The sequence below is a fragment of the Amblyomma americanum genome, chromosome 11 (assembly GCF_052857255.1).
Source record: "Amblyomma americanum isolate KBUSLIRL-KWMA chromosome 11, ASM5285725v1, whole genome shotgun sequence".
Taxonomy (NCBI): domain Eukaryota; kingdom Metazoa; phylum Arthropoda; class Arachnida; order Ixodida; family Ixodidae; genus Amblyomma; species Amblyomma americanum.
The window spans coordinates 64,811,311-64,883,399 of record NC_135507.1 but is presented as its reverse complement, the minus strand read 5'-3'; the positions used below and the strand labels follow the sequence as shown (position 1 = coordinate 64,883,399).

General features: G+C 48.1%; 1 non-coding gene and 3 pseudogenes across 1 annotated transcript; 3 read left to right on the top strand and 1 right to left on the bottom strand.

The window, feature by feature from the left end:
• Positions 1 to 987, top strand: part of LOC144109670 (uncharacterized) — a 19,261-nt pseudogene extending 18,274 nt beyond the window's left edge.
• A 1,583-nt stretch (positions 988 to 2,570) lies between these two features.
• Positions 2,571 to 8,685, bottom strand: LOC144109668 (uncharacterized; annotated as a pseudogene).
• Positions 8,686 to 51,549: 42,864 nt separating this feature from the next.
• Positions 51,550 to 54,960, top strand: LOC144109667 (uncharacterized; annotated as a pseudogene).
• A 3,563-nt stretch (positions 54,961 to 58,523) lies between these two features.
• TRNAS-ACU (transfer RNA serine (anticodon ACU)) lies at positions 58,524 to 58,595 on the top strand. The gene has a single exon. It is a non-coding gene; the product is annotated as a tRNA-Ser (tRNA).
• Positions 58,596 to 72,089: the final 13,494 nt, after the last annotated feature.

The following is a 72,089-nucleotide window of genomic DNA, read 5'->3' as shown; positions in this document are numbered from 1 at the left end:
GTCTCTCAGAAAAAAACTAGCATCCACCTGTCTAGACCTGCAAGCACTCTAGTAATTGTGTCCCACCGACAAAGCCAAGACAAGGCCACCATGTAACAAAAAGGCTATAGAAGACAGCGACGACCTCTGGAGCGAGTCTTCAGCGACTGAGGTGCATTCGTATATGCAGACACTCAAGCCACTAAGCCGAGAAGAGAAGAATGAGATATCCCAAGAAACGGTCGGCCAAGCAGCCAACAAGAAGTGGCATGCAACTCGGGCTGGCCGGCTAACATCATCGCTCTTTAAAAAGATCTGCCGTTGTACCAAGCGAGGTGGTTTGCTAAAGGGACTGCGGTACCCTTGTAATGGAGCCACACCTGAAGCGGTTTCATATGGCAGAGAGCACGAGGCAGATGCTGTGGAGGCCTATGCAAAGCTGCAGCACGCTAAAGATTTGAGTGTAGCAGGGCACGAAACTGGCCTTCATGTCCATAACCAGTACCCTTTCATAGCTGCTTCACCAGACAGGATTGTTGTTTTAGACGAAGAAGAACAGCTTTTTGAGGTTAAATGCCCCTTCTCCAAAAAAGGTATGGTATGCGAAGAAGCGTGCCTAGAAAAAACTTCTGCTGCAGGCTAACTGAAAAAGGTGTGAAGATGAAGCGGCACCATGCCTACATTTACCAAATTCAAGGGCACATGGCAGTTACGGGCCATAACTGGTGCGACCTTGTCATCTGGACCGAGGGAGACACGCCAGAAGACCCGCCATACCTCTATGAAGAGAGAATAAACTTCAATTAAGAATTCTGGAATCGAGAGCTACTGCCAGGACTCCACTTCAGCAAGCATGCACTGATACCAGAGATTCTGACTAGGAGAGTCAAAAGGCGTGGACGGCTGGACAAGTCCGGCACGTATGTGTCGCACAACAAATTTGGACAGAGGTTTTACATGTGCATACCTCTTGGAGGTCTGCGTATAAAATTAAAAAAATTAAAGTAGCACACCAGATGATCACCTGTAATCATTCTCATCTAGGGCACAAATCCGGAGTTCCCGGGTTCGAACCCGACCGCGGCGGCTGCGTTTTTATGGAGGCAAAACGCTAAGGTGCTCTGTGCTGTGCGATGTCAGTGCACATTAAAGATCCCCAGATGGTCGAAATTATTCCGGAGCCCTTCACTACGGCACCTCTCTCTTCCTTTCTTCTTTCACTCCCTCAATTATCTCTTCCCTTACGGCGCGGTTCAGGTGTCCAACGATAAATGAGACAGATACTGCGCCATTTCTTTTCCCCAAAAACCAATTATATTATCTAGGGCACAAGAATTTCATCGTGTTTTTTATTTGTCAATCAGAAGAGTTGAAACTTAGAACTGTAAATATGTCTCCTCACAGTCGTGGCACAAGCATGTGTCCAAGCATACTTTCCTAACGCATGCACTAGAACCTTCTTTTTCAACTGTTTTGACCTTTTACATTTTTTGCTAACCTGGAAACTTGTAGCTGTAAAATATTGGGTAGTTCACTTGATTTCAATGTTTGTGACGCATCTAATTATTCAAAATTTGCTACTCTACTGACTCCCCACATGCTTTGGTCCTAATGGAGACCAGCAGTCTTGTAAATAAATAATAAAACTTCATGTTTTGAGCACTTTATTTCTGTGTTTTGCTGAAAGAAGCTGGAAGGTTAAGGCGGCAGCGTTAAGGAGCTCACGTCGCAGAACAGCCGGTGTCAACTTTGTAACACGAAAACTTCTAAATAAAAAAGAATTGGTGGAGATACGAGGAATAGAATCCAGGCCTTTCAGATTGTGAGGCGAGCACGCGTAGAACACTCTATGCAGGCTCGTTGCTTCGAACTGGATAAAAGGGAACCTAATGAATGCGTTGTGGTCTGTGATTTCGTGAGGTGTCTTTTTGTACTGATGCATACATAAGTAATTCCCTGGCAGCGCTGCAACATGCTGTTGATTTCTATAATTAAAGGCTAAGCTTAAGCGTCCTGCAATTTCTTGTTTCCAAATATAGTCGGGAAGAGTGTAGCAAAGGCAGACTGCTTGTTACATTATATTTTAAGACTGAAGCTATGGTATGTGAGGTTTGAAGTGGCTTATAGCTACGAGATGTATTGAAAAGCTTGAGATTAATTTCAACAGCACAGGGTTTCTTGAACGTAACGTCATGCAGCACAACAGTGATTACAGTATGCGTATAAATGCAACGTAGATTGAAAAAATTTCACCGTAACGGTTTCTCTGGTTATATCAATTTCAGCCGAATTGGCAGAAAGAATGCTGCATGCCAACAGGAGGCAAATTTCTATTGTTGCATCACCTGCGGTTACCAAAGCGTTGTTCTCTAAATTTGTCAGATATGTGGTCGAGAGAGGGTAGGCAGAAAACTTCTTGACACTCGCAAAGTCAACAACAGAGGGGAAACTTGAGGGAGCTTGCCAGCGTTTCGACAAGAGGAGCCAAGTCGTCTTGTCGAAACGTTGGCAAGCAGCCCGAGGCTTCCACCTTCCTTGTTCCTTTGTCACCTCTAGCCGATTATATCCTTCATATTTCAAACTGCCCTCCTTCAGCAAACAGACAACTCGTGCCCATATAAACCTGTCTCTCTTATCAATGGTAGCCTGAAATTGCTTAAGAGGTAGCAAACTTCAAAATGGCTCAGCGATATCAATCAATGAGATCGGAAAGAGCCTGTCCAATACATGAAGTCCTTTGACTTTTGAAATGTCTCTTTCAACGTGCACTCTTGCAGAAGCAATGCGCCTGGTTTCATCTACTGCTTTTGCAGGCATCTGTTTTTGGGTGCGACTCCGGAAATGGAGGCCGATAAACTTCTATTCCTGGTGGCAAGCATAGGAACGTAAAGCCTTTGTCCACCATTATAGCGTTACCTGCATCCAGCTTGTCAAGAAGGCCAGTGGTATCCAGAATAGCTTTATCGGAGCTAGAACCACCCCTTAGACGCGACACATGTGAGATGTACACATCTGGTGTAGAGCCAATAATCACCTTATAGGTAGGTGTTGTAGTGTTTGTAGGGAAAGTCTGGCATTGTGAATTCATTGCTGTGGGCCGCTGTATTCTCACCTCCGTGGCATAAAGGAAAGACGGGTGTCGGGAAAATCGTGGAAGGAGTTAGGTAGGTGGAGGCCTATATCTTCATGAGTTGGGAACGTTGTCAAGTGCCTAAGTTCTCGCTGTAAAAAGTTAATCCGCGTGGAGAAAGTGCGGCTAACATGACTTTCAGAGGAGAGGAAATTCGGAGCCAGTTCATGGCCTTGCATGCCTGTCCTGGGCCGCACTAACACCATCAAAAACTCATTGGCCTGATAACTTTGCTTTCGGGGGGTCATCCGTCTGCTTCTGATCAGAGCCCCAGCACATCATTTCCCTGTCACGCGGTGCAAAGTATTCTAGCAAAGTGTGAAAAACTTCAGCATTTGGCAGCCCAGTGTAATACTTGCACTTCTTTAGAGTGTCAAGCATACTCAAGGAGAGAAGGCATGACATGGCTGCATCCAGCCTCATCTCAAGCTTCGCATTTTGCTTCTGGAATCGGAGAATTATCTTCTGTCACTCTCCCATTGTCTTCCCTAAGTCTTTCACCCTGTTAAGTGCGCAGACTTGACAACAGCAATCTGGCCAGGTGTGCTCCTTGATACCTGCAAGCAGCACAGAAAAAAAGTGCACGTAAAGCACTTTAGAGCTCCCCCTGCATGCATACGAATACCCCTGCCACACAGCAGATTTAATGTCATTCCCATCAAATGCCATTCGTTCGACTTAATGTCATTTATTTTTGCACGCTGCTACACGGCCAAAACTAACGTCATTTTGAATTGATGGCAGTTGGGATGGACAAACACTGGCGCAGCGAAAACATTTCAGTGTATGTTTCAATCTGTTGCGAAGGTTGAACAAAAAAAAAGGTTTAATAGCCTTCCTGCGCTTTTCAATGCCTTTCATGCATATTTGCATTTGCGCTAACTTATGAATCATGGCTAGCCATCACGCGTTCAATCCAAGCCAAAGCAAGGCTACTTCTCTAGCAGTATGAAAATGGCAGACTACAGGACGGACGACACACCTGCTGAGGAAATGGACTTGCGACGGCTGCAGCAGACGGTTATTGCTGCTCTTCTGTGCTTACCAGCGCAGCGCCGTACCAGGCTAGCTCAGTGCCGAAGCAAGCTAGCGCAGCTAAGGTCGGCCATACGCTCCCAAGAGGCTGCTACAAACGACTTCGAGCAGTAACTCCGTGCCAACGCCGTCGCGATTTGTGCTGCGATTGCCGCAAGCTTGTCAGCCGTGCAAAGAGAGCGATGGGCCTTTCAGCGCAACGAAAGGTGGTTTGAGGACACATTGCTGAACCTGGGCGAATCTCACTTTCGCCAGTCGCTCCGCGTCACACCTGCCACATTCCGCTACGTTGTCGACGCGGTGCGGTGTGCGCTTGAACGTGCGACCACGAACATGCGGGAGGCCATCCCGGTTGAGAAGCATGTGGCGATTGGCCTTTACCGGCTGCGGTCGAGCGCTGAGGACCAGACAATCGCGCATCTTTTTGGTGTGGGGCGTTCCACTGTGAACATCATTAGCAAGGAGTTGTTTGCTGCAGTGATTGAAGTGCTGCAGGCGCGGTGGATCCGCATGATCAGCCGTCAAGAAATGGCAGATCATACCCGCGAGTTTTACGCCGTAAGTGGCTTCCCACAGGCAATCGGTGCCTTGGATGGATGCCACATCCCAATCTCGCCGCCACAAGAACACGCTGCTGACTATTACAACTATAAATGATGGTAAGTGTCTTCTGACTGTTCTATTAATTTCAAACTTCATCTAAACAGGAAACTATTGACGTTTGCCAGAGCTCTGTTGATATCTCGAGTTTTGAATTTGCAGTAGATAAAGTGGATGCTCAAACAGGAGATCAACTTGTTTCATTGAAGGTTATGATAACTGTAGCGATTCCTGCTGTCTAAGCATTGAAAAAAATAAAGCATACCACTCACCGCTGCACACAGTGTTTGATTTTTTTTCTCTTTGTCATGCAGGCAAAGCATCATACTCCTGGCCATCGCTGATCACCGATACCTCTTCAGGTACATAAACATTGGGAGCCTGGGAAGATGCCACGACGCCTTTGTGTATGGCCGGTCAAAACTGTGCAAACGCATCGAGAGCAACAGCTTCCAGTCACCGGTGTCGGTGATCGAGGGAACGAAAGTGCCGCCGGTGGTTCTTTGTGACCAGGCGTTCCCATTGTCGGCAAACTTGTTGAAGCCATTTGCAAATGCCTCAGGACCCCATCAAATGGCGTTCAACCACAACTTGTCATGAACAAGAAGGATTGTAGAGAACGCATTCGGCCGCTTGAAAGCTCGCTTCAGGTACACAATGAAGCGCATGGAATGCAAACTGCCGACAGCGAAGCGGGCAATCAGAGCCGCATGTGTTCTTCACAACATTTTCGAGGCTCTGAATGACCCCGTGGAACAGCAGTGGGTGCAAGAGGCGCATCAGTTCGATGCGCTGTACCCACAGCCTGTGCATAGCACTGATGCAGCCAGTGGCCACGGACATGAAGTAAGGGCAGCTCTTGCCACCTATTTCGGGAAGAGGAGCCAGCATGCTCAGTAAAGGTCACACTAGTGGCAGAAGTGGTGTGTGCAGTGTGGTGTGTGCAAGAATACTGTCTGCACTGTTAAAGAAACTCCAATTCTTACTGTATAATCAGAAACCATCATGCAATATGAAAACAAGCGATATAGCAGCCACTGTTGTCTTGTGAGGTGCACAACGAATCCTCAGGGGATTTTTGAGTGCGGTGTGTCGACAGCGGAGCGCTGTGCGTGCCATCCCAGTGTTGCACGTGCACGCGCGAAACGCTGGGATGGCACACACAGTGCTCCGCTGTCGACACACCGCACTCATAAATCCCCTGAGGATTCGTCGCGCTCCTCACATCCGTTTATTTCTTGCACAGTTCAGCCAGTACAGAAATCAGCTTCTCCTCTCTTTCAGCTAGCTGCCTTGTCTTCTCTTACATTGGCTAATTCCTGTGCCTTTACTTCGCGCTCTCTGAGCTCCAGCTCCTTCTGCTTCGAAGATTCAAAAGCAAGGCGCAGCTTTCGTTGCTCCTCAATCAGTTGACTGAGGAGTACCTCTTGTGGCCTCCTTGGTCTTGTGTTCGCAGGCCGCCGGGAACATTGCGAGCGACTTGCTGGATCACTTGGTGTAGGTGGCCTGGAACACGAGCTTCCAACGTCAATTTCAAGGCTCCCAGAGTTGGACAGCTGCAGTGGTGATGAACTGCTGCACTCTGGCTCGTCCTCCAAATCTTCTCGCCCATGCACCATATCATGGAAAAGCTTGAACAATGAAACAAGTAACAAACATCAGTATGCACAGTATAAAATAATCTGCGTGAGCTGAGAAGCACGATGCTAAGTGTGCATGCCACACTCGTACTGTGCACATCATGTGAAATAGAGCATAACCATAACAGTATGAGGACAATCTTGCTTGCCAGACATACATATAGTAAGCTGTGTAGCATATTGTGATAACATTACGCATAACTATGTATAATGATCTAGCACAATTACAACGAAAGCAGATTGTATTGATGTACCGAGCACGAGGTGCAATTATTTATTTCTGCATTAAATATTTTAACTAAACATATGGCGTCCTCAAATGAAAGACTGGCAAAGAAACATACAGTTTCATAAGTATGCTCATACAGGGAACAGATATATAGGCTGCACTACATTTTGTTGCAAACAAAACAAGAAAGTCGTGTAGCACCAGTACCATTTCAATAGCATGAACACATGGTGACAATTCACAATGTTTTTTGTAAATGCAAGGGTATTTTTCTTACTTCTTCAGCAGTGACCTCCTGAAGACAGCCTGCTTCTTCTGACAGGCTGATGTCGTAGCAGGCAGAGCTCCTAGGAACTTATGTATCTCCCAATAGAATTTCCACATTATCCCACCCTGCCCTGTCTTCTTCTTTCTCAGCTCCCTGGAATAAAACAAAGTTTTAGAGCTTTTAAATACATACAGCACTGCTTAAACGGTTACTGTGATTCGGGTGCCGATTTTTTTACCAGGAAGTCGCTAGCAAACTTGCGCTAAATGGTATAATGTTGAAGGAAATGAGCAGCGCGCCGTAAGAGCATAAGCGGCTCTGACATATGAAAAACACCAAGTCGGCACACGGTCACGTGAGTAAACGCACAAAAAAGGCAAGCATGACTGCGGTTACGCAAGTTCAACTAGCCTGCCGACGCCTTACGGTGCAAACCTATATTTGATATTTGAGGTTTAGTCACACAGCCACATGGGCTATAACGGAAGCCGTAGTCAAGGGCTCCGGTTTATTTTCGACCAACAGGGGTTAACGCGAACTGACAACGCACAGCGGGCTCCTTGCGTTTCGCCTCCATCAAAACACGGCTGCCGCGGCCGGGACAGCGCCTCTGGCCGGGATCAAACCCGCGTCCTCGGGCTCAGCAGTCGAGCGCCCTAAAAACTTATCCACCGCGGCGGGGAGGACGGGCGCAATAAAGGCGGCACTTTTGGTTACGATGACAAAAAAATACTGCGGCAAAGACGCGGCTATTTCAGTCCACATCCACAACGAGCTGATTGTGAGAAAAAGCTCGAGGCTTGCGCGCGGCTGTATCTGGCCAAACGTATAGAAAAAGACGCAGTGCTTACCTGTATTTATTTCCCAAATTTTCGATCTTGCCCTTGATGGTCTTTAGCGGCTTGTCAATGCCCTCAGCAGGGAGGGCTTCCTCCATGGCCGCATACACTTTGGTGTTGCGCTTTGAGCGGCGCAGGTCGCAGGGGTGGTCTTGCCACACTTTGATGAGAGCAAAAGTCTCGGACTCTGTCCATTGAGCTCGATTTCTGGCGCTTTCGGCCATCTCGCATACACAATTAAAACAAAATACAATATTTCGCGGACAGCTGCTGGGCACCGTGCTGATACAGCAAACATGCAACTGTCAAAGCGACTACAGCATCTGACAGCATGGACTGCAGCAACCAAAACAACCAACAGGGCCGCCCGACCACTTGGTTGGCTGGCAGCGAGGGTAGTAGTTTTATTTCTGCAAAGCTATTTATATAATTTTACCCGAGTAATTAAATAACTACAAAGTTACGCGAGAAAAATAATATTGAGAAGCTTCAGACACTTTAGTAATTAATTTTTATTGGATATTCTCGCCGAGTCTCTGGTTCGAGATAACACATTAGCTCGGAGATTGCTGGCGAGTGATTTCCGTAAACTCATTAGATACCTCATGTCGATTTCATCGAATGTCATTATATTTTCTCGTGCGACAGCAAACTAATGCCGTTTTGAACGAATGTCAATCGATGGGAATGACATTAAATTTGCCGTGTGGCAGGGGTATAAAACACATACTACTCATACTTTCTGGCAAAAGAGCTTTATAATTAATCTCTCGTTGATGTCTTTCTCGTGGCAGAAGCAGGCCATCTGCAACATGCAGCCGCAGCGTTCGCACCATGATGTGTGCAAAAGCTCAGAAGAGCATTTCATTCTGCAAAGCGCGTGCAAACTCACCATTTTCAGGCAGCTGCAACTCTATTGTGTCCTCCTGAGCCGTTGTGACGTCCTGAGGAAAACTCGTAGCCATGTCAGGATTTTCTGCGAACGAGACAATGGCTAGCACTCAGAACCTGGAAAAAACTGGGAGGCCTCTCGTTCCAGCAGAGACCCACAAGAACAGCAACAGCTGAACAAACATGTGGAAATTCACGATTTGCAGGCAACTGTAGCGCCACTGAGTCCTCGTCTGTTCTGCTATTCTGTGCCGAAATTTTGTCCATGCCAAGATTCCCTGCAAGCAGCAACTGCTGGCACTTAGAAGCTGGAGAAACCCTTCGTGCATAACATTGACTGTGCTATGTGAGTATACTGCAGCAGAAGCAACGCCAGGTGCAACAAGCAGCTACTGTGTTCACAACACGATATGGACAAAAGCTCAGAAGAGCGTTACGGTCTGCAAAGCACATGGGAGCTCACCATTAGCAGGCTGCTGAAACTCTGCCATATCATCAGGAGAAGCTACGCGTCTTTTTGCTGCACGCTCTGGCGTTTCAGGTTCTCCTACAACCATGAAACAGCGGTTATGCAGTGAACATACTATTCAATACAAGCAATGAGTGTGAGACATTCACAGCAGCCACTTATTGCAGGTCAGAGAAATACAGTGAAAATATTTTCAATAAAGGCATTGCAATGGCGTTCACAATTTTGGAAAATATCAAACTTTGTAATCTAAAAGAACTTCGTAAACACGGGTAGCATTGGCAATATTTACCGACGGGGTAATAAATCTACATGGGGTATTTGCTCATGCCCTACATGCCACCACAGCGCGGATTTCGCCGTGCGGGTTCTCTAAACCACGCAACCGCTGCCGGCCGCTCCACGCTGCCCACTGTAAATCACAATGACAAGCGTTTACAGGCTCATTCCACTGATGCTGAAAGCGTACACAAAATAAGAGACGCGAACGATGCATTATATGCGGACCCCAGTCCTGCGTTGGTACTTCTAGTCCCCGCGAGAAATGAACAGAAAAAGTAGCGCTTACCTTTATGTCGTTTCAGCCATCGGCAAGGAGGTGAAAGACGAAAGGATGAAAGAGGTGCCGTAGTGGAGGGCTCCGGAATAATTTAGACCACCAGGGGATCTTTAACGTGCACTGATATCGCACAGCACACGGGCGCCTCGGAGGAAAAACGCTGAGGCGCCCGTGGGCTGTGCGATGTCAGTGCACGTTAAAGATCCCCTGGTGGTCGAAATTATTCCGGAACCCTCCACTACGGCACCTCTTTCTTCCTTTCTTCTTTCACTTCCTCCTTTATCCCTTCCCTTACAGCGCGGTTCAGGTGTCCAATGATATATGGACATATACTGCGCAATTTAGTGTCCCCCAAAACCAATTAAATTAAAAAAATGAGGACGCACAGCAGCATCACCGGGACACTTAACGTAGTTGAACATACTTGGAATGAAGTCAGGATGGTTCTCGAATTTTGACGGCCGTCCTGTATTGAACGTTGCTTCTAATCGTACAAACCTATACATAAGTGTTTAAAGTGCCGTACCTGTTATAAAATGTGAGCTGGAGATCCGAGAATGTTCGTTCGGCTCTCATGGCGATCCACCTGCATTCTTTCTTCTCAAAGCCGTTATCCACACCGCGCTCTTTTCGGTACGTAGCCTCGAGTACGGGAACGTGTAGAACTTCATGCTTCCTTTCTCAATGAAGTAATTTGTGCAACCGTAGGCCGCGCAGTGAGCTGGCATTTTCATACAGGCGGCAAAAGCGAGGCGAAGAGCTCTCATCAGTCGCCGCACTACAGCGTAGGACTCCACGGCCGGCTCATGTTTTCCAACCTAAGCCAAATCGCCTATAGAGGGCGCTGGCTGCGCCTTCGCCGCTTAGCATAGATAGCATTCGCCGCATAGATAGCATTTGAGGAGCGAATGAGAAAAATGGGGGAAAAGCAGTGGGCTAGGAAAGTTTTCAGATATCTGTATATAAGGAATGTTGATACGAAATGGAGAAAGCGCACTAGAAAATTGACAAGCAAATATCTGGACAGCAGTAGGGGAGCAAATCAGCAATTATCAGTTAAGAAAAAGGTTAAAGAACAGAGAGCTCTGTGGAAAACAGGAATGCTGATCAAATCAGCACTGGGAACATACAGGATTTTTAAGCAGGAAATTGCCAAGGAAAATAACTATGATAATTGTAGGGGAAGCTCTTTGTTGTTTGAGGCCTGGACGGGAGTTTTGCGGACTAAGACATATAGAGTCAGGTACCTTGAGGTAGACACGTTGTGCTTTGCGTGCGGAGAGGAGGAGGAAACGGCTGAACACTTGATACTTTTATGTAAAGGGCTTCACCCTACAATGGCAAGCAGCGGGGCTGATTTATCCAAGGCATTGGGGTTTAAGGACCGTGAAGGGAAAGTAGATTTTAAGCGGGTAGAAGTAACCAAGCGAAGGTTATCTGATTGGTGGCTAAAATCAAGAGAAGAGTAAAATTTCTTAAGTCATGGCTAGGTGGCTTGAGCCACCGCCCGATTTAAAGGGTTCAGCCGTAGCCATCCATCCGTCCGTCCATCCATCCATCCATCCATCCATCCATCCATCCATCCATCCATCCATCCATCCATCCATCCATCCATCCATCCATCCATCCATCCATCCATCCATCCATCCATCCATCCATCCATCCATCCATCCATCCATCCGTCCGTCCGTCCGTCCGTCCGTCCGCGCGTCCGTCCGTCCGTCCGTCCGTCCGTCCGTCCGTCCGTCCGTCCGTCCGTCCGTCCGTCCATCCATCCATCCATCCATCCATCCATCCATCCATCCATCCATCCATCCATCCATCCATCCATCCATCCATCCATCCATCCATCCATCCATCCATCCATCCATCCAGCCGTCCGTCCGTCCGTCCGTCCGTCCGTTCGTTCGTTCGTTCGTTCGTTCGTCCATCCATCCATCCATCCATCCATCCATCCATCCATCCATCCATCCATCCATCCATCCATCCATCCATCCATCCATCCATCCATCCATCCATCCATCCATCCATGCATCCATCCATCCATCCATCCATCCATCCATCCATCCATCCATCCATCCATCCATCCATCCATCCATCCATCCATCCATCCATCCATCCATCAATTCATCCATCCATCCATCCGCGCATGCGCAGAAACAGTTCCGCATTACGTCCATTAATCAGCCATACTTTCTCATTTCCACATCTACTCAAGCACTACCTAACACAGTCAAAGTTTTGCACATTTATCTCCACAGAAGCACATAGGACGTGGGGACAAACATACGGACAGTTTTTGCTGACGCGACATAACCATGTAATGCTTTCTCGTTTATAAAAAAAATCAGAAAGCACATATAGCTGCTTACGCGTTATGAACGCGAAAGCTTTAATTTGTCATCGTGAGCGTTCGATCTTGGCGCTGGTTTTGAACTGAGATACGAAACAAGGACGCGCCTCCAAGAAAGGAACCCGTGTCTTCGTCTCTGTACACGACGATCCAGACGACGCGGAGGTTTGTGAAGCAAAGGCCACGAGAAGCCAAGAGTTTGGAGGGAAAAGGATATCTACAAACACCTTTCCCGAAGAGGTTCATGTATCACCGCAACAAGTGTGCGCCCCGCACACATATTTGAAGTCATTATTCGCAAATGAGCTGATGCAGCACATATCTTGCCAAACAAATTCTGTACTCAGTAGTAAGGAAAGAGTCTGAACGAATCGCCAGAAGAGATACGGCGCTTCCTTTCCCTTCCTGTGCTCATGGAAGTTTATATAATTTAATCTGAGAGGCGATTTACGCCAGTCGCTTATGTCATGCCATTGAAGAGGTTCCAGGCGCTCAGGCGGTATGTCCACTTCGTGGATAACTCCAGTTATGTCCCGAGTGGCGATCGGTTCTTCAAAGTTAGACCAATCTTCAAAAAAAACAAACTTAGATGCAGTTTAGCAATTGCTGAACCTGGTTAGAGAGCGAAAGCTGTGGTGTATCAGCAACTAGACGTGACTTGGCGTTTGTAACGTTCAGTGGGTTCCGCACACTGGATAGGCAGCGCGCCCACCATGCGACCCTGAGAGGTGGCAGTTAAATTACTCGTCGATCGCGAGAGCTTGGTCACCCAATGAACGCTGCGGCCTATAGCTAACGCTGCGGCCTATAGCTGCTGTGCCGCGTGTCTGCCACAACGTTGTCAGCGCTAATGAAGGCAGTCCACATCTGTCTCTCACCACCGCCACGTACCTCAGAGCGCGATTGAGGCGTCCACTGGCCCAGGGAGCCAGTTATGCGCCCTTCCTTTCCTCAACATTTTCGGAGTCTAGAACGTTGTTAACGGCAACGCCAATGAACACAATGAATGCCGACGGCCTACAGAAACGCTGTCCCTTCACACACCTCATGCCGAGAAGCGATGATACAGAGGCGAGCGCTCTGTTTCGGCGGCGGTGACGGCGGCGGCTGAGGGACGTCGGTCGGTTCAAGGTTAAACGCGCGCACAGGGCCTACACGGCGAAGAAGCAACGGAGGGGAGTAGTAAAGCTTTCGCTTTAAAACTGAGCAGTTCTTGAAAATCCCAGAAGATTGCAAGGAAAGCATCGACGAGGTAATCGTTGCCTACAATGGTACACTTGCGAGGAGCCTGCGGTTAGTATGTCGCGAACAAGCCTGATAAGTCAGGGTTCAAGCTTGCCTGTCTCCCAGGCTAAAATGGAATGATTCACGACCTCATAATGTATCAAAAAAGAATCAAGCTCATTCACCAACATGCCCGCAGGCTCGTCTGATGAAGGGCTTCTTCTGGGTGCAAAAATTGTCGCGATACTCTACAAGACCATCGAAGATCCTCACACCAAAATAGAGTTGTTGGACACTTTTTCTAACTACTATTTAATACACGTAATAAAGAACAAGTCTGGGATTTACTGCATCGGCACAGTTCGCGGAAATAAAACAGGCGGAGCAAATGGTGTCCTAAATAATCGGAGGGGAGACTCAAGCTCCGCCTTTAGGGTATGAAGCGATAGCGTAATGGGCTACGGATTCACTACCTAGACCAGCTTGTTACTTTTTTGTTTATTAATCCTTCCGTTATTTTTCGCTCACGGCTAACGCCTTCGACGCCGCGTAAACCTAATGCCGCTGATGCTGCGTACGGTGAAACGGACGCGCGAAGCGGCAAAGCACGTAGAAGCGCTACCAGGCGCCTTGCCGAAGCGCGCGGGACTCAAGTTGCAGTCGTAGTTCGTCGGCACATCGTTCTCGACAAACTCCCCGCCCCATACCTCCCTATATAACAAACACGTAACACTCTGGCGCAAACTACAGACACACACACACACACTTCCCTCACCACCCACCCTAGCCCACTATCATCCCTCCTTCCCTGCTCGTGCCTGCACCCTGTGCCCAGAGCCCTTCGTCTCTTCCCTCCACATCCTCGCCTTGTCAGATGGAAGGGGGGGCAGCGGTACAGTGCTGTCCCCCTGTGAGAGTTCAGATCTCAACCAACCATCATCATTCAAGCGCAACCCCGGGCAAGGCCTCCCACACCACAAGGGTGAGGGGGGTTTTTTGTTTTGGGGAGCGGGCGTTTCCCGGCCATGGGGCTCTTGCAATCAGGCTCGTCTCCACCGAGGGGTGCGTGTGATGCCAGTGCACCGTGTTCGCACCGCCCCGGTGGATCAAAGCCCGACGCGAGCAAGTCTTCTAATACTTGATCTTGATTCCTCTGCCCGGCGGACACTCCCCCGCGCGGCCTAGAGGACCTCAAGACATGGCACGACTGGGAGACGTTGCTGCGCTCGGAGGACCCGGCCGTAGAGACCATCGCCACCTGCCGGGCTGCCAGCGTTATGGACCTTAGGGACATAAACACTAGAGTGCAGTGGGGTTGTGAGGGGACCCATCTATTGCTCTTTCTCTCGACAAACCCGATGTCACGAACGCCAGCATAGCTTCCTATCCGAACGAACGGGCAGCAAGCCGCAAGCTTCGTGGTGAACACGCCTTGGATGTGCGCTGCGTTGTTCGCCGCTCACAGCGGGATTCCTTCGTCCCCGCTCGGCTCCATTGCGCCCGATCGAGACGAGTGGCAGGCGCTGCCGTCGCGCGCTATCGGCTGGGGCAGTGGCGTACATTGCGAGGAGGCGGAGGAGGGAGTGGTTTTAGTGGGCATCGCCTGATGGCGCTACGTGCGCGCCAAGCGAAGAGGAAAGAGGAAAACTAGCGGGAACGTACTTTGCTACTCGATTCACTGCGACTTCTGTAATATCCATGATCATAATTACTAATATTCAATACAGTACATGTCTCTAACGCACCCTTCTAAGACAACACTGTATTCACTAGACGCGCCTTTGTTCAATCCAAACCATCGAGCTTGCGTAGCGGAGTGGTTAGCGTGCTCGTCTCGCACTCCGGAGGCTCCGGTTCGATTTACAACTCTGTTTTATTTATTAACGCTTTTAGGATTTTTCGCTCACGACCAGCGCCGCTGACGACGACGACACTGGTTTTTCTGCGACACGAAGCTCTTAACGCTGTCGTGTTGAAAGTGACAGGGAGCTGTGAAAGAGGAAGAGCGTGGGTCTGTTGACTTGGGCTCATCAGACGGGGTAATAGCTGCGAAATAGCGCGACAACAAATGCGTGATCCTTTTCAGGAACGCAATGGCGTGGAGCCGCTTTGCAAAGTACAAATATGCAGTAGTGCACACCAGGCAAAAGTGCCCGTGAGTTGCCCAGAGGTAGCAAAAGAGTATGACCAGCACGGTGGGCGGCATTGACCTTTCTCATATCCTCGTGCACCTGTACAAGACCCCGGCCAAATCCCACAGATGGCATCTACTTCTTTTTCGATATGCAATGGACCGAATGCCTGGATGTATACAAGATTTACTGCGCATCATTAGGAGTGTAAGCGATGCCACTGAAGACTTTCCTTGTGTCGATGGAAAATTCACTCAAGTCGGCTATTCAGGTGATAAGCCCTCGTCTTGTTGGAAGAGCGCCTTCGCGCAGCCTGCAGAGAGGGACAGGGACTAAAAGTCGCATTCAGCACAACAGGCCAGGGATCGCTGTGCTGTCGGCAATAAAAGTGTGTCCAGTTTCAAGTGCGCCAAATGTCATGTCTTTTTGTGTCTGAAAAGCAGCAGCAACTGTTTCCTCGCGTTCCACCTCAAGTAGGCCTTACTGAGTCAAGCATGCCAGTTTGCCAGCTTTGTGCTCCCTATGTTGGCAGATCAACAGAATTGTTGATCTGCAAATCTTGGAACCTTTGTTTCAACGGTTTCGCATTTTTGACTGCACATTTAGACTAAAGAAAAAAATAATAAAAAAGACAAATTATTGCATTGCTTTTTCTCAAGTCGCCAGATAAAGGGTTTTAGTATGGATGCTTTTTTCAAAACGTCATTTCGTTTTTTTTTTCATTTTTTCAAAGGAGTGGAACGAATGTGCCTCTCTGAAGCGAATAACTAACAAAACAGCTTTCCTGCGTATTAGTTCATTCTTTTGTTCGGAGTTCTCTATTTCCCGGTGCTTACGATGGCAAAAAAATCGCACAAGTAAACAGCATCTGAACAGTCAGGCGCAGTCGTTAGTACGAGCTGCCTTGTAAGCCTACACACTATAAAAAACTTCACAGCACAACAGCTTCGCAATTATTCATTTGGTTGGTCCCTTACCAGCCAAGTTCTGTATGGTCTCTTTGCGTCAATGTGGCATGTAGCGCTTTTTCGTATCTGGTGTACTTTAGTACATGGTTTGCCGATGTTCTTGATAGAACCGAATACGCAGAAGGCCCTAAAAACACAAGCGTGACGTACGATTGCTTGCTGAAAAATGCTTAGTATGGGCTTGTAACGTAACTTTAATTATGAAAAAGCATTACGTGGGCAGGCAAAGATTGCTTTGAGCAGCATGCTCGGTCTACTCGAAATGACGACAAATACAGACTGCGATCCATTAGAACCCTTGTTTAGGACTTACTCCAATAAAGAAACCACGAACGAAGCTGAAAATCAGGCCACACAGGTTAGCTTTACCTATGAAAAAAAATGGTAGGTAGCCAGCAGCACCAGGTGCAGACCCCAGCCTCTCTTGCATACGAGGACACAGCTAAAGCAATTAGTCAGTGAGGGCTGCATTGTTGAGCAAGTGTCTATGCATATTCCGGCAAAGCGGGACCAACGCAATGGATTACCGACGAAGTGGCAATTTGATAGGCAGTCTGTTTAATATTGAATGACGCATCCGTCACTACAACAGTGAATGCTAAACAGTGCTTCCTTATAGCTGTACATAAAAATAAAAGGCTTTATTTCAATGCTCGTTTCCCCGGGTACATCAGGACACTTGTCGAAGATATGACACGAAACATCATATAAGAGTAAAATCAGTGATATCAATCAAACACATTCGCCACGTAAGAAAGGAGTTACAGAACACTGAGCCGCACGCAACACCGAATAAAAATTTCAAGCAGGGAAGGTATTACACACTAGTCTGTAATACCCAGCATTCCGCTTACATAAAAATGTTAAGTATTCAGGAAGGAAACCAAAAAATCCGATGCGCGGATCGACTGTTCCGAGAGTACAAAATTGAATGGTGGAAACGACACTACACGGCCGACCTCCTGCCACGGTTACGCGGCTTCTTGAGTCCGATGAATGTCTGCGTCGAGCATAGGATGCAAGGCTTTCCGCGGTAGGTGTGGCATTCCTTCATTGCTCCCGGCCAATCGGGGGCCGGTTCGACGAGTCCTTGCAGCTCTTGTGGGTCCTCTGCGTCAAGAAGCCAGGTGAATTGCTGCAGCGCGAAGTCGTCGTTGCGGTAGTGGACGTGCAGTGCATCGAGTCTCTCGAATCGTCTGGCCATCCAGTCGACGGCGTTTGGAACGATCTCGTCCGACACAGTCGCGTCTGACAGAAGGCACAGGAAACGCAGCTTCGAGACCTTTACGATGTCGACCTGGGAGTGAAATGCGCATCTTTACGGCAGGCTGGCTAAACCACGCTGAAAAGCGAGATCTCCATTGCTTGCTGGCTAGTAATGGTATTTAACACTAATAATAATACTTAATAATAATTGTTTTTTTGGGGTAAGGAAATGGCGCAGTATCTGTCTCATATATTGCTGGACACCTGAACCACGCCGTATAGGAAGGGATAAGGGAGGGAGTGAAAAAAAGGAAGAAAGAGGTGCCGTATTGGAGGGCTCCGGAATAATTTAGACCACCTGGTCAGAATCAAATTGTTTGAAGATTAATTCTAAAAGACAAAAATAATATTGTACTTTCCAAAAGGAAAGATAATTTCTTGGCCGTTGAACGTGTTCTTAAGCTCTGATATTGTTGAAATTGTAGATTCCGTTGAAAAACTTGGCGTTATATTCTCAAAGCATTTGACTTGGAATGATCATGTTGACTATATCAGATCAAAAGTGTCTTCAGCTGTCGGTGTCATGTTGCGGCTGCGCGGTACTCTTCCTGTAAAAGTTAGGCTATTGCTATACAACTCATTAGTTCTTTCTCTTTTACAATATTGTTGTACCGTTTGGGCCCTACGGGTGTCACAAATTTATCCAAGCTCCACCTTCTTCAAAACAGAGCTGTAAGATGCATTGCTGGTGTTCCTTATTGCTCCCCCACACTTGACTTGTTTTTAAAATATGAAATCCTGACAATCTATAGTTTAAACAATTATAGACTTTTAATGATATATAAATGCTCTTCACAAAGTGATGAACATTATATTAGTTATCTGGCAAAACTTGAGAAAAACACGCATATCCTGCTGACTAGACATAAAGAAATTTGGTTAGTGCCGACGCCTAGGGCATATTATACCGAGCAGTCTCTTTCTTATACTGTTCCAGTAATATTAAATAAATTAAACAAAGAATTGAATGACCCCTTTCAGCATTCAAGTGATGTTATTAAGCGATTTTTTCTTAGCAAGATTACGTTAGATTAGCAAGATTCGTTTAAACCTATACCTGTTATTATTTTCTTTCGTTTCCCCATGACGACTTATTTGTTTTTCTAATACCTATGTTTGTGCTGGAATGCATAGCGCTGCTTTTTTACTAAGTGTTTTGTTATTTTGTTTCAGTGTTTATTTGAAAAATTGAAAATCTCTGCCTGTGTACTGTACTGCCAAGTTGATAAAGGGGGCAGGACCTCTGTCAAGCTTACGAGCTTTTAGACCCGTCTCCTTCTCTGTCCAAGAGAAAAATAAAGACTCAGTGAATGAATCTTTAACGTGCACTGACATCGCACAGCACACGGGCGCCTTAGCGTTTTGCCTCCATAAAAACGCAGCCGCCGCGGTCGGGTTCGAACCCGGGAACTTCGGATCAGTAGTCGAGCGTCCTAACCACTGAGCCACCGCGGCGGGTAAGGTATTTAACACTCCAAAGCGGAACGCCGGCTAGAGGGATGCAGCAGGGTAGGGCTCTGAATTAATTTATGCCACTGCGCATGCTTTTATGTGCACAGAGAGCAGAATGCACGTAGGCGTTTTTGCATTTCATCCCATGCAACATGCGGCCGTCGTGGTCAAAATTAGATCCCCCGGCGTTGATATCTGTAGTCGAACGTCCATGCCACTCAGCCTCCTGGACGAGTGCACGTACGTTTGTCTTGCGGCCCACACTTCCCACTAACCATGAACCGGACACTTGCGTTTTCGGTTGCAAGCCCGGCGCTGGGTAACGGCATCATGGAGGCCACTTTCTCAGCTGGCGTTCGGCGACTTAAGCTGAAGCAGCCACAGTGAGGAATCCCCTCAGCGGACACAAGGCGTGGCACTGCTTTCACTGTGCAGCGAGCGCTAATGCCAATGTAGAGGCGCCACTCGCCATCGTCGCGGCTTCCACTGCATTTTGACTTACGCACGCCTATTCCGAACGCAGATATCAGTAGAGACACTACGCATGAGAAGATGCAGATAAAAGTCGCGCTGTAAAAGCAATAGGGAAACGTTCACAAACAGACATCTGGTGATCACTGGTGCAAAACATTTGGTGAAAGTAAACGCATACGATGCTAGTCACTGGCGGCATTTTTTTTTTGCCACAAGATATCGATAACCTAGCAGACGATACCATGCGTATCAGAGACCACGACACTTCAGTACTTTTTCACCTGTGGTAGCTCTTCAGTCTTGATTGTCGCGGTCGTGCCCGTTTGGTCTATAATAATTTCTTTCCCATGTCATCGAAATTGAAGTTTCTGTGCCGTATTTTCTGACTCAGATCCTGGTGGCCCCTGGCCGTATGGAATGTGCGAAATGCTCGAATGTCTAGAGGTTGCGAATAAAGGAAACAACAGTAATATTACAGCTAAATTTGGTACATAGGTCGTACTATTATATAGCGCGGGAGGATTGGCGATATGATAAGCGAAATTCGATAAGACGGCCAGCGTGAACACGCAGCGGATCTTCTTCCAGGACGAACCTGTTAAATATCTTATAAACTGGTGACGCCACATTGCCAGTTTTGTTTCTTGACCACGTCCTTTTTATCAACTATGTTCTATGTTCACAAATCGCACTATTGCGAAAATAATGGCGCAAGCACAGAATCTGAGTCTTGACAAGCATCTGAGTCCCCCCCCCCCCCCATTTTTTCTCCTCCCTTTAGCAAGCAGTAGCAGGAACTCCGGGAAGCCCATACGAAGCTACATATCCAAGAAGTATTATTCCGCTACTTGTTTAACCTTGGGATAAATAGTACCGAACAAGCTTACTCCATAACAATTTTATAACCTTGCATGCAGCCTATCTTTGGACGCAGTTCATACCATCCAGAAATTTTGGGTATCTGGCCGCATGCATGCAAGGGATTTCTTCAGAACCATTCCAGAGGTACTCTCTCCCGTGAACTTGGTTTTGAAGTGAGCCGGATCGCAGTTGCTTTACTCAAAGTGCATGGTTTCAGAGAGTAATCTTAATTTTAAGGGACCTGGAAAGGGATATATTTGTGTTTCTAGCAGTCAAAACATGAATCATGATACAGACTGCCGGAAGCCTACTGCCGGGAACGTCAGTAACAGATCACAGGACCACCATGCCGGGTTCAAACTCATGTGCCTCCGAGTACCCACTTGTAACACAATTGGGTCAAGCCTCACCCTGGCTAAATGGCCAGCTTTTTCGGGCTGAAATGCTTTTAAAATGACACCACATACCAGAAGGAAACAGTTTGTGCTATAGCGCTTTGAGGCCGCAGACGCCCTTCCTCCATGAGAACTCATCATCATCAGGTCCTGCATCTGTCAAGGCTTGGCTTATTTCTTGGCACCACTACTGGCTCAATTTTTTTTTAATGAAAGAAAGGCGGAGAGGTCGGCCGGTGGTAACAGGGCCCTACTGGCTCAATGCTCGTGATGGGCGTATACAGGTAACTGCTGCCGCCGCGGTGGCTGAGTGGTTATGGCGCTCGGCTGCTGGCCCGAGAGACGCGGTTTCGTTTCCGGCCACGGCGGTCGAATTTCGATGGAGGCGAAATTCTAGAGGCGCGTGTACTGTGCGACGTCAGTGCACGTTAACGAACCCAATGTTGGCAAAATTTCCGGAGCCCTTCAATACAGCGTCCCTCATAGCTGTAGTCGCTTCGGGACGTTAAACTCCTATAAACAATACAGGTAACTGCATGCCTGCAGGGTCGCCTCAGTTTAAAGAGGCTAGCATTTTCACATCTTCAACCAGATTTCTCTACTCGGCGTTCCTTCGAAGCGCTGAACTAAGTAAGGTACTTAAGATGCGGGTGAAGTGCTGGGCGACGAAAATAAAAGAAAAAAATATTGCGCAAAACCGAGCGGCCAGTAAACAATTTGTTGCAGAGCATGCATGGTATGATATCAGTGCTAGGACCCGTGTTACTTGGGACACCGAAGCCCGCCACTACTAACACAGGCTTCGCCTTGTTGGTGCATCAAGAGTGCGCTCAAAGGCTTAGCGCTCATCTAACTTTCTTATCGCGTCCTTGCAATTAAATAGTGATCAATAATAATGGTTCCCGTGAACCCACGTGCAGCTCATTCATACGCGTAATAACGACACCGAGTTCTATAAGTTGCGTGTAACTGCAGTGCGGCTAAATAGGGAATTCAACATAATAGAATACCTGGAATTGGCGCTGAGAGAAGTCCAGACCCGTGTACGAGAGAACGAGGGTGCCCAGGAATGAACTGAACTTCAGACAAGACCCGAGATTCCTGTAGTTCCGCACCGGATTAGGAGAGCTGTCGACGATGCGGAGCTCAGCCAAATCGCAGCCATCGACGAAAGCTAGGTTGTTTACCATAGGCACATTGAAGACCGTCAGGCGGCCACTGGGCTCGCAGATACTCAGGTCTTGAAATTGAGTGGGATTCAAGTGTAGCCCCAACAGACAACGGTGACAAGCTTTACTGGGGCCGTCATAGCCGGAACGAATGTCTAGGTCTTCAATACTCCTGCACTCCGCCAGTCGCAACAGTGCGTTTTCGGGGTAAAAAGCACAGGGGGGAAGCGAAAGCGTCTGGAGACGGCATGAGCAATTTGCGAGCAGTGCCGTCAATTCGACACCGTGGGCGAAGTGAAACGAGTTAACGTTCAGCTCAGTCAGGTTCTTGAACCGACGGAAGAGGTCAGTAAGGGCATCGCACAAAACAGTGCCTGATACGGCCGCATGTGGGGACCCGCTAAGGGCCGGTCGTGACAGCAGGACCATGCATAGGGAGTGCACAGCACTCCAGTTGTTTAGCGGGACGGCCTGGCGGATCTGTTCCTCGAGGTCATCCTCTAGGACGGCGACCACGATCAGGGGCTCGGGAAGCGCCGGTGCGGTGGACGTCGCCAAGTCGCGGAGTCGCTTGCAGTTCCACCTTTGTCCCTCGCGTCGGTACAGCACGTTGGCGCACGCGTGCGCGCAGTGTCCAAAGTCGAGCGCTGCTGGCGGTTCGAGGGGCATTGGCGACGGCAGCTCGGAAGTGAACGCGAACGTCTCCATGAGGGGCCGATTGGCCAAGACATTGGCGCACCGCAAGACGGCGCTGTTGAAGTTACCGCTTACCAAGTGCACGTGAAGATCGATCACGTTCGGGCAATACTCGAGGAACAGTTCGAGAAGGTCGAAGTTGGCGTCCCCGGCGACCTCTACGTAAATACAGCGGATCTTACCTGCCACTGTTTCGCGGAAGGCACCCCCGGTCGGCTTGCCAACTTGTTCGGCCTGACGGCGCGCTTCATCTTCCTCGTCAACCATCGAGAATTCCAGGCGCGTCAGGTGCTCTAAAGGCCGCAGTATGACCCGCAGGAGGTCACGAGCCTTCACACTGGAGGCGATACATTCCAGGGTGCGTAGCCTCTCGGCGCGGATGATCAAGCGGCACAGGTCATCTGCTTCCGTGATGCGGTTGTTCGTGAGATGCAGTTCCAGGAGTGTCGCTGCATGGGCGTTGAGGTGCGTTTCCAGCACCGATGCAGGAGCGTTGGCGGGAAGCCGGAAGTTCTGTTCAGACCCCATACTGAGGTGGGCGGAAACAGCGTCGAACCCACAGCACTGAAATACCCGTAGGCTCGGGCGTCTTTTGAGACGAGAACGATGACACGCGTTCGAACTGCCGAAAGAAATGGGCTGCCGCAGTAAACTTCAAAGGAATCACTATTTGATGGGTACTGCAGTGGAAGATATGCGCGAGGCTAAAGCGTGATCACTTTTTTTTGCGCTGCTCAGAGCCCCGCACTTTATAAAGTGCCATGCTTTTCGCTGCTGGAGAATGAGTCATCAACTTTTGGTTGTTAGTTGCATTATCTGTTGAAAGCTCAGTCCCAACGCACCACTTAGTTGTAGCGGAAAGACGCGTTCTGAGGATGAAATTTCGCTATTTCGAATTGCTTTCAAACTATGATAACCATGCTCCCTTTCTGGGAGCCATTTGCTGACGCGGGGAAAACATGCCTGTCATGTGAAGATCACTCGCTGCAGCACACCTGACGCGAAACTTTACTAGCGTACAATTTCCCTTAGCACGGATCGTAGCTCGAAGTCGGCGGCCGTCCCCTAGTTTTTGATTTACTGCGAAAAACGATCCGCGATAGAATGCAGCCTAATGCAGACAGCATCACTGACGCGGAATCTCATCGTGCAAGTCATGCGGCAGCCCTAAAATAGTTCCCTTCATCCCCTACGGCTTTACTGGGAAGTGCTGTGCATAGGAAACCGAAAGCGATGGAGTGGGTGAGGGAAAAATGCCGTTTAATGACAGCCTATAGTCGAAACAAAAGGAAAAAAAATGGGTTTGGGCAGGGCGTGTGATGGGAAGGCAAGATAACCGCTGTTCTTTGAGGGTAATGGAGTGGATTCCAAGAGAAAGCCAAGTGTAGCTGGGGTCGGCAGATGGTTAGGTGGGCGGATGAGATTAGGAAGTTTGCGGGCACATGGTGGGCGCTGCTCGCAAAGCGCAGGATTAATTGGAGAGACATGGGAGAGGCCTTTATTTATTTATTTACACTAAGGAGCCAGAACTGGTTAATAAATAAGAGGGGGGGTTGTGTCAAAGACGCAGCAGCCGGTAACAAATGATTGAAAATGTACAGCAGGCAAAGTTGAGTTCACATTTTGGTAAAAGAGAAGTGTCAAGAACTGTGAAAACACATTGGCACACTAAAAGAACTCAGGCATTCTTCAGCATACGCCTGGAACAACATAACATAAAGAAAGCAAAAGGGTACCGGCGGAATGCAACGGCATTAATAACTCACACAAGAATCAAGTAATGTATAACACATTTTCTGCTTTCAAAAACGCTAGTCAAGCTGCTTGAGAAGATGGTTCAGTATGGCTAACTTTGCTGGATGACTGTGTGGTCCATTCCATTACGGTCAACACCAGCGATGACCTTGAATATTTTAGCGCGTGAGAGAAGATCGGGCGGACTTTATGCGCATGATCCAGGCGAGCTGACGAATGCGGTGCAGTAAATATACGATTTCGAGAGAATGAATGGTCGCTATGGTATAACGTGTGAAAGAATGAAAACTGAGCCAACTTTCTACGCTTAACAAGAAGTTGAAGATTCAGGGTTTGCTTCAGCGCTGATACTCTTTGGTGACGTGAGTAAACTGACAGTATGAATCTGCATGCTTTATTTGCACTACTTTCATGTCATTCGTATAAATCGCGTTAGAAGGATGCCATATAATAGAGGCGTATTCAAGAGATGGCCTGATCAGCGTGATGGAAGGCGTTTCAAAATATGATTTTTTAAAGCTTTGTAATGTATTCTATGCGAGCATCCCAGGTTAGGTTATGACTGAGAAATACTCCTAGGTATTTGATACATGACACAGAACGGATTCTGTTATTATTCAATCGGTAATTATTTGTGACGCTTCTGCTAAAAAGCTGGGGGTTCGTTTCACTAGCTATAAAGCTGGGGGTTTGGGAATACCCCGTTTTCTATTTTACGTCATGGAACCTTTTCGCTTTTGGTGAGCCGCCTACATGCTTTTGAATGTACCGTTCTGCCTAATTTGTAAAGATTTTCGATTTCTTGACACGTACTAAGATCGTCATCGAACTGTAGGGGATTCTCATCGCGCCAGGGGGACGGGGTTGCGTATGAGACGCCACTGGTGTCCCAGAAGGTAGCTAATCCTCTGGCCAGCATGTGCGCTTTCTCGTTTCCCCTCAAGCCTTAATGCGCCGGTGTCCAAAGGAGCGAGACCTGTTGTGCCGGTGCTCGGCAACCGGTCATCGCTCGTGCTGCCGCGTTAAAGTGTCTAATCGCTGAATTTGAGTCACAATAATTTTTATATGTCGTTCAGTGAGAGCCTGCGGAATGGCCAACTTTTCCGCCTCGGTTACGCTTGAGTGTGGGATGCTTCAGCACGATGCAGGACCACCATTTTCTCTCTTGTTACCGAAAAGATTCCCATACCGTCCGCGAATTATGCGACATCTGTATAGAAGACGTCCTGTCTGCCCGCAAAACGGGTTTTGGAACACTCTTGCCCTATCCCTCCTCCGGCTCTCATGGGAGATGGGATGAATGTTTTTGGTTAGTGGAGGTATCGCTAACTTGTCTCTAATATTTCTGAGAACCTTGTCAGTACGTCTGGAGCATGCCGAAGGCTGATTTCCCAGCTTTTCCAGAATGCTGCGACCAGTACGACTCCGCAACAGTCACTGGTATTGCGAGGTTGTTGCAGCCTCAACGAGCTCTTCGAGGGTATTGGAAGCACCTACTCTCAAAAATCTGCTCGTTGATGGTTTAGGTGGTAAATATAATGCAGTTTTGATCCCCTTATAAATGAGAATTTTGAGGTCGTCTTTTTCCGCCTTCTGAAGGCGCAAAAACGACGCCATGTATAGACTATCGTTCTGATTATGAAAGATTGGACTAGCCTAAAGAGGTTATCTTCTTTCATGTCCGCATGTTCTTTTCCGATCCATTTCAGGAGTGTACTAGTTTGATTGGTGGAAGCCTGTAGCCTCTGAATGGTTTCCTTGTTCTTGCCGTTGGCCTGAATTCGTAATCCGAGAACTCTAATCCTTGCCGCCGTTGGTACAACGTTACCGTTGACCTTGAGTGTGATTCCCCGGTTATATTGTGCGCCGTGGTTTTAGGTCGACGCTGGGGTGATCGCAATGGCGCAAGAATGAGTGCTTCCGATTTATCTGCCGAGTACCTGAGCCCGATTGGTTCTAAGTATCTTTATATAACATCGATTGCTCGCTGGAGCGTCTGTTCAATTTTGCCGTCACTGCTCCCGCACATGGAAAGCGTCAGGCCATCTGCGTACAATGTCACCTTTAACCCCGGGATTTCGTCCACTTTTGCTGGAGGCAAAACATGGCAATGATAAACAGGGTCGGGGACAACACCGAACCCGGCGGTGCGGCCTTGTTGCCGAGTTGAAAAGCCTCTTGAGCGTCTCCCGCAATCCAGGTTGTTGCCGTTCTGTCTGTGAGGAAATCGCGTATGTAGCTGTTGGTGCAGTCTCCTACGCCTAGCGCACACATATGCTCCAGAATGGCCATATGCTTCACGCTATCGAAACCTTTCGACACGTCGAGCCCAACGATCACCCTGGTGCCTGCTGTTGGATTGTATATGGTCTGTTCTTTTAGCTGCAACCTGACAACGCATGCAGATAAATGCGGTCTGAATCTGATCATGGTATTCGGATAGATACTCTTGTCCTACAAAAACGCCACGAGAGTGAGATGGGACACAAGTGCTCGAAACCAGGCTGTTTCCCGGCTTCGGTGGGAGTACAAGGTTCGCGTCCTTCCAAGCTGCCGGCAGCCGACCGGCCTCCCAACACTCCTGCATGTAGGTTGCGAGATTTCGGATCGACGCGTCTTCCAACAATCCAGAGAAATCGATTCCAGACCCTGGCCGGACCCACGACATTCTCGGTTTTCAGTCTGTTTATTTCTGCCCGGACTTCGACAATCGTTATCGGGCTATCCAGGTCCGGGTTTTCCTGTCCCCCTTAATCTGGCAGTGGTTGACCTGTAGCGCTTGCGCAGCCAAAGACCGGTCCCACACTTGGGGTACCCACAGTAGCCGTGGTCCGGTCAAAAGTATGTACTAGCCTGTGAAGTTGTTGCCTGGACTCCAGTTTGGGCTTGTCTGGATCTAATAGATGCCGAAGCAAGTGTCACGTACCTGCCTTCTCGATGTTCCGGTCCAGTTTGTCGCAAATGTTGCCCCAGTCTTGCCTCGTTAAAACCAGCGCTTACTTTTCAATTTCCTTCTAAAGCACGGCCAATTGTGTTCACAACTTCTTTTTCCACTCTTTCTGCTGTAGCCCCGTTTCAAGTTCCTTCTTTTTACGCCAGAGACCGACCATGTGGCGATCTACTCCTTCGACGTCCTCGTTAACCTCCACCTCCTGCGTTGCTACGCAGACCGACTAAATGACCTTTTTATGCCATTTACAATATCACTAATGCCTGACCGGTGCGGCCATTTCGGAAACCTTCTTAGTTTATCGCCGCTGCCTTCTTGGTACGGACCACCGGTGGGCCGGGTTCTACAACAGCTGCGATAATCTTGTGGTCGCTGCCCAAGTTTTCGCACGTGTTGCACCACCTATCGAAGACGCGGTCTACGGTTCAAGTCCGGGGACATGTCTATCGAAGCGATGTCACCCTGGCTGGTAGGTTTCAAGGAATCTTTCAGAAGCACTAGGCGATTATGTTGAATACTGGTCCATAGATCATGTCCTTTTACCTGCGCGTGTCTATATACCCATGCCGGGTGATGAGCGTTAAAGTCCCCGACTATCAAGGGAGGTCCTTCCTTCGGGAGCACTCCCGTTTTTGCGAAGAGCTCACTGAAGCCGCAGTGATGTTTTGGCATGGTGGGCAATATACAATGAGAAAGAACAGAATTCGGAGTTTTCTCTTTTGTGAAATTATCTCGATCAAAATATCGTCCAGATTTGTAGTCCCAGTATCACTGCTGCAAGACCGTTATGTTCCTTTTGACAAGAGTAACCACTAGCATGTTTTCACCGCGTCTCGCGTTCTTACTGCACTTTTGCAACGCGATTGCTTCGGGTTAGACAATGCTTGTCAGAAAAGTTTACAGTACCGCTTGTTTGCGACCGAAGCCCGTACAGTTCCACTGCCAAATTCCATTTCTAGGGTGAAGCTGTCCCATTTTAAAGCCTATGATTTTCTTGATACTACACCCCCAGAATTTTCTCATTTCTCCTCGTCATTTTGGCCTGCATCTCTTCCATAGTAGCGTTCAGGTGTTCCAAATTGGTTATGACTTGCTCTTGGAAAATTTGATCGTCCTGTTCCCATTTACGGAATCGTATTTCCAATCCTTGCAAGCGGGTTTAAAGACCTACTCGGGACCTCTTTTCTTTTTGAAACGAAAAGCTTCAATACGCCAGCTTTTCGACCCGTCAGTGGGGCCAGAAGTCGGCTTTGAATATAGCTAGAGGCTTAACGTTGAATTTGGGTAGAGGTCAAACCATGAGCATAAATGGAGGTAGTCAGGTAGAACACATGACGTCAGCTACAGCAGCGACAAGCTGCTATTAAACCAACCGTCTCGACCTTGACCTTTGATATGACCTTGACATTGACCTCAGGTCAAGGGGGAAAGCATCAGCCGGCATTGCATGCGCCGCTCATTCAAGTTGGTTCTGCATGAAAACGCCGGTGCACTTTGATGCGTTCAGCGGAACACTCAGTGTGATCGATGCGACGTCTGCCGTGGAGACCGACACACGAACGGCGCCCGTGAGGGAAGGAAAATGAAATAAAGTTGGTTTTAAGGAAACGAAATGACGGCTGTCTCACATATCTCGGTGTACACCCGAACGGTGCCGTAGGCGAAGGAAAATGAAAGTTGGAAACCGCCAGTCGCTCGACCACAAACGTAAGCAGGGAGATGCAGCTTTTCGCTTTTGACCAGGGCTAACGAAAGCTAAACCAACAGCAATCCTTTATTGCAGGAAGATTTTTCCCTAAGGAGCTCTTCCGGTTGTTTCCGTAACGCCGCCACCGATGGCGTTTCGGCATTCAACGGCTGCGAATGCTGTTCCTGGAGCGCCTTAACTTGGTGCTTGTAACAATTGGTTCGGATATTTGAGAGCCTTGGCTTCAACTGAGTCCTGAGAGACACCACTTACGTAATCCACTCTTCACGGTGCCTGCAGCTTCTGCTGCTGCTGCTTGGGTCGAGAGCCCTCCATCATCGCCTTGGACGGCTGCGGCTGAAATCACGGGAACGAAGCGGAGTGGTCTCTAGGACGTCTTATCGATGGCTCCTGGGACTCAGTGTGCCCGCCTCACATTTTTTTCTTTTGTGTCATCGCTCCAGTTGGATGTGCTGGTGCATTCGCCTTGAATGCTTGCTGCCGAAAGAACATCTATTATTGGCCTTGGCAACGAGCCCTGCTTTCTCCCTATCACGATACATGCCTTAAACAATGGCTAGGTGGTGCCTGCGTCATCGTGATCGCTCAAGCCCTCACAATGCTTTGCGACATAACCTGAGATGGGGAGATGCGGGACATAATCATGCAGCTTTAACACCTGCACTTCACCGATACGTCGGCCTATTCGGCCGATGTCTCAACATCATGACCTCTAGTTTTTTTCCACGAGGTAATGGCAAAGAGCAAACTATTCCTTTGTGGCAAAAATTAAGACGATCACCTTGCCTTTGCAAGCAGTGGCGTTTCTCTAGGTTTGCATAGAGAGAGAGAGATTGCAACTTTATTTGCCACTTGACGGTTGGGAGTTAGGGGTGTTACGGCAGGAGTGCTGAGTGTGGCCCCAGGTGGGGGCGATGTCTTGGGCCTACGAGGCGTGCGCTAGGCTTGGAGAATTGAATATGTTGACCACACGAGACAGTCACTGCGGCGCCGGAATAGCATCATGGGCGCCGCGCGTATTCAAGTTTGCACTTTTAGCGGGACCTGATGAAGATATCGTACGACAGTTCCGTTCTTTTCTTACCTTGCTTGATGGTTCCGTCTTTGATGTTGTCTTCTAAACCTCCTCTGTAGTCTTTCTGCGAAAAAATAGCATTAGCTTAACTCTGCTATGCTTATTATACGTAGCAAAAGTAGCCATTAGACAGTTTTAGTATAGCTCACGCTGAATCCAAAGCGCGAACGACGCTTATAGATGAGCGTTTGCGGACCGTTCCGCAACAGGCGCTCAATGAACAAACAACACACAGGTTCAGCCAGGTTTGGGTAAGTACCTAGCGCCACCACACGTCAGAAAAACATACTCTGAGGCCGATTTGATCCAAACTAAGCCACGGCAAAGCGCGCGCTTTTTGTCGTCTATAATTTTTATGACGGATGTAGGGTGGCTAGAACTTGCAGATGGTTCCTCCAGCTTCGACGCCACGCCCTCAAGCCATACAAAAATGACTCAAACGGCCGTTGCCATGACGACTGTGTAAACAGTCTGTTAGTCTTACAGGCTTGAAAATAGACCGCTATATCTCAAAATTACCGACAACTTATCACATATAACATTGTGTGAGAGTGAGATAACAAGAAGCGGAAGCGAATGCAACCATTTACAGCCAGTTGAGCGCCGAATGACGCAATGACGAGGCATTTGAGAACCGAAGCGGGCAAGCAGAGTGCCGCCATGTTGCCGCCGCAAGCCCCGCAAAGACGATACGCTATTTCCAGAAAATTGCGTGCGTACGCTAAACGCTAAGCTTCCTTTAGCGTTCTGCGCATGAGCATTCTACATACCCTATTTTATTGCGTACGTAAAGGCTTAGGGTACGCTGTACTATTGCTGTCTATTAACTGATGTCAGCCTATGAGTCTGTCAGTCGCGCCGAACAACGCCCGGGCAACGACTTCGGGGTCCGCCAATTTAATTCTCGAAGGCTAAATTGCTACGGCAACGAGCGACGCTTCCCTTTCATGTCTTGCAACTTACGGCCGAGCTGTGACGTCACGCACGACATACCTGCTGTGAAACTCGCGATTGCGCAGTAGGAGCAGATGGGGAAGACGGGCGAAATCGCTCCGGCTAGCGTAGTGCAGTTGTCGCTGCAAAAAATGCAACTACTGAAGTGTTACCCGCCTGCTTCAGGTGACCTACTTTGTTCTCGCCGCTTTGCTCGACTCTGTGCTCGCACGTCTTGGTTTGCACACAATTGCTCTCTCTAAGAGTTTCGAAGTGCGGGTACACGTTGTACACTCATAACTGTCCTGTGACTATTTTTGCTTTTTGTTATTTGCTTCGTCCTTTGTAGTGCTCCCTATTTCTGCCCCTTGCACTAGGAAATAAATGCTCACTTGAAAGTGAGCACTCGCCCGTGTCGCTCACTGTGTCCAGTCTGCCCCGAGGTATGCGAGATCGCTTTGCGGCATTGCCGCATTTCTTTATCGAATCCACTTTCGGACTGGATGAAGACGCTTTATTAACCGCTAGGTATCTGGACTTTCAGGTTATGCAGAAAAAGCGCCGTGAAGCTGTACGAAACGATGAGCTCCAAATGCATAGAAAGGCACACTATGGGATGTTCTGCAGTAGAGCAGAAAAGAAAAAGCGGTAGCGGCCAGAAGAAAAAAAAGTTATCTGCCACTAAACTACTGTTGGACCACCTGGTTTGAGAACGAAACCTATGGTGTATCGTGCAAGTAGACTCGGCTTGGCGTCTGTAACGTTGAGTGTGTTCCGCACACGGGATAGGCAGCGTGCCCACCCTGGCACCCTGGAAGGTGACGGTGAAGTTAATGGTTCATCGTGAGACGTTGGTCAACAAATCAAAGTTCCAGCCTACTCGACCGCCCTCTACCGCCGAATCAGAAGCTCAAACGTCAAGGTTAAAGGTCAAAGGTTGTGTGGTGCGACACCATGATGGACCACATATGGTAACGTCTACAGAAATGTATTTATTTATTTATACAGAATACCCCTAAAGGCCCTCGAGAGGGTATTACATAGGGGGGGGGGGGGGGGCCACAGGAAAATGAACAGAATAAAACAAAACCACAAATATAAAACAACAAAAGCAAAAATAAGACACTTCGCATGACATAAGTAAGCAAAAGAATCAAAACAATGGCAGCGCGGCAAAGAACGAAGATTACTGCAGTATTAAAATTATACAAACAGAACACTAATGCAATGAATCATTTAATAACATACCCTGCAATAACATACCCTGTAAAGGAAGCCATGAAAAAATAACAATGTATGCGAAGAGTTAAGCAGTAGTTATTGAAGATATAAGATTAAAATATTTATCAGGATCAGTGGTGGTTGCGATATGTGAAGGCAGAGTGTTCCAGTCAGATATTGTGTGTGGTAAGAATGAATGCGCATAGTTAAATGTTCTGCACGTGAAACGCCTAACTTTAAAGGGATGATCGCGGCGGTCAAAAATCGAAGGAGGCAAAGAAAAAAGTCGTTATGAAGTGATGGATGATGATAAAGTTTATGAAAAAGTGATAGTCGTGCAATTTTGCGGCGGAGACGTCTTGACGTCTGGCTTGACGTCTGGCTGCTTGCTTGCCTGGCTGTCTGGCTGCTTGACGTCTGGCTGCTTGGCTTGACGGCTGGCTGTCTGGAAATGCTTGACGTCTGGCTGGCTTGAAATTCAACAGGCAAGGCACGGCGATATCAGCTTTAGCTAACGTAGCGATGCCTTCACTTCAAAAACGACAGCCATCGAGCAAGAAAGAACAGGCAGAGAGGTCAAAAATGTCGCCGTTAGCCCCCCCCCCCCCCAAAAAACCACATTCGCTGGAAGCGCACGTTTCGAACACGTCTAACAACCATGTGCAAAATGTCGGTACACTAACACTGCATTTCAGCACCGGTATAAAGCGAAGGCACGCGGTATTTTTGTGCTATATGCCCCTTGTTGGCCTCCCAGACACTCCTTTCGCACCAAATACTAATTTCGAAACCTAAATACAGCAAAATGCTTTCTGCTCAATACCCTGAAGCCTGCACCTTGTATGACGCAACTCCCACGGTTTTCCCGGTTTTGTGAGGGTACGCTGGCAAACCTGAACCTTTCAAGACAGCACATACGTCTTGCGAGCGGTTGGAGGCTGACCTGACTTGCGTATCCTCGGAATATCAGCTAAAGCTAATCGACCAGGTTCTTGAAGCAGCTGAAGTGACTTGAGTCCAGGAATGAGAACCCCACACATCTGATTGTCACGCAACACTCAAGACCAGTTTCTCAAGAAAGTAAGTTCTCTCTGTCTCGCTCACACCATTCAATGTCCTTAGATTAGGTGTAATCTGAGTGACAAACTGTGACAGCGTTGTGCGTGTGTGCGCGTTATGCCTTTTCCCCTTCTCTCTTCCTCCTTTTAGTCCCCTAATTCCTCTTCCCCAGTGCAGGGTAGCCAACCGGAACCCCTTTCTGGTTAACATCCCTGCCTTTCCCCCCTCCTCTTTATCTGTCTATCTATCCAAAAGGCTTACCTAATCGCCAAACATTGGCATAATCCACCACTTGTTGCTTCACACCTAAGCCTTACGGTTCTTAACTGTGACACTCTCTCGGTGTGCCCTTGGTAAAGTGAAAGGAATTTAAGGTTTGGTTTATAGGGGTGTAACGTCCCAAAGCAACTCAGGATATTAGGGCGCCGTAGTGAAGGGCTCCGGAAATTTCGACCACCTGGGGTTCTTTTACGTGCACTGACATCGCATAGCACACGGGCCTCTAGGATTTCGCTTCCCTCGAAATTCGACCGCCGCGGCCGGGATCGAACCCGCGTCTTTCGGGCCGGCAGCCTAGTGCCATAACCACTCAGCCACCGCGGCGGCTTGAAAGGAATTTAAGTGAACTCATCTTAGCATTTATTCTTAAACCGCCTTTCACGTTTTCTACGTCACGACAGTCTCGTTGCAGGCAGAATAGGCCGAAACTTTGTTTACTGCAAACAAAGCAGTGCTAAGCACTACCATCAAAGACGAGAATGAACACGGGCAGTGAAGTACTATGGACAAAGCAATTCTCAAGCAAACAGGTTATATGCGCAAGTTATATTAAAGCGACACACGGTCGTTTTTAAGGAATCGGTGTTTTTTGTAGCGAAAGCTACATTGGCCACGAACTTGGGATTTCGCTGTGGCACTCCTGAGGAGGAGGCACAGAGCCGTTGCCTAGCAACGGGTGCAGCTGGCGAAGCCGCGCGCTCGCCGCGCCATCTGGCATGACGTCACACCGCGTATCTCGCCGCGGAGCCGCCTCTACACGCCCTTATGCGCTTAACCGCTAACGAAAGTATTCGGCGGCGCTATCTACGGGAGGTACTGAAACCCCCGCACACTCACTGAATAATAAAAAAAAACGTGTCGAGGCTGGGAATCGAAACCAGGGCCTATGGCGTTTGAGGCGGTGACGCTACCACTCCGCCATGGCAGCTCTTTCTTCTCCTTTACTGCATGGAAATAGTACCGAAAAGAAAAGTCTAAGCAATCTTACGCAACAAAACACCAGGCCACCTTACCCCTGCTTGACCCCTCCTTCAAAAACATCAGAAGCCTGGGAGGCACGCAGGCATGCAGATAGGGGAGCCAACTAGGCGGCTCTTGCTGGGCCGCATATACTCCCCGCAGCAAAGCGCATTGTTCACGAAACAAACATTTCGACGACCGTGGTGATTCGGCGTGGCGGTCGATCATGGGGCTCTTCCAGAGACTAAATAGTCCCAGCAACATAATTAGATCATATGGCAGAACACTGTTTTTCTCCACAGGCAAAGAAACGGATACTGTGGGGTGTGATGTCCATGTCCTTCTCAACTGTTCGTTGTTGAATGTCCTAGAACAATATAGCATCACTGCACAGAATAGAACAATTGTCTCTGGTGTATTGCACAGGCGGCAATTCACCGTTCATGGGGCAAGCATCTCCTTAGCAAGAAGCCATGCCTTCACAGGCAGCGTTGACGTGTACAGCTTAAAAAAAGAATGTTCTCGCGGCAGAAGAAATGCAAATTCGCCTAGCACGTTTTATAACACTGGCGGCAAGGAACACCAGAAAAGGTTGCCGATACAACGGTAGAGGGAACGAATACTCTGTAAGTGCCTGAGTCATCTGCCTTCTTGAGAGGCTATACAGGTAGTCTAAAGAAAAACGCACAGTGAGGTGATTAAAGGCATCAGCAACTTCCTTAAGGAATCCCCATAAAGGCCCCTCATGAGTGTGTCCCGTTGGTGCGAATAGGAAAGGCAAATGAGCATTGAGACGCCTGATAAGCACAGCTACTAAAAAAGGATGGTTTAAAGATTTTAAAAAATATTCAAAAGCAAATATTCTGTGGATCCTCTACACTTTCTTCCTCGCAGAGTGGAGAACCTGCCACAAATATGCAAGTTTTGCAAATAAAAAAATGTTGCAGACTTCAGCTCGAGCAAACACTGATAGTTTCCTACCCATCCAAGTCTGGGCTTGTCGCCTCATGGAGGCTATCTGTGATTGCCAGTAGGCGCCACTGTCGCGAATTTGGCGAAGAGGAGCCCCTAGGTAGTGAAGGGGCCCGCAGTCTCAGCTTAGGCCACCATAATGACTTGGCGTTGTAGCCCAATGTCCCAACCAAACCCCTTGGATTTATCAAGATTAAGATCTGTACCTCATACCTCGCAAAACTGTTCAGTCAAATGCAATGCCTCAAGCACACTCCTTTTTCAGAACAAAAGAGGGCGACATCATCAGCATAGGCTAAAATATTAATTTCACACTGCGCCAGGGAGAAACCATGGATAGATGTGCAGTTAATAATACTGAGGCAAAGGGTTCAAGATATAGGGCAAACAAAAAAGGCAATAAGGGACAGCCTTGGCGAACAGATAATTTCAATGAAATAGGTTTGGTTAGCTCTTGATTAACAATTTACCTTGTATGGGACTCCTTATAGCATAGTTTTATGCCCCCAAGCAGAACATCTCCAATATTTGCATGCTCTGAGACCGCTAACTAGAAATCGTGACGAACTTTATCAAAGGCCTTGGCAAGTTCAATCTGAAGTAGAGCTACTTGTCAGATCTCATTTGATACTGTCTCCACCACTGAACGTGCAATATGAATATGGTTTGAATGCTGCTGCCTCTGATACCGCACGCTTGATGTTTGTCTATTCAGTGAGCGACAACTTGCTGCAGACGATTGCAAAGAACCTTTGCAGAAAGCATGAAATCCACATTACACAGGGAAATTGGACGATATCCCTTTAACTGTTTTACATCGATTTGAATCAGCTTTTTGGAATTAATTTAGTATGGTCAGAATAGAAAGTGGGGGTCAAAAAGCCAACATCGTAAGAACCCTGGAAAACCTCCATCAAGACAGGCGCTAGACAAGTGGAAAATGTATTACAGAACTCGCTAGTAATGCCATCTGGCCCAGTAGATTTCTGAGCCGTCAGGTCAGAAATGGCTGATATAATTTCGTCCAAAGTGATAGGCCCCTCCACTACAGCACGCTGCTCCTCGTCATGTCGGGGCAAGGCTTCGAATAAGTGACCCTAATCTGATGTCACTTTTATGCCCGCACAACCACCAAACAGCTTCCGATAATAGTCAGAGAAAGCTTCAATAATACCAGGACCATCGCTGTATGTGCAATCACCGTTTTGAATTTGCAATATTTCTTTAGCTAGAGCAGTCTATGTTTCATCACTCAGGGCCCGACGAAATGGTTGCTCATCCAGAAATCTACAGGTCCTAGATCTTATCAAGGCCCCTTTGTATCTTTCGGTTTCAAACTGCTGAAGCTCTGCTTTTACAGGAATGATATATTCTACATAGGCACCTGGGCTAATCCTCTCTTAACTCATGTAGTTCAACCAAAGTACGGCCAAGGTCTCGAAGGTGATGTCTCTTCAAAAACGCGATTCTTGCTGAGGCTTCAATAGCAACGTTTTTTGTTTCTTGTTTTAAGATGTTCCATTTTTGCGAAACCAAGAGATCACCACATGACCACGTGTCCAAGCAAGTATATACAGCACGTTTGAAGATTTCATCTGAGAGCAGGCAGGTGTTCGGCTTCCACAGCTTCCATCGAGGATTTAATATGCGCCGACTGTACCTCCCTATCTTAAGAGACACCATGCAGTGATCACTGAAGAATATGGGCCGCACCCAGTAACCAAAAACGCTGGATAACATGTCTGCTGAAACGTAAATCCTATCAAGACGAGGACTAGAGGACCACTGAAAATTAGTGAAATGAATGTTATGTCCCTTATCTTGCCCAACATCCACAAGGTTGTATTCGCATGCCAAAGCAGTGAATAAAGCAGCACTTGGGTCATATCGCTTACTTAACACTGCTCGGTCTTCATTCCTAGAAACACAACTGATATCACAAAACAACATGATTTTACGATCCGTGGACAAATGGTCGGCTAATGACCGAAAAAATAGTCTTCTATCACCATTGTTTACAGGGGCATAAACGCAAACAATTCGCCACTGCACACCCGAAATTGCGAGGTCACAGCAGATAAGTCGCCCGTCATCACCTGTGCACGGCAATAATCCCCAGTGTGTCTGCCAGGAATAGCATGCAGCCACCTGATAAGCCTCTCGAGTGACTAACGATAAGAATGAAATCTGACTAAAAAGGCTCGACAGCAGCTTTAGTCTCTTCATTAGAGGATGCTTGGTTTCCTGTATGGCTGCCACACTCACACCCAATTTGTTTAAAAGATGCCGTAACTGATGTTGCCTTCGACGATTACGAAAACCCTTAATGTTAAGGGTAGCAACCTCACATGCTGTGACGCCAGCCATTTTTGGTGCTTGTCTTATTGAATGCCATCCCCTGTACAAGGGTGGCCGGCCTGTAAATCAGCGGCCTGCAGGGCAGGTATCGCCCTTCGTTTTGAGGTGACCTTTCCCAACGCCACCACACCAGGTTCGTTCTGCTCATCGCCATCGACAGACACCTCATCATCTGCAGGGCACTTCAAAGGTGCGCTGTTGTCCGTCACCGCTTAAGAGACCGCCACGGCTTCGGCCCATGAAGACATGTGGGCCACGTCACTCGCAACCACGCTGACAGCCGACGGGGCACCGAACACACTAGAAGTTGACACTTCAGGTGACACAGTGCTGCACTCCGGCGACGAAGGGGCATCGCCGGCACAGAAGGCATGTCGCACATTCATTGGCTGAAGCGCCTCCGTTGGCTCTACAGCAGGGGTGTTCTGCTCTCGTGATCGTTGGGTGACAGGTGGCTCCTGAGCAGCAAGCACAGGACTCAAAGTAGCAGACCCGGGCAGACCCGGGTCCGGTGGCTTTGGGTCTGGAGACGGGGATTCCTGTTTTTCCGCACTTGCAGGCGGACCCTTGCCATTATTCGATGCAGAAGCCTTTGGTCCATCTTCTGTTTGGAGCTCATGACACATTTCACCCGAAGCTTCCACAACATCCGATACATTCATAATGTGCTCTGACACCACTACATCCTCATGTGCCCAGTTGCCTTGGCGCAACCTGTCAGCATAACTCATAACACATGTGTCTACTGTATTCCCAAAGCGTCGGCACTGGGTGCTTCGAGGCGTACCACACTGACGCCCTACATGGCCCACACGGTTACAACGAAGACACAGTGGAGGCCTGCCTGGGATCACAACTAAAGTTTGTACCCCGAAGACGTTCGGCTTGTGAGAAATGGTACTTGCTGACACTCTGTCCTTGAGCGTGAGCGAGATTTCACGGTTCGCGGTATCCATGTGCTCCATTCCGGGCCACCGCCATTTCTCACGCTCGATAGTTTGTACAGTTCAAAAACGCTCTGAAGCTTCCACAATCCTCCGGTGCTCCATATAGCGCGGGAGACAAAGAAGCTTAAGCTTCACGTTTTGGGTGTCCGGGTCAAACACGATATATTTTAGACCTTTGACGTGGAACTCTGCTTTGTCAATAAGCTTCTGTTTTGAGGAACTGCTCTCGCAGGTAACCATTCAAACGTGGCTCATTTGGTACTGGCCAATACACAGAATCTCACGGAGGTCCACAAACTGCGCGAGCGCGTCTCGGAAGTTGGGAGCACGTTATGGGCGACCCTTGAGGTTAGCATGCAGAAAGACGGTGTTGAGGAGAACATTACCGCTAGGTAGTCGAGGGAGGACAACTTTGTACGAGTCAGTGGCAACTTCAGGTGTCGGGAGGCCTCGGCCAACGGCAGATGCGCTGTTTCCAGCTGGAAGCATTTCAACACACAGCCGTTATGAACGGCTTCCTCTTCCTCTTCCACTCCGCCATGACAGTTCAGGGTTCCATCATGAACAAAGGCGCATGTAGCGAACACACGGGTTTTATATATTAACTCTCCCGATCCAGAAGTCGTCGCGCTTTCGCTGCGTATATCCTGGCCTAACAGAGCAAGGCCATCAGCTTTTTTTTTAAATGGTAACGAATGGTCGTTGGCTAGCGCACTCAGTCACTTACAATGAGCTGAGGTAAGCCCTATTTGGTTCTTTGAGAGGGAAAACTCTACTCATCCCGCACAAAGGAAGCTGAAGGTCATGTGGCTATGAAATTTGACCTTCAAGCAAGGAGGAGTGGAGGCTTGGGTCTGAAGTTATTCCATGCGACTCGCCACGCCTCGCCACAGCTGCGTATGCGGCGCCAACGGCACTCTCGCAGCTGCCAAAAAGCGCGTGACGGGCTGTTCGCTATATATAATATCGTGTGGCGTCTGCTTGCCTTCACACAAGCCATGGATTAGCAACATGCCGGAACTAGTGCTTCTACGATGTAACGTCGCCGTCAAGAGGAATGTGATGATCTTTGCGACACGGAAATGCGTCAGATTGGATAACCATGCTTAACAGGACTGTCGCTCGTCTTCTAGGTTCATCCCGGTTGAAGTGCAGAAAACTTTGTCTATAAAGAAGCTATTTAGCGCCTTTTAATAAAAATGCTCGGTTTATTGTCGATAGCGCAAAAACCTAAAATAAGAGTATAATTACGGTTACATTAAGAGAATAGAGGAGGGCAGCCTGGTCCAGAGAACAAGAAAAAAAAGATCATGCATCCTACTTGACAGCACTGTAGGAAATAGAGACAAGGGCTGTACATGCCGTGCACGGGAGAGATACAGAATCGTTGTGCTGACTAACCAAAATGATTCGAAAGGTATACAGGAGGAAAACATACCGGAGGCTAAGGTCGACGAGCAATGCATCGGGAAATTTCTGAGAATGGTGTCCGGAGCTGGCGTAGGAGAGGGTTATTTGCAGATGCATACAGGAAGCTTTCCTCCAGACTGTGGGTTTCTTTTGGCTGCTGCGGCTGCTGCCTCATAACAGGTTGCAACAAAGTCACCTGGGGGAAAAACAATACAGATGACGAAAAGGAACCGATGGGGCGTACATTACTTACTATAACGCCGCCTCTTACTCAGCACCATCTAGCCCAACTTTGTTAATCAAACTGATGCTCCTGACGACGAGATTGGAAACAATGCGAGCATTTCAAGTGTTTGCATTCGCGCCGGTGGTTTATTCTCTACTGCTGGTTTTTCAAATTGATGTTGCAGTGAATGAAATCTAAGGTTTGGCGACAATGAGCTCATTTGATCGGGAGTTAAAGCCACTTCGAAAAGCCAGAGGAACGTAGACCAAATATTACCACAAGGGTTGAGACGTGTGGGCTTCCATAGAAAACAAGTGGTTATCAAGCAAATATCTGCATTTCCTGATAATTCAAACAAGACAAAAAGTCTAAATCACAACTGTCTTAACCTTCAGCCTACACGCGCAAGGTCTCTGGGGCGACTACTGATCATCATCATCATCATCATCAGCCTGACCACACCCACTTCAAGGAAAAGGCCTCTCCCATATCGCTCCAATTAACCCGGTCCTTTGCCAGCGGCGCCCACCCTATGCCTGCAAACTTCCTAATCTCATCCGTCCACCTAACTTTCTGCCGCCCCCTGCCATGCTTACCATCTTTTAGAATACACTCCGTTACCCTTAAAAGGGCCATGACAGCATATTTTCACGCATACCCTGCTTAACGACTTTAATTTCCAACAGATGAAGTTACAATGTCCCCAATTTTCACTTGATTCTGTGCGGTAAATATTTTTAAAACGAATTTTTTTCTTTCTTTTGCGAACTGCTTGCTGGTCTGGCAACCTCTGATCGCTGACGTCACGAGCGGATACACGCCACACGTCTGCTGCGAGCTGTTGAGGTGCTTGCATGCACACCGTAGACAGCTGTCGCTCAAAACGTTTTTTCTTTTAGCCTAGCGAAATAAAATGCATTTTACGTGTTCTCTTTTGGGAAGCCTTCAACTTAGTACGCGAGCTGAGTGATCCTTGAAAAAACGGACTTGCTCGTGGCGCCCACTTTCCGATTTTTGAAGAAATAGAAATCGATGGACCCCTGCTTTATTATTTATGCTTAGAAGCATTCTGTTCGTATGCTGTGAGTGTGGTCTCTTTTGAGCAGTCAAGTGCTCCCGCATGTGAAAAGCGGCATGTGCCGTGAAAGCCGCGGCATTTTGTAGCTAGCTACCAAGCTCTTGTCCGCTATTCATCGCTCAATAACTAAGCTCAAATTATCAAAAGGCACACTACAGTAACCGTTAGACACGAAAGAGCAGAGAAAAGTGCCGAGTGCGACGACTTCCGAGCTGCATATAAGCGTTTGTAAGACGAACATGCATTTCCTTCGATTCAAAGAACCTTTTTGCAGAAACCAAGCCGCTTGCGAAACTTTACGTGACGGATTTCACTGTCCGCACCGATGACTAGTCGTTGCCGTCTAAATGAGGGCTTCGAAATAATAGTACAGCATTTTGCGCCGAAATCGCACACACGAATCCTGCGTACTCGCTAGGCCTCGTCACGAAAGGCGCCGGCGGTCCGCTGTCAACCGAAATTCAAGAATATGGCAAAAGTTCCTCACTGATTTGTAACAAAGCCTTAAGATATGATATGTAGCCACTTGTTTCGCTTTTGTCGATACGGATAAGGTGCACAAGCGCAGTTTTCCCGGCCGTCGCCTAAACGGGCCGTTAAGCTTTCGCTCGGCCGCACAAGCCCAGGCGACGGCGGCGAGCGGCACCGTCGTGCGGCGTTTTCTGCCCGTGTCGCTTGCCTCGCCGATCGTTTCTATGCGCAGGCACCGAATTAAATCACATCTTCGCTGGTGCACGCATATCGCGTATGTCGCCGTGGCTAGCATGAGGTCCAATAAGTTTTCAAATTTCCAAGTTTATAGAATGTCGTACCAACTAGTCCCCTACCACTCTCTTCTGGTTCCCACTAAGCTGACTCTTTAACATTACTACGATACGTGATCGTTGATCATGCTGGCGTCGTCGTCGGTCTAGCGTGACAGACCAGTGCGTCAGCGACGGCATTTTCGTACCGATCAGTCCACCGACCATAGATCGTCGCCGCATCGGCCTATAGTGTGACCGAACGCTGTGTTACTGTTATTATCGCTTTTGGGGTACCAGTCATTCATATATGGGGGACGACTGCTACTTCGATCACTCGCGAATGTACAGGGGGGACGGCGCAGGTGGCATCGCGCACGCCTCCTAGCGGTAACGAGCACGATCGTACGAGTCCCTTCTCATGGCATGGACCCTCTCCGAAGGCAGCACCCCCGCATGCTCTAGTTAAGTGGAGGCCTTTCCAGGGGTGTGGTATGGATGATGATAGTTGTTGTGAGCAATGTTCGCTCACAGCAGGTGCAGCTTTTTTTGGAAAAAATTGAATAATGGAATATTGTAAAGTAATTTTATGCCAATGTGCGGGTATCGGCTGTTTAGGCATATTGTCACTTGAGTTGGTGACGCAGGAGCACTAAAATAGAGGATCTTGAACTGTCAAGGCCCGGAAGGGTTATAACTATTGAGATAGTCACACGTTAGGGCACAAATGACTTCCGGTATAGTAGGTATAAGGAGGTATTTTAGGCACAAAGAAGTGGCGTATTTCGGAAAGTGATGAACCTCTTCCGGCTAAAGGTTGGTCTATACGTCAGGCTCGTAGCTTTTTTTGAAAGTTGTCTACCTCTGACTTGGAGCTGTGACATAGACCTGTCTGCCTGTGATCAGTTTTGTTACGTGTATTTATTTAGTACGTACACGCATACCTTACTTTCACACCTGTTTTATGGCTCCACATGTCAGCATTCTAGTAAGGTTTTCAAGCTATCACATTTAACTGGCCTTATTTTGATGGAGAATGAGCCCCTTGTTTCATTTTAAGGAACTTTTAACATTCTTAAAGACACTGTCATCTTAAATTACACTACATAGATTTTAGGAAACTTGATATTTTCCCACTTTTAAACTCTTTTTACTAAGCACAGGTTACTGATGCGACTTTGTATGTGGAACACTATGGCCTCGGTTGCTGCTGCGCCACTGAGCACCATCTGTTAATATACCACTACAATTGTTATTCAAGGCACCCCCCCCCCTCCCCTCGTTTCCTCCGCCGTTGTGGATCTGTCCCTTATTATCATGGTGTCAATACAAGCTCTTGCTACTGGGACAAGGTTTCCAAACATGCCTCGGCCTCTACCGCTTCTTTGCTCACTTCATTTTAGGACCACTCGCGATATGGGGGCCAACAATAGAGAGTTTCTCTATACAGCTAATCATTAAGTACTGAATTTAAAAATGGGCATTTTTCTTTCAGAGGCAACGCATCCGCACTTCTTTGCTTGGACGAAACGACAGCAGTGTGCGCTCTGCTGTGCAAAATTTTCTTCAAGAAACGCAGCGACTCCCATTCTAATTCCTTTTTCCCGCTCTCAGTCAGTACGACATTTAAACACTACAGGCATTGTATACTATTATGCACATTAAGCCATTGTCCCGCCCTCTATCTAAGTTAACAGGCCCCCTGTCCTTCCGTCTTCCAATCTATCAGACTACATACTTCTACCACTCATTTTCCCTTCAAAACTTTCCTGTATCCAGCAATTAACCGGCTGTGGCTTGGCCACTCCCCCGTAGTGGGTATGTGCCGCAGTGTCTGAGGCCTTCCTTCCGTCCTTCCTTCTTTTTCGCATGCAGGCTGCGCAGGCAGGGAGGGAAGCTATGTAGCACGGGCTATTTTCAGCACCAACCAAACAAATATTTAATGCAGGAATGTGCCTAATATTGACCTTTTTCCTGCACCTACTTAAATTATGCTTTTGCACTGCAAGCGAGAAATTCAACAATTCAACAAAAGTCGCGCTCAGACTACCCCGAACACGTCCACTGAAAGACTTATGAAGCTAGAGGTCTCGAACACTCTCGCGGAGTTGTCAGAATAAAATACTATTCGGATTTAAAATGGGGACGATAATTTTAGAGATATTGGGCTACAAGCCCGTGCAGGAGCGTGTGCGCTGAAGAGACAAACCGCGACAAATCAGCGACAAGATTAAAATCCTCCCTCTGCCTAGAAACAAGCACCTGCCTTTAAGGAAGGCAGACGTAAAGACAGGGCAGAGGCATTACGAGCTAGTTATAAAGGTTGACAGGGTGTCCTATATACGAACGCTGCAGTTTACGAGAGCAAAGCAACACACGCGGCCGTGGCAGTTAGGGGAAATGTAACCCTGGTGGCGTGCTGCAGAGTCTGTGGCTTCGAGACCGTAGAAGCTTAGAAAGGGACCATAGCCTTGGCCGTCAGCCAAGGGCTGGTCAAGGCGGTGACCAGAGATTCAGAAAACGGTCTACGAAAAAAAAAAAGAATCGGGGAGGGTGACGGAGATTGCCATCCGTATATTAGACAGAGAAGGAGGTCCCAGAGGACTAGTTCTGCTCTTTTGGGCATCAAGTCACTAAGGACTTGGAGAAAACGAGGAGGCTCATTCGGTCGCCGGAGGTCTCACTTTCCGGTCGACCCCTGGAACCTCCCAAGTCACCGAAGCTATGAACAGCGCGCATACGAGGAAATCGCACTATACTATAGACTAAATCGACAAGTTATCCGCCAGCGGGCAGAAGCTCAATAAGAAACGGGAGGTTTTGAGGAGGAAAAACAGACGGGGGTTTTTCTAACCCAATACTCTACAGCAAGTGGCACCCTGAAGTCTTCAGATCACAGTGCAAATTTTGCGGCGAGGCAGCAACTTTGGTCCACCTAGTGTGGACATGTCCGGCTAGGTACGATATCTCGCGCTCTAGAATCCTGGCAGGCTTTTCTCTGCAGCCCAGACCCTAGCTTCCAGCAGGACATCATCAGTCAAGCCCTTGCTGCTGCTGTGTCCCAAGGGATTCCGGCCGACGGCTAGGGGTGACGGGACAGGCGGACTTTCTCTCCTGGCGTTTATTGACAGGAGTTGCATTAAAATTGTTTCTCTCTCTCTCTCCGGTGTAAAAATGGCCGGTGGCTTACATTGAGCAGCAGGAAATATTGTGCAAATGTGCGGATTGATTGGGGTGTCCTCTGATTCAGGGAGCCAGGTGTTCGTCTTTGTTGTCGTCAGAATCAACGTTGCACAATATTGTGAACCGTAACGCGAATCACTGACGGCGGCCCCAAATCGAGTCACGGGAACCGCCAGGAGGCTTCACTCATCCCACGGCTTTCGCGTGAATGTAGCTAGAAGTGCCTTCGCACCAAAATTTATATCATGAAGAGTCATCGCAGCATGGCTGTGACTTCCTGAGACACGTATAAATTGTTTACATGCCGGTAAGACGTTTAACACGAAAGCATTACTGGTCCCATTACGAGAAAGGCTGTTAGTATGTGAGTGTTTTTTTTTTGTATACTCGCAGATGACACAGAAAATCACGGCGATGGGAAGAAAAAATTGCTGGTGGTTTTACGACGCTAAACGGAGTAGATGTGAGAAAGAAGGTGTTCATTCATCAAATGCGGGGGGCAACTAAGCTCCGCCTTAAGGGCATGACGTGTTATATTCAGGAGGTTAATGCCCAAATGTGAAAATTGGTCATTCTTTACTTAACATTCTTAGGTGGCGGCGAGTGCTCAAACCAGAAACAGCCCAGTGACGCAGTAATTACGAGAAACGCTAATGCTCCGGCAGGTGGCTAGTTCTATCAAAGCCACCGGCAGGAATTGTGTGACCCAGGTTTCTCTTCCCGAGCGACCTCTCGCGCAGCTGGCGCGAAGCTCCTCCCTATCTTAACCGAGCTTAGCCTATAAATTCGGGTAGTAACTCGGCTAGGTTTTTCACCGAGAAATGAAACAAGGACGCGCCTCCAAGAAAGGATTCGTGTCCTGGTGACTGTACACGACGAACCGGACGACGCGGAGATTTGTGAAGCAAAGAAAGGCCACGAGAAGCCAAGAGTTTGGAAGAATGAGGAAATCTCCAAACTCCACTTTCCCGAAAAGGTTCATGATTGTTACCCAGGTTCCCAAATTGGTTTCCGCCCACAAATTGGAACGGAGGACAGCCTTGCTACTTTGGCTGCTGACGTGCTTGACCACACCCCGCAGAGTCACCTTGTACGAACCGTAATCGCTACAGACATAACAAAAGCATATGATAACATCCTTCACTCTGCCATTCTTGCCTCCCTTCAAATTCTTGGTCTCCCTCACTGGTTCCTCCTCTCCATTCACGCCTTTTTTAGCAAATTGAACCTTCAGCGTGCGCGTCCACGGAAAGCCCTCTGGTAATTTCACTTCCAATAGAGGAGTGCCGCAGGGCTCGGTTCTCGCCCCCACATTATTTAATGTGGCTTTAATTCCTCTTGTTCGAGCCCTAGAGTCCATTCCTTCTATCCGCGTGCTTGCGTATGCCGATGATATAACCTTGTGGTGCTGTCATCCAGATGCGTCTATTCATCAGTCGGTCCTTCAACACGCGCTGGATGTACTGACATCTCGCCTCCCACCTCTGGGTCTAACACTCTATCCTACTAAATCATGTTTCATTCGAATTGGAAATAAAGCCGCCTTACGGAAAGCTCCCCCTTTAAATTTTACGGTGCATAATTCTCCGATTCCTCAGGTAGAAACTGTTCGTATTTTTGGTCTTCTCTTCCATACATCTGGGACTGGCACCCCGTGGCTGACAGCCACCCGTAAATGGGCTCACGCTACTCTAGGTCTGATTCGTTGCATAGCTTTGCACTCTGGTAGCGCACGTGCTCATACGGCCCGCCAGCTTGTGCACTCTATCCTTCAGCAACGGATAGTATATCAGGCACAATTTCAACGTCTCACCCGCAGACAGTGGGACTTCTTTGAAGCTATCAATTATTTATTTATTGATACTGCAATCCCGGAGTGGGGATTTTAGCAGGGTGGGGATACAAACTAGGCAGTTTAACAAAACAGGCAAAGGTAAACAAAAATAACAGTGCAAGTTGAAGCTCTTCTGCACCATTGCGAATACAACAATTAAACATATACAACAAAACAGTGAAATAGCAAATACAATAAAACTAGGTGATATGTTGCGAGAACAATGTCAGTGACGGCTGCAGCACTTCATTGTTAATGAGGTTATTCCAATCAGAAATAGTTCGTGGAAGGAATGAGCATTTAAAGCAGTTATTTCGAACGTGAAAAGGAGAAAGTTAGCTGGTGTCGTTGTCGCGTCGCATATCGGGACGAAAAAGCAAGCAGATCGGTGAGTTTTGTTCTGCTGTGTCTTTTGATTAATTGATGCATAAATTTAAGTCGTGCACAACGATTTCGCTCAGTTATTGTCGGAAGGCCAGCTTGGAATAAAAGATGTGTTCCTGATGTACGTAGGTAATTGTTATAAATGTAGCGTGCCGCCCTCTTTTGAACTTTCTCTGTTTTACTCATGTTAGTTTGGGTGAATGGGTCCCAAATGATAGCATAATCTAAGGTAGGCAGAACAATACATTTGTAAGCAAGTAGGCGAACAGATGGGGTAGACAACCGCAATGCCCGTCTCAAGAAAAACCATTTACGAGAAGCGTTACACGTTATGAAGTCAAGATGTTTATTCCAGCTAAGAGTTTTAGTGACCCAGAGCCCTAGATATTTATATTTCTGTTTCTTCTGTCAGTGTCATGCCGTTAATACAACAATCATAGGGTAAGACTTTCTTTTTGTGAGTGATTCTCATTAGTACAGTTTTTTCAAAGTTAATGGACATTTGCCATGCTTCACACCATGCGAAAAATGTTTGCAACGCATTATTAAGTAATAGCTGATCGGAGACATTTCTTACTTCTGTGTGAATAACACAATCATCAGCTTAAAGTCTAATTTTCGCAGGAATGTTAGCGACAATATCATTAATATATATTAAAAACAACAGAGGCCCAAGAACAGAGCACTAAGGGACGCCAGAGTGAACTGTAAGCCTGTCAGAAGAATGATCATTAAAAACAATGAAATGTTCTCTGTTTGAGACGTAGGCTGAAATCCATTTTACTAGTTGTTCGTTATGAAGTACTGTGTCTAATTTAAAAAGTAACTTTTCGTGAGTAACCTTATCAAAAGCTTTCGAGAAGTCTATAAATACGGCATCAATCTGCGTTCCATTGTTAATTGCCGAGGCAAAATCATGTATAGTTTCGACTAGCTGTGTACAAGTTGAGTAACCCCTCCTGAATCCATGCTGACACTTAGTAAAAATATTATTAGCTTCGGGAAAGTTTGATATGTGACTGTGAATTATGTGTTCAAGTAGTTTACAAGCAGTCGATGTGAGCGAAATAGGGCGGTAGTTCTTCATCAATCGCTTGTCTACACTTTTATGAAGCGGTTGCACTCTAGCAGTCCCCCCGTCTCTCGGAATTTGACCTTCATTTAAGGACCTTGTAAATAAAACAAACAAATATTTAGTTGTCTATTGTGCATATCTTTTCAAAAAGGCATTAGGTATGTTCTCTGGTCCAGGTGATTTCTTTATATCAAGGCTAAGTAACATGTTCAAAATACCATGCTCACTAATTACAAGGTCATTCAGAGGCGGCAGTGAAGCTTCAAATTTTGGAAAGATATTGTTGTCATCGGTAAATATGGACTTAAAATGTTCATTGAATACATTAGATACTGTTTGTGCATCACTGACCAGAACACCATTGATTTCAAACTCATTATTGATCCTCCAGGTTGGAGAGACCAAACGCCAGAATTTCTCGGGATACTCTGATATAAAAATGGGATATCAATCGTGAGGCTAAGCGCGTCATAACATATCTGCCTCGCTTAACACCCATACCTTTGCTACAGGAGTTCGCCAAACTTAATACACTCATTGAGCTCATCGGCCAACGGGTGGCAAATAGAGGCAGAAAACAGTCTCTCCAACTTCATTGTTTAAAGACACTTCCTCCGTGATCATATTGCCAGCTCACTGACAATCGCCCCCACTGTTTCCCCGTCGGTATCAGCAGAGTATCTGCCTAAAGGGTGCATATTATACACGGATGCATCACATTCTGCAGAGAGGGGAGTTACTGCTGTGTATAGTCCATCTCATCCGCATCTCAACTCTCGCGCGCAGTATACTGCGGATATGTGCACTCCCCTGGCATTGGAACTTTAAGCCATTTATAATGTCATTGCTTCCCTTCCGCTCGTTCCAACATTCAATACAGTTAATATTTACACCGACTCCCACGCCGCCCTTAAACAGCTTAAGGCTGTTCGACGGACATTCCAGATTTCACAATCAATTCATGTGCTCTGCGCTAAGTATCCATGTCCTGTGCGCATACACTGGATTCGCGGCCATGCTCAGGATCCACATAACATTCAAGCGGATGCTATACATCAGACGATCCGCCACCTTCCCCTCTTCCCCCAGATCCGTTCCTGTCCCATGTTTTCGATTCCGAAGTCCTGCGTCAGCGAATACGCGCTGTAATTCCTCCGTGTTCGCACCCTCTCCCCCGCAGTCTTACTCGGCAGGAGGATGTATCCGTGCGCCTGATTCGGGCAGGGATGGCTCTGATACCATCTGTCCGTCATCGGTGGCGTGCCAAAGACCTGCCAGCACCTGACAGGTGCCCTGGGCTGCACCGGGCATTTTTGGTGCGCGGCACTTGTTGTGGACGTGCCCAGCGACGGCTGCTATCAGAAAACGGCTCCTCAGAGAGGTGGGCCTGCGGTGGAACCGCGAAAGTGACCACGTGAAGTGGACTATGAACAACTGTTTCATCAGCAACCTCTGCGACTACCTCAGCGCCACAGGTCTTCACTCCTTTTTTTAACTTTAAATCCCGTGCCACGGCCGCTCAATGGCAACGCACTTGGTGCGGCCCGTCGCGTCGCGCCGATTCTGCTGGGCGAGAGCGTGACGCGAGAGTTGAGTTTCCGCCGTCGGGGCGCCACTGCTCCGGGACACTTTGCAGTGGGGAGAGCGCCCGAGCGCCGCAGAACCAGTGGGTGTCACGTGTCGCAGCGTGTTTCTTTTCGATTCACGACTGCTGTATTGTACGTGTGTGATCGTGTGCGGTGTAAACAGATGTTTTAGCACATGCAGTGCCATGCCGCGCAACTGCTGTGTGCCGCTGTGCAGCACCAACGCAAGGAAAGATCCGACGATCCGATATCATGAATTTCCGTGCGATCCCCAGCGGCGGGCAGCATGGTTGAAGAACATTTCCTGGGAGGGCCCGGGTGGAAGAGGCACCAAGTGGGAGCCGAGTGATAAATCGCTGGTATGCTCACATCACTTTACGGACGCGGACTACAAGAAAGAAACGAAACTGAAGATTCTACTTCCGACAGCGGTTCCGACTGTGTTTCCGAACTACCCAAATTACATGCAAAAAGAAAGTGAACAAAGAAGAAAGAAGAGGCCACGAATTGACTGTTCTGCTGACTGCACGGATAAAAAAAAACAGAGCCCAAATGTGAGTGGAAATGAACTTTTTGCAGAGGCATGCACAGGAGATTCTAGTGAAAGTGCCTTGTTAGTCAAGAATGTATACCAGCTCACATTAAAAGCCGGCTGCGATAATTCTGCGCTGGTTGATGAAGCTTGTCAGAAAACATTCCATATTGCGAGAGTGATAGATGATGCAAAGAAGATTGAGCGCAGGCTGAAAATGAAAATAGCTCGTCAGTGTAAAGCACTACAAAAGCTGCAAGCCGAGCACGACAAATTAAAAGAACGTTTGCAATGGTACGAAGTAAACAAGGAGATTCAAGATTTCAAGAAGGTAATCAAATCATCCGAAGCCGAGGACAAAACAGCTCTCTTCATCAAAAATCTGGTTTCTAATTGCTGCAAGCAAAAATCAGTGTACAATGAACCTGTCTTGAGAGAGTGTGTGTTATGGAAAGCGTGCGCAAGCAAGGGCTATGAGCATGTTCGCTCGAGAAGCCTTTTCAAGCTACCGTGTCGTACCACACTACAAAAATATGTGGGTCATTCAACAGGAGAAGTTGGAGTCACATCCCTCATCAGAGAACGTCTTCGTGTTGAATACGAAAGCCTGAGTGTGCCGCAAGAGGCTTTCTGTTCACTCATCATCGATGAAATGGCGATTGCACAAAAAGTAATCTATGACCGGGATGTTGACAAGGTTTTTGGCCTCGTAGACGTCGGCTCTACAGAGCATGCTACAACAGTCCCTCAGGTGGCAAATCGCCTGCTGTGCTTTGTTTTGAGAGGGTTGTCGACACCTTACGTTATACCAGTCGGCTATTTTTTCACCCGCTGCCTGAAAAATGACAAGCTTCATTCTATGACTATGGAAGTAATGAAAACAGTGGAAGATCTTGGTTTTCGTGTGGCTAGAATTGTGACGGACAACCATCAAACTAATGTTGCCCTATTCAAACGCCTTTCAGAGGATGGTGCACTTGCCCAGGCTGTACCTTACCCTTTTAGGGAAGGTGATCCACTCTTCTTGTCCTTTGATCCAAACCATTTAATCAAGAATCTCCGCAACAACTTCCTAGAAAGGGAAATGGTAGATGAAGGGCAAGCCATTCGAGGTGGATTCTACCTAAGGAAACTTTTTCAAATTCAAACTCAACTCCTCGTTAAGCCCGTAAGGTTCCTTACACGGGCTCATGTTGAACCAAACAACCTCGAAAAAATGAAAGTGCGCAGGGCCGTGCAAATATTTTCCCCGCCTGTTATTGCCACTCTCCAGTACCTTCAAGAAAACTCACAGTGCCACCCGGATGCGTCTGAATTCCAAGACTGCTCTGCAACAATCACCTTTATGAGGATGATAGCAAAGTGGTACGCTCTACACAACATCGCTTCAGTGAAGCCATGGAAACAGCAGGAAGAATCATTCACTGTATCTGACGATGAAAGACTGTCTTGGTTGGAGTTGGACTTCGTGTGCTATGTTGAAAACATTCAGATACAAGGCGGCAGGTCCAAACGAAAACTCACCAAGGAGACATACGAACAACAAGACCAACAGTGGCACTAATTGAGTACCTCCTGGATCACGTCAAGTAAGTGTCTTCTCAGTGGAGGCTTTCACGGCCATACTATTGCATTTCATTTAACTGAATCTCTTGTACTTCAGCTTCCGCTATGTCCTGACATAAGCTCTTAACAGCGACCCTGTTGAATCGTTATTCAGCAGCCTGAGACAATTCAATGGTGGAAACGACAGGGTCGACGCACGGGCGGCAGTGTTCACATCAGAAAAACTGCTGAAGGTACCATCTGTAAAAAAAAAAAAAACAATTAGGCAGGTGAGGAGTTACATATTTTGCCATTCTTTATGCAGGTTGGAATGCTGCAAGCAGCAAAGACAGCAAATGCTCCCATGAACTCCGAGGCGAAAGGAGCTGTTAAACTTCCCATCCAGGATGGTAAAACTTATGCCTTGTCAGCTGCCATCTCATCTGCAGCTAAGGAGCTCTCGAGTGACCTTGAATTCATCACTATGTGGAGTGAGCCGGTAGCTGACATAGAGTTGGCACCAATTGTATACCTGGCCGGTTACGTTGCACGTGGATGTGAGGAAAAGGTACAGTTGGTTTACAAGTTTAAAAAATTGGATTACGCTTGAATTTATTTGTCCTTTGTTTAGATGGCTAATTCATATACATATATAAACTGAAATATGCCTGAACTCTTTTAGTACCGTTTTTCATTGTTATGCTCGTTTTCAGGTGGCTTGTGATTCCTGCAAACTCCTTCTTCAAGCAGCGAGGCCAGCTGGAGCAATTTATGGATTGATACGCAACGTTGACGATGGACGGCTAAGGTACCCAACAATGGAAGCAGTTGGCCTGTGTAAGCTTGTATGCACCTTTGTCACCAAGGTCATGAAGTGCTCGGACGTGAGACGAACCAGCAGGCTATGCAACACCTTGACGTCCGCAATACTTTCTCATTTCACACAATGTCCGGCGTTGACTTGTGAAAAAGAGGATCGCAACCACGCTGAGGACCTCTGCAAAGTATTTTTTAGCAAGCTGATAAGACCATTGTGGACGAACTGGGCTAGCAACCTGAATTCGACAGTGGAAATACTTTGCTTACACATAAACCTCTCTCGAGGAAAGTTCTGAGCTTGTAAAGCTTTCAGATTCTGTGTACATGAACTTTGAAATGAAAAGAACTGGACTCAACTTACTGACTTCTGGTTGTCGTGTTTTCTTTTCGACCATTGATGTAGGCTAGTAGTGCCCATTTGCAAAATATTTCCCGCGTATACCCGTGAACCGGCTGAACTGTAATGCTGTAGAATTCTGCGTGTCCAGAAATGTAAAACAGCGTCAATCATCGGCTCTAATTGTGAACCAGACTGATCAGAGTTCGGACTTCTTAAAACAAGCATTTTTATGCTAACCAGCTAATATATGCAACAAGTTAATATAGCGAATTACCGGCTTCCTGTGTGTCGAACGCGAGTTACTGAACAGGCGAATGCTCGAAGAAGCGCACCCAACATAGGTGCCTTCCTAGGCAAACTGTCGCTGACAAGCGCAGCGATGCGGACGTACTGCTATCAGTAGCAAATCGCCAGTTGGCATTACCATTCATATTTTGTGAAATACCGCTACACAGCTCTTTTTTCGGAACAAATCAAGCGCTGACCGCGCGGCCGCTGCAGGCGGAGAGCACAGCTCTCCGCCCGCAACTGTCTCGGAGCAGTGGCGCTGCTGCGGTGGCGATGGGAACGAGGAGCGTCACGCCTCTCTCGGCCGACGCGACGGGCCGCACCAAGTGCGTTGCCATTGAGCGGCCGTGCCCGTGCATTCCTTCCCCCCTTTCTTTTTTTTTTCAACTTATGCCTCATGGCACACTTCTCGAATAAAATAAAAAAGGTTCGTGTATCACCGTAAAGTGCGTGCACCGACCTCTTCCCCTTTCCTCGCCTTAAAATTCCTTTCTCTTTATTATTCATGGGTGAGCTGATGGAGCACATAACTTGCCAGACAAATCTGTACTCAACTCAAAAGTAAGAAAGGAGTCTGTGCGCATCGCCAGAAGAGATTCGGCGCTTCCTTGGCCTTCTTGTTCTCATGGGAGATCATGAATTTCCATCTCTTGAAGGCTACTTTTCTTTGGAGGGTTGATATCTGCCAGTCGCTGATGTCGTGCCATTGAAGAGGTTCCAGGCGCTGAGGCGGTATGTCCACTTCGTGGCTAATCCCAGTTGTGTTCCGAATGTCGATAGGTTTTTCAAAGTTAGATTACTCTTCGAAAAATTGGCTGTGGTTTAGCTCAGCTATGCCAGAATATACGTAGCGACAGCTGCAGTTCCCCCCTGGTCTAATCGCGTGGTCATTTATACAAGGAGCCTTTAAATGCTCCTCTTCAGTTGCCGATGATGATATTGCTTCAGCTCGCTTTTCTTGCGAAGCAACCATGCGAGCTGCGATGCGCCGCTTGTTACGCGCCGCCTGTTGGCTTCTCCACTTGGCAAGACGTTCTTCTCTTTGCTCAGGAGTCTCCACCGCTCGTTTAGCCTTCTGATGATCATACTTTCTCTGCAGAGCGGCCAGGTGCCAGGCGACGACGTGTTGGTCCGAAGAATTGATCTCCTGGCGATACCACCGTATAGCTGCGGCTGGAGTCTTCTTTTCGTCAACCATACGAAACGATTATGATAGACCCAGTCGTATCAATTACCCTCTTATACACACAGCCGCACGTACGCACTTTATTCATAGGACCCCACACGCGGTGGCGGTGGCGGCGAACTCTGACGTCATGCGCCGCGCACCTGCTGCTCCTCACTGGTTTCGCGCATGCACACTACCGGCTTCCCAGGCTCACGGCGAAATGCTCGACTGGGTACAGTTGTGTAGCTCTCACTACAAAAATGGGCTGCGGTTCAACTAGTGCTGAACCCAGTTAGCGAGCGAAAGCTGTGGTGTATCCGACAACAAGACGCGTCTCGCAATCTGTAACGTTGAATGCGTTCCGCACACCGGATAGGCAGCGCACCCACCATGCCACCCTAGCAGGTGGCAGTTAAATTAATGGTAGATCGCGAGAGGTTGGTCACCCAATGAACGCTGCGGCCTATTGCTGCAGTGCCGCGCGTCTGCCACAACGTTGTCAGTGCTAATGCATGCAGCCAAACGCTCACCACCGCCCGTACCTCAAAGCGCGATTGAGGCGCCCACTGGCCCAGAGAGCCAGTTATGTTCCCTTCCTTTCCTCAAAAATCATCGGAGTCTAGGACGTCTTCAACGCCAACGCCAGTGAACACAATGAACGCCGACGGCCTATAGAAAGAGAGCCGAGCCGACGGCGGCGACGGCGGCTGAGTGACGTCGGTCGGTTCAAGGTCTGTATGCCTGTCTGTCTGTTGTTGCCAGGAAGAAAGAAAAGGGAAGTGCACAGGCCTGCTCACTGGCTCAAGCCGAGCCACAATCGCTACCACGTGCAGATAGTATGAGAGTGCAAAGATGAGATAGAAAGATAGGATAGTAAAGACGCGCTAAAAACAAGGCCGATCCCGGAGGCAGTGAAATACCGGGCCAACCGGTGGCGGAAGTGAAGCAACCTTAAAACTCTCCGCCACATTTACAAAAATAGGTCCAATTGGACCCGTAACAGGCACTCTATGGGGTCCGGAATTCGCTCAAACACGCGCACGCAGCGCACACTGCGAGGAATCTACGGAGGGGAGTTGTAAAGTTTACGCTTTAAATTTTACTAGTTCTTGAAAATCCCGGATGATTGCAAGGAAAGCATTGACGAGTTCATGGTTGCCAACAATGGTACACATTTTAGGAGCCTCTAGTAGTACGTCGCGAAGAAGCCCGGTAAATGGGGTTTCAAGCTGTTCTGACGCCCAAGCTAAAATGGCATATTTCACGACCTCATCATTTATCAAGGATCAAGCTCATGTTACAACGTGTCCACAGGCTCATCTGGAGAAGGGCGCCTTCCGGGTGCAAAAATTGTCGTGACGCTAACCAAGACCATCGAGGGCCCTCACATCAAAGTAGCGATTTTTGACGCCTTTACTAACTTCTATTTAAGAGACGTAATGATAATAAAAATAATTGGTTTTTGGAGAAAGGGAATAGCGCAGTATCTGTCTTATATATCGTTGGACACCTGAATCGCGCCTTTAGGGAAGGGATAAGGGAGGGAGTGAAAGAAGAAAGGAAGAAGGAGGTGCCATAGTGGAGGGCTCCGGAATAATTTCGACCACCTGGGGATCTTTAACGTGCACTGACATCGCACAGCACACGGGCGCCTTAGCGTTTTTCCTCCATAAAAACGCAGAGACGTAATGAAGAACAAGTGTGGGATTTACTGCATCGGCACTGCTCGCGGAAACAGAACAGGCGGAACAAATGACGTCCTAAATAGTGACAAGGAACTGTCAAAAGAAGCGCGGTGGCCGGTTGAGTTCTGCTCCTCTGACGGGGTAATATCTGTGAAATGGCACAACAAATGAGTGACCCTTTGCAGCAACGCTCAATGCGTGGAGCCGCTTGGCACAGTAGAAAGATGCATTAGTGCGCACGAGGCTAAAGTGCGCGTGAGCTACCCGGCAGTAGAGAAAGAGCACAGCCAGCACGTGGGCGGCATTGTACTTTCTGATATCCTCGTGTACACGTACAAGACCCCGGCCAAATCACACAGATGGCATCTACTTTTTTTGATGTGCAATAGACGTTTCTATCGCAAATGACTGGCTCGTATACAAGATGGACAGTGAAGCATTAGGAGAGTAAGCGAGGCCACTGAATACTGTCCGTGTGTCGGTGGGAAATAGACTCAAGTCGGCTATCCAGCTGATGAGCCCTCGTCTTATGGGAAGACCGGCTTTGCGCAGCCTGCAGACATGTACTGCGGTGCGAAAGGATGCCCTGCTCGCAGATGACTGAAGGTACGACAGTGTAAGTCACTGGCTGGTGCCATAAAAGTGCTCTCGGCCATAAAAGTGTGTCCAGTTTCAAGTTCGCTAAATTTCATGTCTTTTGTGCCTGAAAAGCGGCAGCTACTGTTTTCTCGAGTTCCACCTCAAGTACGACTTAGTGACTCACGAATGTCAATTTGCAGCTTTGTGTTTCCTATCTTGGCAGATCAACAAAATTGTTGATCTGAAAAGTTTGAAACCTTTGCTAAAACGTTTTCCCAATTTTGTCTGCACATTTAGACTAAGAAACAAAAATAAAATCAATGAAATATTATTGAATCGCTCTTTCTTATCTCGTCGGCTAAAGGGCTAAGTATAGTATAGACACGCACTGCTGCCAAAGGTGATATAGTTGCCCTAACCATCACATTGAAGTAGCCATCATCTCATTTTTGTCACCGGAGTGGAATGAATTTGCTTGGATAAAACGAAACAGTAAGAGCTTTCTGGTATATGAGGTCATCATTTTGTTCGGAGTTCTCTATTTCCTGGTCGCTGCGATGGCAAAAAAAAAAGCGCAACAAGTGAACAGCCTCCGAACACTCAGGCGCAGTAGCTAGTACGAGCTCTCTTGTAAGCTAATATACTATAAAAACGTCACAGCACAACAGCTTCGCAATTATTCATTTGGTTTGTCCTTTACCAGCCAAGTTCTGTCCGGTCTCCTTCCTTAAGTGTGGCATGTAGCAATATTTATTATCTGTTGTACGGTTTGGCGCGGTTCTTGATAGAACCGAATGCGCAGAAATCCCTGAAAACAAAAGCGTGACGTACGATTGCTTACTGAAAAATTCTTCGTGTGGGATTGTAATGAAACTAATTTTAGTTATGACAAGGCACTACGTGGGCAAAGACTCCCTTGAGTAACATGCTCGGTCTACTCAAAACGGCGATAAATACCAACTTGGATTCATTAGAATTCTTGTTTATCAACTTACTCCAAGAAAGAAATCACGAACGAAGCTGAACATCAGGCCACACAGCGTTAGCTTTTACCTATGAAAAGAAATGGTAGGTAGCCAGCAGCGTGAGGTGCGGACCCCAACCTCTCTTGCATAAGAGGACACAGCTAAAGCAATTAGTCACTGAGGACTGCCTTGTTAAGCAATTGTCTATTCATATTCCGCCAAAGCGGGACAAGCCCCGCCGCGGTGGCTCAGTGGTTAGGGCGCTGGACTACTGATCCGGAGTTCCCGGGTTCGAACCCGACCGCGGCGGCTGCGTTTTTATGGAGGAAAAACGCTAAGGCGCCCATGGGCTGTGCGATGTCAGTGCACGTTAAAGATCCCCAGGTGGTCGAAATTATTCCGGAGCCCTCCACTACGGCACCTAATCCTTCCTTTCTTCTTTCACTCCCTCTCTTATCCCTTCCCTTACGGCGCGGTTCAGGTGTCCAACGATATACGAGACAGATACTGCGCAATTTCCTTTCCCCAAAAACAAATTATTATTAATTATTATTAAAGCGGGACAATTGCAATGGATTACCTACAAGGGCAATTTGATACGCAGTCTGTTTAACATTGAGTGACCCAGCCACCACAACAATGAATGCCAAACAGTGCTTCCACATAGCTCTACATAAGAAGAGAAGACTTTATTTAAATGCTCGATTTCTCGGCTACATCAAGATACTTGTCGAAGATATGACACGAAATATCAAAGAAGTGTGAAAATAAGTTAATCCAATCAAACACATTCGCCATGTAAGAAAGCAGTCACAAAACACTGTGCCGCACGTAACACCCAATAAAATTGCAAGCAGAGAAGGTACCACAGATATGTATGCAATACCCAGCTAACATAAAAAGGGAAGACAGTGAGGAAGGAAACCAAAAAAAAAAATCCGAGGTTTGAATCCACTGTTCCGAGAGCAAGAAATTGACGCGGCGGAAACGAAACTACACGGCAGACCTGTTGCCGCGGTGACGCGGCTTCTTGAGTGCGATGAATGTCTGCGTCGAGCATAGAATGCAAGGCTTTCCGCGATAGGTGTGGCATTCTCTTTCCCCTCCTGGGATATCGGGGACAGGTAGGACGAGTCCCTGCACCAGTTGTGGATGCTCGTCAAGAAGCCAGGTGAATTGCTGCGGCTCCTGCTGGTTGTTGCGGTAGTGAACGTGAAACGCTTCGAGTCTCTCGAATTGTCTGGCCATCCAGTCGACGGCCGCGGCGGCGAGCTCGTCCGAAGCATTCGCTTCGGACAGAAGGCACAGGTAATGGAGCTGTTTCGCAATTACGATGTCCGCCTGAGGGGAAAAAATGCACATTTTAAAGATACGCTGGGGAAATCACGCTGACTAGCGAGAGCTCAATTTCATGGTCGCTCGTAATGGTACGTGGCATTTAACACCGCGAAGCAACACATCGGCTAGAGGGATGCAGCAGTGGAGGGGAAATGAAAATTGGTTTTCGGCGAAAGGAAATGACCCAATATCTGTCTGCCGTATCGGCGGACACAAAACCACGCCTTAAAGGAAGGGATAACGGAGGGAGTGAAAGAAAGGAAGAAAGAGGAGCCGTAGTGGAGGGCTCCGGAATAATTTCGACGAACTGGGGATATTTAACGTGCACTGAGATCTCAAAGCTTACGGGCGCCTTTGTGTTTCGCCTACGTCGAAAGGCGGCCTCCGCGATCGTGTTCGGACCCGGGAAATCCGGATCAGTAGTCGAGCGCCCTAACCACTGAGCCACCGCGACGGGTGAACACAGTGGAGGGCTCTAAATTAATTTATCCCACTTGGCATACTTTGATGTGCACCGAGCGCGGAAAGGACGTGGGTGTCTTTGCATTTCATCCCATGCAACATGCGGCCGTCGTGGTCGAAATTAGATCCCCCGGCGTTGATATCTGTAGTCGAACGTCCATGCCACTCAGCCACCTGGACGAGTGCACGCACGTTTGTCTTGCGGCCCACACTTCCCACTAACCATGAACCGGACACTTGCGTTTTCGGTCGCAAGCCCGGCGCTGGGTAACGGCATCATGGAGGCCACTTTCTCAGCTGGCGTTCGGCGACTTAAGCTGAAGCAGCCACAGTGAGGAATCCCCTCAGCGGACACTAGGCGTGGCACAGCTTTCACCGTGCAGCGAGCGCTAATGCCAAAGTAGAGGCGCCACTCGCCATCGTCGCCGCTTCCACTGCATTTTGACTTACGCACGCCTACTCCGAACGAAGATATCAGTAGTGACACTACGCATGAGAAGACGCAGATAAAAGTCGCGCTGTAAAAGCAATAGGGAAACGTGCACAAACAGACATCTGGGGATCACTGGTGCAAAATATTTGTTAAAAGTAAGCGCATACGATGCTAGCCACTGGCGGCATTTTTTGTTTGTCACGGGATATCGATAACCTAGCAGACCCTACCATGCGTATCAGAGACCACGACACTTCAGCACTTATTCACCTGTTGTAGCTCTCGAGTCTTGATTGTCCCGGTCGTGCCCGTTTGGTCTATAATAATTTGTTTCTCATGTCACCAAAGTTGAAGTTTTTGTGCCATATTTTCTGACTGAGATCCTGGTGGCCCCTGGCCGTATGGAATGTGCGAAATGCTCGAATGTCTAGAGGTTGCGAATAAAGGAAACAACAGTAATATTACAGCTAAATTTGGTACATAGGTCGTACTATTATATAGCGCGGGAGGATTGGCTATATGATAAGCGAAATTCGATAAGACGGCCGACGTGAACACGCAGCAGATCTTCCAGGACGAACCTGTTAAATATCTTATAAACTGGTGACGCCACATTGCCAGTTTTGTATCTTGACTGCGTCCCTTTTATCAACTATGTTCTATGTTCACAAATCGCACTATTGCGAAAATAATGGCGCAAGCACAGAATCAGAGTCTTGATCAGCATCTGCGTCCCCCCCCCCCATTTTTTCTTCTCCCTCCAGCAAGCAGTAGCAGGAACTCCCGGAAGCCCATACGAAGCTACATATCCAAGAAGTATTAATGCGCTACTTGTTTAATCTTGGGATAAATAGTACCGAACACGCTTACTTCATAACAATTTTATAACCTTGCATGCAGCCTATCTTTGGACGCAGTTCATACTATCCAGAAATTTTGGGTATCTGGCGCCATGCACATAAGGGATTTCTTCAGAACTATTCCAGAGGTACTCTCTCCCATGAGCTTGGTTTTGAAGTGAGCCGGATCGCAGTTGCTTTACTCAAAGTGCATGATTTCAGAGGGCAATCTTAATTTTAAGGGACCTGGAAAGTTATATATTTGTGCTTCCTAGCAGTCAAAACATGAATCATGATACAGACTGACGGAAGCCTACTGCCGGGAACGACTGTAACAGATCACAAGACCATCGTGCCGGGTACAAACTCATGTGCCTCCGAGTACCCACTTGTAATACAATGGGGTCCACCCTCTCCCTGCCTTAATGGCCAGCTTCTTCGGGCTTAAATGCTTTTAAAATGACACCACATACTAGAAGGAAACAGTTTGTACTATGGCGCTTTAAGTCCGCAGACGCCCTTCCGCCAAGAAAATTCATCATTATCATCAGGTCCGGCATCTGTAAAGGCTTGGCTTATTTTTTGGCACCAGTACTCGCTCAATGCACGTCATGGGCGTATACAGGTAACTGCATTCCGGCAGGGGCGACTCAGTTTAAAGAGGCTTGCATCTTCATATCTTCAATAACGAGATTTTCGTAATCTGGGTTCTTTCGAAGCGCTGAACTACCCAAGGTTTTTAAGCTGCGAGTGCAGTGCAGGGCGACGAAAATGAAAAAAAATTGAGCAAAACCGAGGGGCCAGCAAACAAGTTTTTGCAGAGCATGCATGGCATGAAATCAGTGCGAGGACCCGTGTTACTTGGGACACCGAAGCCCTCCACAACTAGCACAGGCACCGCCTTGTTGGGGCTTCAAGATTGCGCTCAAAGGCTTAGCGCTCATCTAACTCTCTTATCGTCTCCTTGGAATCTATTAGTGATCAATAATGGTTATGCCCGTGGACACACGTGCAATCCATTCGTACATGTAATAGTGACACCGAATTCTTTAAGATGCCTTTAACGACAGTGCGGCTAAATAGTGAATTGCACATAATAGAATACCTGGAATTCGGGGAGATTGAAGTCCAGACCCTGGTATGAGAGGACGAGGGTACGCAGTGTTGAAGTGTACTTGAGAAGAGCCCCAATAGTAAACAAGTAATGCAGCGGATTAGGAGAGCTGTCGACGATGCGGAGCTCAGCCAATTTGCAGCCATCGACGAAAGCTAGGTGGCGCACCAGATGCACGTCGAAGACCGTCAGGCGGCCCCTCATACCCCAATCGACAAAGTCAAAGGGCTGCAAGTATAGCCCCGACTCACAACTTTGGCAAACTTTTCTGGGGCCGTCATAGCCGGAACGAATGTCTAGGTCATCAATATTGCCGCAGTCCTTAAGTCGCAGCAATGCCTCTTCGGGGCGAAGAGCACAGGGGGGAAGAGAGATGGCGCGGAGACGCAGTGAGGACTTTAGCAGCAGTACCGTCAGGTCGACACCGTCGGCGAAGTGGAACGAGTTGACGTTCAGCTCAGTGAGGTTCTTGAGCAGACCGAAGAGCGTAGCAAGGGCGTCGCAGCACGGAGTGCCAATTACGGCCGCATGTGGAGACCCTCCACGGGCCGGAGGCGACAGCAGGACCAGGCAGAGGAAGTCCACAACATCCCAGGTGTTTAGCTCGCCGGCCTGGCGGATCTGTTCTTCGAGGTCGTCCTGCAGGACGGCGACCACGATCAGTGGCTCGGGCAGCGCCGGTGCCGTGGACGTCACCAAGTCGCGGAGTCTCTTGCAGTTCCACGTTTGTCCCTCCCGTCGGTACAGCACGTTAGCGACCGCGTGCGCGCAGTGTCCGAAGTTGAGCGCTGCTGGTGGTTCGAGGGGCATTGGCGACGGCAGCTCAGAAGTGAACGCGAACGTCTCCATGAGGGGCCGATTGGCCAAGACATTGGCGCACCGCAAGACGGCGCTGTCGAAGTTACCGCTTACCAAGTGCACGTGAAGATCGATCACGTTCGGGCAATACTCGAGGAACAGATCGAGAAGGTCGAAGTTGGCGTCCCCGGCGACCTCTACATACATACAGCGGATCTTACCTGCCAGTGGTTGACAGGATGCACCCTCGGTCGGCTTCCCAATTTGGTCGATCTGACGTCGCGCTTCATCTTCCTCGTCAACCATCGAGAATTCCAGGCGCGTCAGGTGCTCTAAAGGCCGCAGTATGACAGGCAGGAGGTGACGAGCCTTCACACAGGAGGCGATGCATTCGAGGGTGTGTAGCCTCTCGGCGCGGATGATCAGGTGGCACAGTTCATCTGGTTCCGCGATGCGGTTGTTCGTGAGGTGCAGTTCCAGGAGTGTCGCTCCATGGGCGTCGAGGTACGTTTCCAGCACCGATGCAGGAGCGTTGGCGGGAAGCCGGAAGTTCTGTTCAGACCCCATACTGAAGTGGGCGGAAACAGCGTCGATATCACAGCACTGAAATCCCCGTAGGCTCGGACGTCTTTTCAGACGAGCTTCTTGTGCTTCCGGAAGAACGATGACACGCGTTCGAACTGCCAAAGGGAATGGGCTGCCGCTGTAAACTGTCAAGGAAACAGTACTTGATGGGTGCTGCAGTGGAACATATGGGCGAGGCTAAAGCGCGATCACTTTTTCTGCGCTGCTCAGAGCCGCGCACTTTATATAGTACTGTGCTTATCGCTGCTGAAGAATGAGACTTCAACTTTTAATTGTTATTTTTATTATCTCTTCAGACCTCAGTACCAACGCGCCACTTAACAGAAAGACAAGTTTCCAGGATAAAAGTTCGCTTTTTCCAGTTGATTTCACACTGTGATAACAGCAGCCCCCTTCTTAGACCCACTAGCTGACGCGGGAAAAACATGCCCGTCATATGACGATCATTCTTTGCAGCACACCTAACGCGAAACTTTACTTGCCTGCAGTTTTCCTTAGCATGAATCGAAGCTCGAAGGCCGTCCCCTAGTTTTTGATTCACTGCACACAGCTATGCACGATACATTTCAGCCTAACACAGTCATCATCACTGTCGCGGAATCTCATGCTGCAAGTCATGTTGCAGCCGTAAAATAGCGCGTCAGTGCTAATAGGCTTTGGTGACGTGAGTAAGATGACAGTATGAATCTGGCTGCTTTGTTTTGCACTGCTTCCATGGAATTCTCAAGAACCGCTTTAGAAGGATGCCGTATAGTTAGAGGCGTATTGCCTGATCAGCATGATGTAAGCGCTGAGTCTCGTTTCAGCGTTCACGAGGGGTAAACGACGTTTCAAAATATAGTTTTTTAAAAGCTTTGTTATGTATTCCATGTGGGCAATCCAGGTTAGGTTGTGATTGAGAAATACTCTTCGATATTTGATAAACGGCAGAGAACCAATTACGCTATTACTCAATCTGTAATTATTTGTGCCGGGCCTGAATGACATGCTCCATCAGTTTGCCCACATATCACGAGAGCGAGATTGGACGCCAGAGCTCGAAACTAGGACGTTTTCCCGGCTTCGGTGGGAGTACAAGGTTCGCGTCCTTCCAAGCTGCTGTGCAGCCGACCGACCTCCCAAAATTCCTTCCTGAAGGCTGAGAGATTTCGGATCGACGCGTCTTCCAACAATCCTGAGAATTCGATTCCAGACCCCTTACGGACCTGCGACAGTCCTGGTTTTCAGTCTGTTTATTTCTGCTTGGATTTCGGCAATCGTTATCGGGCTATCTAGGCGTGGGGTTTCCGGTCCTCCTTAATTTGGCAGTGGTTGACCTGTAGCGTTTGCGCAGCACAAATACCGGTCCTACACTTGGGATACGCACAGTAGCCGTGGTCCCGTCAAAAGTATGTACTAGCCTGTGAAGCTGTTGCCTGGCCTCCAGTTTGGGCTTGTATAGATCTAATAGATGCCAAAGCAAGTGCCCCGTAACTGCCTTCTCTATGAACCGGTTTAGTTTGTCGAAAATTTTCTCCCAGCCACCGCAGCGGCTGAGTGGTTATGGCGCTCAGCTGCTGGCCCGAAAGACGCAGGTTCGATCCCGGCCGCGGTCGTCGAATTTCGATGGAGGCGAATTTCTAGAGGCCCGTGTACTGTGCGATGTAAGTGCACGTTAAAGAACCCCAGGTGGTTGAAATTTCGGAAGCCCTTCCCTACGGCGTCCCTCGTGGAGTGATTTGCTTTGGGACGTTAAACACCCATAAATCAAAAATGAAATCAAATCAAGCAAATGCTGCCCCGGTCTTGCGTCTTTAAAAACAGCCCGTACTCTTCGATTTCCTTCTAAAGCACGCACAATGGTCTTCATAACTACTTGTTCCCGTTTTTCTGCTGTAGCCGCGTTTCAAGAGCCTTCTTTTTACGCCAGAAGCCGATCATGTGGTGATGTACTCTTTCGACGTCCTCGTCAACCTCCACCTCCTGCGTTGCTACGCAGACCGACTGAAGGACCTTTTTATTCCATTTTCAATATTACTAATGCCTGAGCGGTGCAGCCATTTCGGAAAAATTCTTAGTTTATCGCCGCTACCTTCTTTGTACGGAACACCGGTGGGCCGGGTTCTTCAACAGCTGCGATAATCTTATGGTCGCTGCCCAAGTTTTCGCACGAGTTGCACCACGTATCGAAGACGCGGTCTACGATTAGTGTTAAGTCCAGGGACGTGTCTATCGAAGCGATGCTACCCTGGCGGGTCGGTGTCAAGGAATCTTTCAGAAGCACTAGGCGATTATGTTGAATACTGGTCCATAGTTCATGTCCTTTTACCTGCGTGTGTCTAGATCCCCATGCCGGGTGATGCGCGTTAAAGTCTTCGACTATCAAGAGAGGTCTTTTCTTCGTGATCACTCGCGTTTTTGCGAAGAGCTCACTGAAGCCGCATTGGTGTTTTTGGCTTGGTGGGTTTTATACATTGAGAACGAATAAAATTTTGAAATTTCTTTTTGCAGGGCTCTCTCGATCTAAGTATCGTCTAGACTTGTAGTCACAGTGTCGTGCTGCAAGGCTGCTATTTTCCTTTTGACAGGAGTAACCACTGGCGTGTTTTCACCGCGTCTCGTGTGCTCACTGCACTCCTGCAACGCGATTACCTCTGGTTTGGCAACGCTCGCCTGAAAAGTTTAGAGTACCGCTTGTTTGCCACCGAAGCCCATAGAGTTCCACTATTGTACTTCTACGGTTAAGCTGAGCCATTTTAAGCTTATGAATTTCTTGATACACTTCCTGAATTTTCGCATCTCTACTTCGCATTTTGGCGCGCATGTTTTCTATAGTAGCGTTTAGGTGTTCCAAAGTGATCATGACTTGCTCATGTAAAATTTGGTCGTCCCAGTTCCTTCTTACTGAATCTTCTTTCCAATCTTTGCAAGCGGGTTTAAAGATTCTGCTAGGGTCCTCTTTTCTTTTTGAAACCAAAATGTTCACTACGCCAGCTTTTCGAGCCGTCAGCGCAGTCGCAAGTTTGACTTTGAATATAGATAGAGGTCTCGGTGGCCGCAGGTTTCACCTTGAGTGTAGGTAAAGGTCAAACCATGAGCATAACTGATGGTATATAGTAGTGTTCGACACATGACATAAGCTACAGCAGTGACACCAGCGGTTGTTACACCAACTGCCTCGGCTTTGACCTTTGACCCTTGACCTTTAATTTGACTTTGACCGTATCCTTGACGTCCGGTCAAGCGGGAAAGCGTCGGCCGGCATCGCATGCGCAGGTCATGAAAGTGGGTTTTGCTTAAATCGCCAGTGCACCTTGATGCGTTTAGCGGAACGCAAGGTGAGATCGACGCGACGCCTGGTGTCGCATCGGCCCCCGAAGCCGACACCCGAACCGCGCCCGTAAGCGAAGGAAAATAAAAGTTGAAAACCGCCAGTCGCTCGACCAGAAACGTAAGCAGGGAGATGCAGCTTTTCGCTTTTGACCAGGGCTAACGAAAGCTAAACCAACAGCAATCCTTTATTGCAGGAAGATTTTTCCCTAAGGAGCTCTTCCGGTTGCTTCTGCAACGCCGCCACCGATGGCGTTTCGGCATTCAACGGCTGCGAATGCTGTTCCTGGAGCGCCTTAACTTGTGCTTGTAACAATTGGTTCGGATATTTGAGAGCCTTGACTTCATCTGAGTCCTGGGAGACACCACTTACGTAATCCATTCTTGACGGCGCCAGCAGCTTCCGCTGCTGCTTGTGCTTGGGTCGAGAGCCCTCCATCATCGTCTTGGACGGCTGCGGGTGAAGTCACGGGAACGAAGCGGAGTGGTCTCTAGGACGTCTTATCGATGGCTCCTGGGACTCAGTGTGCCCGCCTCACATTTTTTTTTTTGTGTCATCGCTCCAGTTGGATGTGCTGGTGCATTCGCCTTGAATGCTTGCTGCCGAAAGAACATTTATTATTGGCCTTGGCAACGAGCCCTGCTTTCTCCCTATCACGATACATGCCTTAAACAATGGCTAGGTGGTGCCTGCGTCATCGTGATCGCTCAAGCCCTCACAATGCTTTGCGACATAACCTGAGATGGGGAGATGCGGGACATAATCATGCAGCTTTAACACCTGCACTTCACCGATACGTCGGCCTATTCGGACGATGTCTCAACATCATGACCTCTAGTTTTTTTCCACGAGGCAATGGCAAAGAGCAAACTAATCCTTTGTGCAAAAATTAAAATGATCACCTTGACTTTGCAAGCAGTGGCGTGGCTCTAGGTTTGCAGAGAGAGCACAACTTTACTTGCCACTTGACGGTTGGGAGTTAGAGGGGTTAGGGCAGGAGGGCTGAATGTGGCTGTATTTCTGACCAAGAAGAAAGCGATAGCTTAGCTCTGCTATGCTTAGTATACGTAGCGAAAGGAGCCATTAACAGATGAAGCCGAACTGATGTCAGCCTGTGAGCCTGTCAGTCGCGCCGAACAGCCCGGGCAACGACTTCGGTGTCCGTGGAGTTTATTTCCCGAAGCTTACGTTGCGGCCGCAATGAGCGAGACTTCTGTTTCATGTCTCGCTACTGACTGCCGTGCGCACCGCCTCCCGTATTCATTCGGACCCCACGCGCATGCGTAGTAAAGCGCATGGCCATAGTCGTGGCGTCAATGCGCAGCGAAGGAGGGGGCGAGAGGGCGGAGTCGTCGGAGGTCGCGGTGGCGGCGCAGCTGTGACGTCACGCACGGCATACCTGTGATGAAACTGGCGCTTGCGCAGTAGCAGCAAATGGGAAAGACGGGCGAAATCGCTCCGGCTAGTGTAGTGCAGGTGCCGCTACAAAAAATCCAACTACTGAAGTGTGCCCAGCCTGCGCCAGGCGACCTACTTGGTTCTCGCAGCTTTGCTCGACTCTGTGCTCGCACGTCTTGGTTTGTACACAATTGCTCTCTTTGAGTGTTTCGAAGTTCGGGTAAATGCTTAATATGCAAGGTGAACTGCTTAAAACGTTGATAATACTTTTGTGTTCTATTTTTTTTTACCTGTGAAACCCTTGTGCCATCGCCGTATCGGTATGAATGCCTATTTGAAAGGGGGCCGGACCCGAGCGAAGCCGTTGTCATGGCTTTTTATCGCATCACCCCCTCTAAGGAATCGAAATAGAAGAATTGAATTAAAGTGAATTGAATACGGCTAGATGAAATGGGTATGTCGTAAGCTGCGCTGTGGCGATAGAAAAGAGAAGGGACCCGGCCAACACGTGTTTTGGTTCGAAATAGGGCCGTACGAATCAACATCAGGGTCGGTAGCTGTTTCAGGTGAGTGTGACATTAAAGGGCAAATAAGGTTGTCTTTGTTTTCGAGTTGCCTGCTCTAGCACAAAGACAACGCCTTCCATCACCATCGTTGCCCTTGCGGTAAGGAACGGTTGAGATATTTTCTTAAGGCGGAAGACTTACTATTAGCCCCATTACGAGAAATTCCGGCGGCTGGCGTTAATGTTTGTGTGCACTCGCAGATGGTACAGAAAATCTGAGGGATGGCAAGAGAATGAGGTAACGTCATCAAGCGGCCGCAGGACGCACCCGGCTAGCCGAGCTGCTGCTGCTGCTGCTGCTGTTGGTGACAGGAAGAAAGACAAGGAAATTGCACGGGTCTCAAGCCGAACCACGTTCGCTGCGGCGTGCTGAATGTAAGAGAGTGAAAGGATAGGAGAGCATAGGTAGAAAAGAAAGGCGCGCGTTCCCCAATCCAACCAGTAAGGACTGGGAGGCGACCCTGCTCGGCTGCCGCGACGTATACAGGTCCAACAAGCCTTAGACGGGCGCGCCCGGGCGGCGGCCACCGCCACTGCGGTGCCAAACTAGGAGCCAATACGTTGTGCTTGTATAAGGATCGGCCTCTTACGGGCTGATTTAAACATACCTCCTGTTCCTTCCTAATTAATGTTTTCAACACCACACCCATAATTTCCCTTTCTGTTTTTTTTTCTGCTTGCTTAATATTTCAGTCCTGCGTAATATTGGCTTGCAACTGTGTTCGCACCGACTACAGTGCTTCGCTATTTTTGTAGGGTGAATAATTTTTGCACAGTCATTGTTAAGTGGGAGCAGCCTCGCATTATCACAACTCCCCGGGTGCCCAATGTATTCTGATCAATAGGATCTGATACACGATGCTTTCCTGGCATGGTATGAATCTTTCCCTACAGGCGATTTCACGTTCCTTGCGCTTGCCCCGGTTTTCGTTCTCATTCTTTGTTGTCATGACAACCGCCCGTCCTCTGTTGCCTGCGATTACAAAACCACAGAGGCTCGGTTCAGTTCTTTGGTCGATAACGGTTTTCACCACAGCATGATCGCGTCAGTGGCAGAACTGCTAAAACAATGCCGAGGAAAATACCGGAGCTGAGGGAACCGGGAAAAGGGAATGGTCGGTTGTCCCACCGCATATTCACAAAGTGTCGCAATGACTGAAGAAGGTGGCAAAGAAATAGGAGGCGAAGGTTGTATTTATGGCACTGTAAAAGCTGATGAGCCTCTGTAACAAGTTAAACGAGAAGAAAAAAAAAACGTGGCAAGCTCAAGGACTGTGAAATCGCCGGTAGAGAAAGAATCATACCATGCAAGAAGATGTTAAAATCGTGCGGAAAACAATACATTGACACAATCGGGTGATGCGTTAAAGGGGCTCTGAAACGCCTTCCGAGGAGAGCACATTAACTCACTTAATCACTGCACTGTGTTGCCATGAAAACAGGGGCCAAATAATACTCTTTTATACGCCGCAGACGACCCACAATCGCGCGTCAAAGTTTACGAGCCCTTTCCGGCAACTTTTTCATGCTCGCACCCTCCTTCGTCCCCCGCATCTGCGTAGACAAGGTGAGAGGTGTCCATTGGTTAGATACTTTCAGGCGTCGGGCAGCTACTGTGGCCGCAGCCAATAAGCCGCTTAGCTCCGGCGGGTCGCGAAGCTCCGCTCTCAGAGGGGGGTCGGCGAAGGAGTGCTACCTTCGAGTGCGCAAAAAGTGACGAGAGGAGAGGGAAAGGAGCGAAGGCGCTGAAATTCAAATTTTAACTACAGATAACTCAGCTTCTACAAAGCACATTTAAAAATCCTTTTTATACACTATTCGTGAAGCGGCGCGTTTCAACATCCCAGGCATGCCGCAACTTTATTAGAGCCCCCTTCACAGCCCCTTTAACGTGAGGCTGCTCGAACACAACAATGCCTGTGAAAAACTACCCACCCTGGAAACCTGGCGCAGCATCGTGCCCTGTGCGAACACAGTTGCAAACCATTATTACAAAGGACTGAAATATTAGGCAAGCAGAAATAAATAACTGAAAGAAAAATTGTGAAAGCTTTTTTAATCGAAACAGCGGGGAAAGGAAAGTGTAAGTGCATCATCTGTTGCACTCACAAAAAACGAGAGAAATGTTATACAAGTGCGGATGTGGGTATGTGGTGATGGTCACTTGCTTGAATGAGGAAAGCCTTTTTGTGTTTCCGAGATGGGCTATGTGCAGAGGGGGCCACAAAAGTTTTCAGAACGCCCAAATCAGGAAAAACTTCAATTTCCTCGCTGACCCAGAAGCGCACCCGGCACTGAGTGGTGCATTCTGCATGTCGCGATGGGTACAGCAAAGCACACACTTCATGGTTGCATGCTTAGGCTTAGGATTCGTTGCAATTTTCGTGTTCCGAAAGCTTTTCTGGGTACCAGTACATACGTGCTTCCTCGATAAGAAATAAACAGTTGTGTGTTAGCGCTTGTGTCGTGTGCCGTATGTAATTTGGTCCCCTTGTGTTGCCATTTAGCACAAAACGATTCCATTTTTACATTACATTAAATTTACATTACATTTGCCGCAACTTATCTCAAAGCAGGCGTGACACGACTCGACACTATCAGCTGCATGGAGTGAACCAGTTAGCACATGTCGAGCACCAAGGCGGCCAATTTTCGTCTTAAGGAGGTTTTTGGGAAACGATGTCTCATATTTTGGAAACGCAATGATAATTCCGCTCTAATCGTGCCTATAGTGTCTCTGAGATCCTTTATTCAATAGAACCGAGAGCCGTCGTCAAGGCCCACGCATGTCGTTGTCATTCGTGGCCATTCGAGCAAAGACAGAGAAAATGCTCTTAGAGGCTTCAGGCCGTGAGAGTAATACCCAAGAACTTTTGGTTTTATGTGGTTTAACGTCCCATAGTGACTCAGGCTATGATGGACCTTGTAATGGAGGGATGCGGATAATTTCGACCACCTGCG